We start from the raw sequence: 72,089 nt of genomic DNA, 5'->3' as shown, positions 1-72,089 counted from the left end.
CCTAGACATTTTCCTTCTTAATACTGTTGCAAAGTTCCAACAGTATTCCAATCCTAAGTAAATTTCCAATACTAAGCTTTCTTCATGTTTCTTCATTCTTTTTTCTGTTGTCTCCTCCAACTATGTATTTTAAATTGACCTCTTCTCATGTTCACTCATCCTATCTTCTATTTGGTCTATCTTACTATTGATTTCTTCTAACATTTTCCTTCCCTCCTTCCCTGACTTCCAAAGAGTAGTTCCACTATTACAAACATGTTCTATATGTAAATGTATATATGATCATGTTTGGTTTTATGTATATAATTATCTATGGAACACATCTCCCAGATATGAGAAAAAACATATGTTCTTTATCTTTCTGAACCTGACTTACCTCACTTACCATGATGTCCTCCAGTTGTATACATTTACCTGCAAACAACATAATTTCATTATTCTTTATGACTGAGTAGTAGTGTACTGTGTATATACATACATATAGATAGATAGATAGATAGATAGATAGATAGATACATATGTACACATACATACATATATATTACATTTTCTTAATCGATTCATCAGATGTAGGGTATCTGTACTGTTTCCATCCTTTGGCTGTTGTGAACACTACTGCAATAAACATGGTTGGCAAGTGTCTCCATTACATCCTGCTTTGGGTATATGCCCAGGAATGGTATCACTGAATCTTATGGTAGTACTATTTTTACTTTTAAAAAGAATCTACATATTTATTTACATAATGATAATGGTTGTACTAAATTATATTCCCACCACCAGTGTATTTCTATTTCCCTGCATCCTCACCAACATATTTTTTTGTGTGTTCTTGAAGATAACCATTCTAACTGGGGTGAGATGAAATCTTAGTTTAATTTTGATTTGCATTTCTTTTATGGCTATCACCCATTCTTATATTCTAGAGTAATACCTACTCTTTCCTGCAAGTGTTTAAATTTTCAGGCCTTATGTTAAGGTCTCTGACCCACTTTGAGTTGATATTGGTGCAAGGTGAAAGACAGGGATCTACTTTCATTCTTCTAAATGTGGATATTCAGTTTTCCCAGGACATTTATTGAAGAGGCTAGTTTTTCTCCACCATATATTTTGGATTCTTCGTCAAAAATCAGTCAGTTTAGCTGGGTGGATTTATGTCTGGGTCTTCCATTCTGTTACATTGCTGTCCAGGTTGTTTTTGGGCTGATACCACGTTGCTCTTTATTCCTATGGTTCTGTAGTACAGTTTGCAAGTTTGCAGTCAGGTATTGTGATATTTCTAGCATTAGACTTTTTGCTCAAAATTGCTTTGGTCTTTTGTGCTACCATATGTGAAATTTAGGATTGATTTTTCTACCTCTGTGAATAATGCTATTCAAATTTTCATGGGAATCTCTTTGTCATGTAGATTGGTTTTGGGAGTATAACTATGTTCACAATATTAGTTCTGATCCATGATTATGGGAGATGTTTCCATATTCTGAAGTCTGTGATTTCTTTCTTCAGTAATTTATAGTTTTTATTTAATAGATCTTTGGTTTCTTTCATTAAATTTATTCCAAGTCATTTTAATTTTGAGGATATTATAAATGCTATTGTTTCCCTGATTTCTATCTCAGTCTGTTCATTGTTGGTATATATCACGCCTATGGCTTTGTGTATATTGATTTTGTGTTCTACTACTTTGCCAAAAGTGTTTATGATTTCTAAGAGATTTTTGGTGGAGTAAATTTTTAGTATCTTAGGTATAAGATAATATCATCTACAAATAGGGATAATTTGATTTCTTCCTTCCCTATTTGTGTCCCTTTTATTTCTTGCTCCTGTCTTATTGCTCAGGTTAGGACTTCCAAAACTATATTGAATAAGAATGGAAAAAGTGGACAATATTGTCTTGTTCCTGATTTTAGTGGAAATGGTTTCATTTAGTGTAATGTTGGTGATACATTTGTCATATTTAGCACTTATATTGTTGAGGAACTTTCCTTCTATTCCTAGTTTCTTCAGTGCTCTTTTCATGAAAGGATGCTGAATATTGTCACAGGCTTTTTCTGCATCTGTTGAGATGAGAATATGATTTTTGTCCTTGCTTTTATTCATATGCTGTATTTCATTTATAGACTTGCATATTTTGAACCATTCTTGAATCCCTCAAAGAGATAGTGTATTAGTATTTTGTTCTGTTGTTGAATTCAGTTTTCCAGTATTCTTTTAAGAAATTTCGCATATGTTCATTAGAGATATTTGTCTATAATTCTCTTTTTTGTTGCATCTTTACTGGGTTTTATTATGAGTGTAACACTGGCTTTATAGAGTGAATTTGGCAGAGATCCTTCCCTTTCTAGTTCCTGTAAAAGTTTGAGGAGTGTTGGCATTAGTTCTTCTTTAGAGTTCTAGTAGAATTCAGCTATACATCCAACATTCCTGGGCTATTCTTTGCTACGAGACTCATTATTTGTACTTCAATCTCATTGCTTGTTATAGTCTACATATGTGGTTGATATTTCTTGGCTCAATTTTGGATGATTAAATGAGTCTAGAAATTTATTCATTTTTCTAGATTTTCCAGTTTAGTTGATTATAAGTTTTCAATGTATTCCCTAATGATCCCCTAAATTTCATTAGTATTTTTGGTATGTCCCCTTTTGCATCTTATATTTTATTAATTTTGGTATTTTCCATCCTCCATATAGTCAGATTGGCTAAGGATTTATTGATCTCATTGTTCTTTTTGTAAAACTAACTTCTTACATCAATTCTTTGTCCAGATTTTTGGTCTCAATCTCATTGATCTCAGCCCCAATCTTTATTATTTCTCTTTGCTAGTTTTGGGTTTGGTTTGTTCTTGTTTTTCTAGTTGTTTTGAGATTTGAGACGGCTTTGTTTTTATTTTTTAATGTAGGTACTCAATAGCTATAATTTTTCACTTAAAAAGGTACTTAGATTTGTCTTATAAGTTCTGGTAGGTTGTATTTTCATTTTCATTAGATTCTAGGAACTTCTTGATTTCTTCCCTTATTTCTTTGATGATCCACCAGTCTCTTAGAAATATGTTGTTCAGTCTCAATGTTTTTGAATATTTTCTGTGGTTTATTTTCCTGTTGAGTTCTAGTTTTATTCCATTATGATCTGATATGATACAGGGGTTTTCAATTTTCTTAAATTTATTAAGACTTGTTTCTCTCCCAAATTATCATCAATTCTGGAAAATGTTCCATGAACTACTGAAAAGGTGTGCATTTGTGGATTCCAAGATGGTGAATACCTAAGGGGTACATATATCCTGAGCTCCACAATTTCAGAAAAATACTTCAGAATTGTGATATCAGGATTGGACAATTCTGATTGTTTAGCCAACTAAATTATCATCAATATACAGGGTACACATAAGATTCAATGAACTCAAAATAGCTTTTTATTCCATGTAGCAGCTGGGATATTCCTAGCATGGACTGGAACTGGCACAGTTGCTAGTTTGCCTGCTGGAAAGCTATTTTTACTATTTTCTCCTCCTCCTCCTTCATTTTCTTCTTCTTCTTCTTCTTCTTCTTCTTCTTCTTCTTCTCCTCCTCCTCCTCCTCCTCCTCCTCCTCCTCCTCTTTCTTCTTTCTCCTTCTCTTGCTTCTCCTTTCTTCTTCTTTTTCTTCTTCTCACTTCCTCTCTCCCAACTGGAAAAAAACCCTGCAAGCAGAAAAATGCAGAACAAACTGAGCAAAAATCTATGACATTCTGTACCCACCACATTATATGGAAACAGAACCTTGGATGCCTGCCTACCTGTGCCCCACCAAAGCTGATCCAATCTACCTGAGTGAATCTGCAACACTGCCAGGTGAATGCAACACACCACCTTTCTGCAAGGGAACTAAAACTCAGCACAGCTGGTTGGCAGATTGTCCCCACCCTGAACAAAATTTCTGGTCATTAATGAAGTGAACAACTCAGATCCACCTGGCAGTGGTAGGGTAGAACACTGAGATTAGCTTGCTAGAATGGTGGCAGAGTGACACAGCTGCTGTCTGTTGAAATAAACAACATATTTGACCACCTTGGAGAAACTGGTATTGAGCTGAAAGTGATCAATCAAAAAACTCCATTTCAGCTTGCTCTGTGGGCAAAAGGGACTGGCAACTGATGACAAACCAACAACTGATGGGACCACTTCAGAGAACCTGCCTGCACCTGATGGCCGATCCCACCAAGGAAAGCCTGGGCTAAAACACACTGAGCCAATTCTGCACAAAACTGTCCAACAGAGAGGACCAACATTCATTGCAACACATCCTAGCATATCAAACATAAGAGGGGACACAGTTATTGAGAAAGCCCCTGTCAAAACTGTAAGCACCTGCATTGGAAATCAGAGAAAAGAGTCCAGAACTTTCAACAAGCTGACTTTTTTCTTTTTTATACAATATTTTTATTAGTATTATTTTTATCTTTTTTCATACTTTTCCATTTTCTTACAATTGTTACTTATCTCCCTCTTCCATTCTGTCCAAATATCAATTTCCATAGCCCCCTCTTGCCCTACTTTCCTTTCTGTCCCCCTAAGTTTTTTCTTATCTTTTTTCTATTCTGGTCCTCATTTCTTCTCCTTTCTCTCTTCTCCTTCCCCCCTGCATTTCCCCTCAATGTCCCTACCACTTCCACACTCACCAGTGACTGAATAGTGTACTATACCAACTTCACACTTTGTACCAATCCTCCCTATCCCCCTGACAATAGCTCCTTCCCCCAATGACTGAACTACACCTTTACACATATTAAGGCCCATTTATCCTACAGCCCCCACACCTCACACCTCCTTTGCCCTGGTCCAATCCTTCCTCCCTGCTCCTTCACCTAGTGCCATCTCTTCAATTACTATCTATCTGTATGAAAATAACTGTTATCTCTTCAACACACACTATTGATAGAAAATACCACCAACGTGTTTCTTATATATTATAAAATAACACGTTTGGGATTGAATTTGTGATTTTGTTACTGCCTAGTTACAACTCCAGGTTAGGGGAACATGAATGTTACAACAACCTAAATAAAAACTAAGCTTATCAGAGTGCAGAAATTAAGTCAAGGGAATGAAAACAAATGATTAAAACCATGAACTAACTAATCAACAGCAAATAAGCAAAGTACAAAGAGAAACATGGAAAGAAAAAGAAGACAGGGAAATAAAACTCCTCAAAAGGCTAATAATAACATAATAGTAGATTTAATGGAAAGGAAAGGGGATAAATTTCCACTTTCTGACCTCAAAAGAATGATGATAAAAAAGTTCCAACAAGTTTGAAGAGGAGCTTAATGAAAACATGCTAAAATAATTCAACAAATATCAAGAGAACATGGATAAAAAGCTCAAGAATATATAAAAACAACTAAATAAACTCAAGGAGGATTTAACCAAACTCCAAAATCAAAGAAGGAGACCCTAAAAAGAAAAGTACATGAAAAAAGAAGGAAACACAAGATAGAAAAGAAGAGTACAACGAAGATATGGAAAGTCTCAGGAAAAAAATCAAACAAAAATCCTGGAAATAAAATGTCCCTTAAAGCAACTAAAAAGTACAGAAGAAAGCCACTCCAGCAGACTGGAACAAGGGGAAGACAGAATTTCTGGGCTCAAAGACAAAATAGATATTTATGAAGAAGCAGAATTATCCTTGGGCAAAAGACTCATGAGCTGTGAAAGAGACACACAAGAACACTCCATCAAAAGACCAAACCTGTGAATCACAGGCATTGAAGAAGGAGAAAATGTCCAAGCCAAAGGTACACAAAATATATTCAAAAAAGTAATAGGAGAAAATTTCCCATATCTCAAGAACGATATGCTCACTGAGGTATAAGAAGTCTCCAGGAAACCAATGGCATATTATACTTAAAACAATTAGCACAGAAAACAAAAAAAAAGAATATAGAAGGCTGTTAGAAAAAGAAAATCAAATAACATATAAAGGTAAACCCATCAAAATAACAGATTTCTCAAAAGAAACCTTAAATGCAAGAAGGACATGGAATGCTGCATTTTGAACACTGAAAGAAAATGGCTTCAGCCCTAGGATACTCTACTCAAGAAAGCTATCACTCAAAATTGTAAGAAGAATAAAATCCTTCCATAATAAACAGAAACTAAAACTACATATGATCACTAAACCACCACTACAGAAGATCCTTAAATCCTACACACATAAGATGAAAATAAATATAGCCACAAAAGGATAAGAATTAATAAACCTCAAGAGAAGTGCAGGCAAGTAATCAGAAAGTACCATAGAATTGGTTGCACACATAGAAACCTTAGCAAAACAAAACAACTAAATGGCAAGAAGCACCACATACCTCTCGATATTAATGATGAATGTTAATGGATTCAACTCCCCAATTAAAAGACATTAATCTGCAATGTTGATTAAAAAGGGAAGACGTGACAATCTGTTGTTTACAAGAAACCCACCTCATGGAAAGAAAAAAATATTGCCGTAGAGTAAAATGTTGGTAGATGATTTATCAAGCCAATACTCCCCCAAAAGAGGCAGTCATAGCAATAGTATATCACATAAAGTAGACTTCAAAGCTAAATTACTCAGAAGAGACAAAGAAAAGGAGCAACACAAGAGGAAATAATCATTCACTCATATGGACCCAAAGTTGGTGCACCCAACTTCATTAAACATACACTACTGGACTTAAAACACAGATAGACCCCCAATACAGTGGTGGTGGAGACTTCAATACCCTATCACCAATAGGTAGGTCTTTGAAGGAAGAAATCAACAAAAAACCTAGATGCAAAATCCTCAACAAAATATTGGCAAACCTAATTCAACAGCTTACCAAAAAGATCATATACCATAATCAGACTGGTTTCATTGAGGGATGCATGGATAATTCAACATATGCAAATCATTGAAAGTAATACAGCATATTAACAGAAGCAATGACAAAAACCACATGATCATCTCAATAGATGCAGTAAAACACTTTAATAAAATTCAACATCCTTTCATGATAAAAGCTCTGATAAAACTAGGAATAGAAGGAATGTACTGGACCCATCCACACCTCCAGCTGGCACAGAGCATCTCCACTTCACGTTATACAAAGAAACCAGGAGGGCCCCCGGGTTGCCAGTTGCCTGTGCCTAGACGGCTTGGGAAGACGCAGACAAGGTGAGCTTCACGGTACCGTGGTACTCCCACAGACAAGCCTGGGCCAAAGAAGCATAGTACCCTGGACAGACAGACCTCCATCCAGGGAAAAAAGAGAAACTGTGTAATAAGCAATAAGAACAATAAAGACATGCAGGAAAGAGGGTGGGGTGCACTAAGCGCTGAAGATTGGGGGAAGGGAATCCTTCCCGGAACTGTAAATAAACAAGCTGGGCAGGCCGGAGAGGCTCCGACGGGAGCCGGGCACGTGCCCAGCAACCAGGAGCAAAAAAGCTTTTAAGAGTGACAGAGAGAGGAAAACTCCATAGGAGAGGGGGGAAGACCCACTTCCCATGTGAGCTGTAAACAAGCACGGTGGCTGGCAGGAGCAGCAGCACATGCCCAGCAATCAGGAGGGGAAAGATTGTAAAAGTGGCAGTGGGAGGAAAATTCCACAGGAGAGGGGGGAAGACCCACTTGCCACATGAACTGTAAATAAACATGCAGGCCTGAGAAAGCGGGTGCAGTGTCACCTCCCCCAGTGTGCTTGGAAAGGGGAAAGCTTGTAGCAGAGGCTCCCGCACAGGAGAACTCTGAGTAAACAAAGCCTGTGGGGCCAGGTGAGTGCTAAGCTCACTCCAGAGATCTGCATAAATAATGCCTCCAGCAACAGCAGGCTGACAGCAGTGGGCAGGCAAGCCACAGCCACAGATACCATTCACAGAACTGTCTCCAGACTCTTTTTTTTCCTCTCTCCCTACCTTTGATGAGAAAACAACCAAACTACACCTGCCTGCTGAAAAACTTACTGAAACTGTATTGCATTTGAACTTGGGACACTTTGTGGGTTTTTTTTGTGTGTGTGTGTGTGCAGTTTTGTTCTACTTTATGCATCCCCTTTGATGAGACAACTACAGATCAAGGGCAAACACAACAAGGGGATTGGACTTTGAGCACATGATAAAAGCAAGAGCACAGAAGGGAGGGGTGAGGATAGGTAAGACACCTAAAAAATTACCTAGCATTTGTTGCCCTTAACGCAGAGAAACTAAAGCAGGTACCTTAAAAGCAACTGAGACCAATAGAAAAAGGGGACAGGTACTAGAAAAAAGGTTAGATCAAGAAGAATTAACCTAGAAGGTAACACCCATGCACAGGAAATTGAAGTGAGTCAACTCCCTGTATAGCTGTCCTTATCTCAACCAGCAAAAACCCTTGTTCCTTCCTATTATTGCTTATACTCTCTCTACAACAAAATTAGAGATAAGGGCAAAATAGTTTCTGCTGGGTATTGAGGGGGTTGGGGGAGAAGGAGGGGGTGGAGTGGGTGGTAAGGGAGGGGGTGGGGATGGGGGGAGAACTGACCCAAGCCTTGTATGCACATATGAATAATAAAACAATTTAAAAAAGAAGGAATGTACCTCAACATATAAAAACTATATTGGATGAGCCTATAGCCAACATCACACTAAATGGGAAAAAATTGAAAGTATTCCCTGCAAAGTCAGAAATGAGACAATGGTGTCTACTCTCTCCATTCTTACTCAACATAGTCTTGAAATTCCTAGCCATATTAATAAGACAGGAAGAAGAAATTAAAAGAATACAAATTGAAAATGAAGTCATGAAACTATCTCTGTTTGCATATGACATGATCTTCTACCACAAAGATCTGAAAAAGTCCACCAAAAAACTCATAGACATCACAAACAATTTCAGAAAAGTTTCAGGATACAAAATCAATCTACAAAAAGCAGTAGCCTTTCTATTCACCAACAATGAATAGATTGAGAAATAAAAATTTAAAAATCATTTCACTTACATTTGCCTCAAGAAAATGAAACACCATGTAGTAAGCTTAAAAAGAGATATGAAAGATCTCTACAAGGAAATCTATAAACTAATGATGAAAGAAATCAAAGAAGTCTACAGAAGATGGAAATATCTAATAATCCTGGATTGGTAGAATCAACATTGTGACAATGGATATATTTCCAAAAGCAATCTACACATTCAGTGCAGTTCCCATCAAAATTCCAATGACATTCATCATAGAGATTGAAAAATCAACACTAAAATTTATTTGATGGCAAAAAACACTGCAATAGCAAAGACAAAATTAGCAAAAAGAGCAAAACTGAAGGTATCATAATACATGGCTTCAAACTATACTACAGAGCCATAACAACAAAAATAGCATTGTAGTGGCACCAAAAGAAAAATGAAGATCAGTGGAACAGAATAGAAGACCCAGATATGAATTCACGCAGCTGCCACCATCTGACTTTAGACAAAGGTGCCAAAGACATATGATGGAGAAAAGACAGCTACTTTAGCAAATGTTGCTGGGAAATCTGCATATGTGCATGCAAAAAACTGAAACTAGATCCATGTCTCTTTCTCTGTACAAGTGTCAACACAAAGACAATCAAGAACCTTAATATAGACCTGAAAATTTGAAGCTAGTGCAGGAAGGAGCAGTGAATATGCTGAATAGGCATAGATTGTGTCTTCCTCAATAGAACTTAAATGACACAGAAACTAAGAAAAAAGATTTACAAATGAGAATGCGTGAAATTAAAATGCTTCTGCACAACAAAAAAATGGTCTCTCAGTTGAAGATGCTTCCCTTAGAATGGGAGAAAATCTTTTCCAGTTATACATCTAAAGAGGGACAGATAACCACAATGTATAGGGAATTCAATAAAAATTCCCCAAAATGCAGTGACCCAAAGAAAAAATGGACAAAAGAACTGAACAGAGGTTTTCAAAAGAAGAAGCTCAAATGCCTAAAAAACAATGGAAGAAATGATCAATATCCTTAACTATAAAGGAAATGAATATCAAAACCATGTTAAGAGTCCACCTCACTCTTGTTAGAATGGCTAACAGCAAGAATACAAACAACAAAAAATATTGGCAAAAATGTGGGGAAAGAGGAACCATCATACATGCTGGTTGAAATGTGAATTTGTACAACAATGATGGAATAAAGTATGGAGGCTCCTCAAAAAACTAAAAATAGAAGTGCCATATGATCCAGCAATTCCACTCTTATGGATATGCCTGAAGGAACATAAGTCAGGTTACAACAAAGGCACCTGTACACTCATGTTTATGGCAGTATTATTCACAATACCTGAACTATGGAAACAGCCATGAAGTTCTAATAATAATGAGTGCATTAAGAAATTTTGGTACTTTTATATAATGATATTTTATTCAGCCACAAAGTAGAATGAAATTTTGTCATTTGCATGTAAATGAATCAACTGGAGAACATCATCTTAAGTGAATTTAGCCAGGTTCAGAAAGCCAAAAGCCACATATTTTATTCATAGCTGGAATATAGACCTAATGAAAATATAGCAATATTGTGAAAAACAGGACAAGCTAAGGGGACAGCACACTGGATGGGGAGGGTAAAAGGAACTTAAGGTGAATATTGTTGATGTACTCTCTGTACAAGAATAAATACAGTTTTTTTAAAAACTGGATGAAACAACCATCAGAAAGGGACTAAAGTAGAAAGAAGAATATAGGAAATGAACCAAATTGAGGTGTAATATATACTTATATATGTAAGTATGTATAAGGAAGTGCAACAAAAACTCCCTGTGCAGGTATCTTAAACAAGTAAAAATATCATTTATTTTCCCCTGATATTGTAAAATCAGAAACATAATGATAGATCAACTCCTTCCTGGGGACTGGATACTAGTGGTAGAGGACAGAAGGTGGGGAAAATATGTAAGGTGGTGAATATGATGCAAGTACTGTACACACTTGAATGTAAATGGAAAAAAAGATACCTGTTAAAACTATTACTCAAATGAGAGGGAGAGGGTTAAGAAGAGTGGTGGAGGAGGTGAATTCAAGTATGATGTATTTGATATATTGTAAGAATTTTTGTAAATGTCACAATGTACTTCTATCCAGCACAACAATAGATACACATTTTAAAATGCATGTGTATTTCATGGTCTATCTGTGCTTTTAAGTCCATTAGTATTTGTTTGGGGGTATATATGCTAAGAATTTTTATTTCCTCTTGGAAATAAAATTAGTATTAAGTGAACTTCATTGCCTCTTCTGACTGATTTTATTCTGAAGTCTACATTGTCACTTATAAGTATAGCTACTCCTGCTTGTATTGGGGGTTCATTTGCTTAGAGAAACTTTTTCTACCCTTTCACTCTAAGTCAGTGTTTGTTTTGCACATTGAGATGTTTTTATTGTAAGCAAGGTAGATATTGTTGTTTTAATCGAATTTGCTATTCTGTGACATTTGATTGGGGGCACTAAGGTCATTAACATTCAGAGTTAGTGTTGAGAGGATTATGGTATTTCTAGCCATTTTTATTCTTCCGATATTTACTTTTCTCCTATCCATTGTTTAATGGTCTGCTTGATCAAAAGGGTTTATTCGTTCTTGCATTTTCCTGACTCTAATTTCTTCTTCCATAGGAGTCCTTAAAGTTTTTTCTGCAGTTCAGATTTGATAGCCCTAAATTTCTTTAGTTTTCATTTTTTGTGGAGGTTTTTATTTCTCCTTCAATTAGGAAAAATGGTTTTGCTGGATAGACTAGTCTAGGTTGACAACTGTTTTCTTTCAGGGCCTAAATTATAAATTCCCATGAACTTCTTGCATTTAGAGTTTGTGTTGAGAAACATGCCATTATTCTAATGGGCTTGCCTTTGTATGTGACACGTATTTTCTCTTTTGCAGCTGTCAGTATTCTTTCTTTGTTCTACACTTTGGGAGTTATGATTATGATATGTCTCCTACTCCTGGATGTCCCTCCATTTTTCAAGTTTGAGGAGGTTTCAGCTATTATATTATTGAATAAATTGTTTATGTCTTTAGTTTTTATCTCTTATCCTTCTTCTATACCCATGATTCATGGATTCAGTCTTTGATGGTGTCCTAGACATCTTGCATGATCCATTCATATTTTATTAGCAATTTTTCATGGTCTTTGACTGTTCCAACTCTGCTACTTTGTCTTTTTGTCCTCATACTCTAGTTTTAACTTGCCCTACTCTGTTAGCTAAGCTGTTGATTGAGGTTTTTATTCAGGATATTTATATGTTTTTTTCAAATTGGTTGTGTTTCAGGATTTCTATCTCTTTATTGATTTCATCTTTCATGTCCTGCACATTCTCCTTAATTTCATTCATCTCTTTGAATTCACTTTGAGCTCTTTTTGCCATTTGTTCATATCTGCTTTCAGTTCAGAACTAGCTTATGTGTCTCCTCTTTGAGTTCATTAATCATTCTTATTATGTTTTTGGAATTTAATATTTGATAATTCCTCCTCTTTTTGGTTGTCTAAATTCTTATTGGTGGAGCTGGCTTTTCAGGGAGGTGTGTTGCCTTGTTGCTTCATGTTTCTTCATGGAGATTTATGCATGTGAGATAGTTTTTGACTGAAAGTTCCAATACCCTTTGCCCCTTTATTTATTTGGGATGTTATGAAAGATTGTACAGGACTGGGTGGTGGTTGAGCTCTGGTGCATTTTATTGTCTCAAAATTAAGAGGGAATAGTGTCTCAATAATGATTGATTCAGCTTCTAATTCTCAATATGCTGGATTCTAGCCCCTGTTACACAAAGTTAAGGGAGGATTAGTGACTAAAGCTGTCATAGTTGTTAAACTGGGGTCTTGAAATTACAGAAATTTCAAGAAATTATTAAAGATCAGCTATCACTACTGCTCCAGGATCTTTGGTTACCTGTTGGAGCAAAGATGAATCTTCATGGTCCTGGAAGGCCTGAGGTAGTAAGAGTTATGATGGGAGGGAAACAAGGTGCAAGGTCTAATGGTAATATGAACTGTAAAGTTTATGTAGCAGAAAGGGGTGATGATTGAGCTAATAGAAGGGGTGCATTAAGAGGCCAACTGGGATAGCTAGAAATGATCAAGTATAATAAAATAGGGAAGAGAGGGGAAAAAATGGAGGAAATTGAACAGACAAACAAATTTAAACTTTCTAGATCTGAAAAATATCTGAGAACCTCATTATCTTTGACAGTATTGGTAGTGAAGGAGGATTGGTAGACAGAGAGGGGAAACTGAAAGCTAGGAAGCTGTTCTGAGAATCTGATTTTTGTTTCCTCTTAGTGTCCAAGTGTTTCAGTCCAGTAGATGGCAGTGTACTTGGATACCTGCCTCTGGAATGGTGTCTGTTGAACACATCCCGTGGTCCTTCATCAGTTAAGGTGGGAAATGGGAGTATTTGTAGATCTAAGTATGATCTCTGAAGTTTGTAATGTCCACATGCCATTATAACATTAACACCTCTTGTAACCTTCTCTCTCAAGCTCCCCAGTGCTGACAGTCTGGAGACTTTTGTCAGATGTCCTCAGTGGCAGGAGTCTCTTCATGAGTTTGCTAGTATGTCTCACTCTTACTGTGGCCACCGTCCCTGCTACCACTGCCACTACTTTTTGCTCCTGGGAATTTTTGTTCTGAGACACACCACGGTGGGGCCACATTCCCTGGGGCCTCTATGAACCACCACTTTAACTCACTACCTTACTGCCACTACTTCCACTGGCTCCATGGAACTTCTTTCTTCTAAGATATAACATGTGGTGCCAAGTTTCGTGAGATCTCCATGTGCTACCACTTCTACAACCAACGTTCCAGCAGCATTTCTGCACAGGTCACAGATCACCATTCTTATTTGGGCAACAAACTTCAGGTGACTTACCTCAGCACTAGGTTTCACGTGGGTGTGCTTGACCCTGAGGTTTATGTCTAAGTCCTGAATTTAATTCTTTCCCTTTCTCCCAAGTAGTAGATTCCTCTCTCCATGCTGAGTGATATGGAATTCAGAGGAGTGAAATAGCATGATGAACTACTTCCTTCTGCATTTTTTCATGCATTTTTGGTTTGTTATAATAAAGTAGAATTAGAGTAGTGCATCATTTCTAGTGCCGGTCATTTGTTGCATGAAGAGCTATTGAATTGTGTGTGTGTTGAGGTGCATTTGCCAGAATATCTTCTTTAGAATATCTTCTTCTTGCTAAGGTTCTGTGAGTTCTTTTTTAATTAAGACATTTTTCAAGTCAACTTGACATTCTGTATAACCAAATACCATGCACTAGTTATCTTAAAAAACAAGCAATGAGTTTTCTCACATGTGAAGCTAGGATACCAAGCTGAAGACACCAAAATCTTAGTTTCATAGAGGACTGTTTCATAGACAGCGATCTTCTTGGTGTGTCAATGTATAGTATAGAAAGTACACAAACTCTCTCTGGGCTCCAATAAGGATATGAATCTCATAGACAAATCCTCTTTGAATACTTCAACCTGCCCCAACATCCTACATGAGACTCCACATTCTAATTCTATCATATTAGATGGTAATATTTTTAACACAAATTTTGTGGAGAAACAAGAAATAAATCCAGCAAAATAATCACATTGGAATTGAGGATAACCAATTTTTAATTCTTTCCCCTAAATCTCCTATATCCTTGATGTAGGCCTAACTTCAAGAGCTACCAACTTGTCTTGGCCTTGGCTTTTGCTGTTCAGGAGATCAATGAAAACTCCTATATTTTGCACAACATGACTCTGGGATTTGATTTATATCATGTTAATTATGGTGAATCAGTGACATTGGAGACTCCTTTCATTTGGCTCTCTGGGAAGTATGAGATGATCCCTAATTACACGTGTAGGAAAGATATCAAGTCTGCAGAGGTACTTACAGGAACATCACACACAACAGCTGCTCAGATTGGGATACTGCTGGAACTCTACAAATTTCCACAGGTGAGGGTAGATGGATGAAGACATGTGAAACTATTTTTATTTTGGTAGCATTCTTAGGAGAATGGAGAGGACAAAAAGATGAGAGGGAATTTATGGGCATCTCAAATTGAGAGCCTAAATATGTAAGGGAAAATTTAGTGGGTATCCACATACCTTTAAGTTGGAATAGCTAGTCAGGAGATGATGGGAATTAAATGGGATTATCTGGTGCTCTGAGCCTGATCAATAATTTTCTAGAAGTACCTCAGGAAGTGGGAAATGATTTTAAAATGGTATGATAGTGATCCCTTCCTACTATATCTTAACACACATCAGGAATAACATAATTCATGAAAACCCACTTCCTCACTTTGCTTCTAATTTTTTTCACCTTAGCTTACTTTAGGCCTTTTAATCCTGTCCTGCATGATCATGGCCAGCTTCCTTCTCTCTATCAGATGGCCCCCAAGGACACATATCTAGCCATTGGCATGGTCTTCTTGATGCTTCATTTCAGCTGGACCTAGTTGGGAACATGAGAATGGTTTTCAGATACTGTCGGAATTCAGAGAAGAGATGGACAAGAATAGAATCTGTGCAGCCTTTGAGAAAATGATCCCAGTCAGCTTTGATTCACAATTAATAAAACCCTGTTTAATTTATGAGCAGATTATTAAATCATTAACAAATGTCATCATCATTTTTGGTGACACTGAATTCCTACTATTCTTAAGGATCAATTTATGGCAATTTTTAATGACAGGAAAAGTCTGGGTCATGAACTCACATTGTGACATAACACTCATTAGAAGACATTTCATGTTAGACTCATTCAATGCACCTCTCGTTTTTGCACACCACCATGGAGACATTTCTAGATTCACAAAATATATACAGACAGTTAACCTTTCCAAATACATGGAAGACTTTTACCTTGCTATGTTGCGGGCTGTCTTGTTTAATTGTTCATTGTCTGAATCTGACTGTGTACCTATGGAGAACTGTTCATACAATGCCTCCTTGGAATGGTTGCCTGGGCACCTTTTGGACATGAACCTTTCTGAAGAGAGTTATAACATTTACAATGCGGTGTATGCTATGAGCCTTTCCCTTCACGAGATGTTTCTTCATCAAATAGAAGTGGAATCAATAGGAAATGGGAAGGAGATGGTTGGTGTTTTCCCCTTCACAGGTAATGTCTTTCACATTGGATAGCCAACACTATGCCAAAGTGACATTCCAAAGAAATTTCAGTGGAGATAAAGCTAAGTCATTTAGGATGTTTTCCCACAGCACAAGGGCAACTGTATTTGCTCTAGACTTGTGTAAAAATAGCCTTAAACAAAACTTGTCAGTGGCAAGTAGAAAATGTGTTTTATGTCCCCTTCAATGCTTTGTGCAGCAAATGACCTCCACATCATCATGACTAAGTTTTCAATATTATAATTCCAGATATTCTTTTTGAATTTTGTAAGTAACAAACAAAGGTGACACAATTTTTAACTACCTAAACTATGCACAGCACACAATTCATATTTTACATAAATGATGTTGTTTAATTCCACTTTGGGTATTATCTCTGTTGCACAGTCAAATTCAGGTATTTTAATAAAACAAATAGATGTGGCAAGCTGTAGCTAGGAAGTTAAGATTCATCTTAATTAGATCATTTAGGAGGCTGAAGCTGAATATTTTCTCTTGAAACTTCTACAGTGACCAGTAATTAGTAACATTCTGACATTTTAGTTTTCCATAAGGCTTCTTTTGCTAAACTTCATTGGATGCCTGTTTTATATTTGAAATATAAAGCAGGAATTGAGGACAGTAAGGGACCTTCACTTCTTCAGGTTTTCTGTCTTAGCTCTAAGTCACACTTCACCTTAGGGTGATGCATCTCTTTTAGCTCTAACCCTACTTGAAGAAAACTCATTTTAACAATCCTGCTGGAGAACAAGTGGTTTTGAATGAGAAAATGAAACTGGAAGCAGAATATGACATTATCAACGTTTGGAACTTTCCAAAAGTCCCAAACTTTCACCTTTTTCCAGAAGGTGAAAGTAGGAAAGTTTTCTCCATATGCTCCACGTGATCAACAATTGTCTTTATCTGATGAGATGATAGTGTGGGCCACAGGAATTACAGAGGTGGATTGGATCTAATTGTAATGTGTTCAGCGACAGAAAATTAAGAGCAATTTTGTCCTTGAATATGTGACCCTGTGATCATTGTAGACTCAGCAATGTACATATAACGATGGCCAATTTAAGATATATTCTTACTAAACTGACTTATTGATGGGAAATGGAGCATTCATAATAACTAATGTCTTTATCAATTTGCTTTTTTCATACCATATCACAAAATATAAATGACATAGTACAGCTGGAAGCTGGTGGTTCATGCCTATAATACCAACTCCTTCAGATACAGAGATCAATCAAAAGGGTCATAGTTCCAGGCCAGCACAGGCAAATTATTCACAAAGTTCTATCTCGAAAATATCCAGCACAAAAGAGGGCATCCAGAGTGGTAGAACACATGTCTAACAACACTGAGACCCTGAGTTCAAACCCCGGCACTATACCACCACACACACACACACACACACACACACACACACACACACACACACATACACATACACATACACATACACATACACATACACATACACATACACACACACATACACACACACACTCACACAAGATGGATAGATAGACAGATAGACAGATAAATAGATGGATATTATATCATGTTAGTCAGCTTTCTTTCACAGCAACAAAATACATGGGAGAATCCATTTATAGGGATAAAAAGGTTATTTTGTTTTCATTTTGGATGCTTCAGTCCACAGTTAGGTCATCTATTGCTTTTGCGTCTCTCATAGGACAGGAAATGACAGAAAATTCTTATGTCAGTGAAAGACCTCAACTCCTGCCACCTTTCATGAAAGAGAAAGATATGAAGGGCCTGGGGAACCAATATCCCCTACAAGGAAAACCTTACTTAACAGCATGCTTTTAAAGCTCAATGAGTATTTTTCATTGCCTCCTCTCCACTATTTTACAGATGAGGAGGAGATGTGCATAATATGACTTGAATTCAAGGCATACCAGTTAAGCTGGGCCCCAAGTCTTAAGGTTGTACCACTTCCCAGGAGTATCACGGTCTATATATCAAGACTTCAAGACAGAACTTTTGAGTCATGACATACCCAATACGTAACAGTATCCAGTCAGTTGACATGAGTTTTGTATACAGAAACTATGATTCTTAGTGACCCAATTCTGTAAAAAAAATGGAATTTTGGATTGTTAGGTAAAATTCTGAACAGGTAACAAAACATATCTAATTTGTTTCAGACTCCTCACTCTGTTTGCAGTGAGAGCTGTGGTCCTGGATTCATGAAATCCCCTCAGGAGGGAAAGGCTGCCTGCTGTTTTGATTGCACCCCTTGCCCAGAAAATGAGATTTCTAATGCAACAGGTAAGTCTATGGCTTATAGTGAAATTTCCCACATCTTTACTGTTTTCCAGTCCATCCAAGGTAATGGAAAAATAAGCAATCAGACTGCAGTGAGAAAAGGTATTCCTTTATTTAGGCAGCAATTTAATCTCTGCAATTTATAATATTGCTCCTTGAAATGGCTAAACCCACTATCCTTTGATTACATATATCATTAATACTTTCTAATCCATGTAGGCATTATTATCTTAAGATCACCCGTTTTCATCACTCTGTGGTCACGTAAATTTCATCTATTTCATGGAATTAAGCACAAAGTGTTTGTTATTAATGATGAAGTCTCTATCTTCTTTGGAACTACATTTAGATCACAAAGAAAACAGGAATTTGCAAATCTTTACTTTCCCATTGCCTTGTATTGCTCTTAACCCAGAGCAAATGCTCAGAAATGTTGTGTTTTGTGTATGAAGTGGTTATTTCCTTGTTCTATAATGTGCTTTTAAAATGCCAGTGAGTGGTTGCATTCTCTCCTTGCTGCCAACATACAATGACATGAATTCAAGGCAGTGCCCTAGGACTGCAGTAAATGCATTCACAGACATTTGGAGAAAGTAAGCTGTTTATCCACAGAGGCATGAGCATTCATATTGTGTCAGATGGAAGGAGACTGGAATAAATTGATGTTATAATATTAGAATTATAAAAATGGCACAATACAAATGCATGTAATAGTCATTGAGGTAAAAGAAGTTTCAGTCAGACTGAAACAGAGAATTTGGGAATAAAGAATGGAGTATGAAGAATAAAAGAAACACACAACTACTGTTGAGCATTTTTGGATACCATAATTAACACTTTGATGACATTCATTTATATGATAATAAATGTTTTGATGCTACTATCATATCTAAGTGTGGATTTAAAATTTTCTTTTGGAACAATGCAGGAGGTATCACAATACCTGACTTCAAACTATATTACAAAGCAATAACAATAAAAACAGCATGGTACTGGCACAAAAACAGACATGAAGACCAGTGGAACAGAATAGAGGATCCAGATATGAAGCCACACAACTATGAGCAACTTATCTTTGACAAAGGAGCTAAAAATATACGATGGAGAAATAGCAGCCTCTTCAACAAAAACTGCTGGGAAAACTGGTTAGCAGTCTGCAAAAAACTGAAACTAGATCCATGTATATCACCCTATACCAAGATTAACTCAAAATGGATCAAGGATCTTAATATCAGACCCCAAACTCTTAAGTTGATACAAGAAAGAGTAGGAAATACTCTGGAGTTAGTAGGTATAGGTAAGAACTTTCTCAATGAAACCCCAGCAGCACAGCAACTAAGAGATAGCATAGATAAATGGGATCTCATAAAACTAAAAAGCTTCTGTTCATCAAAAGAAATGGTCTCTAAACTGAAGAGAACACCCACAGAGTGGGAGAAAATATTTGCCAATTATACATCAGACAAAGGACTGATAACCAGAATATACAGGGAACTTAAAAAACTAAATTCTCCCAAAACTAATGAACCAATAAAGAAATGGGCATGTGAACTAAACAGAACTTTCTCAAAAGAAGAAATTCCAATGGCCAGAAAACACATGAAAAAATGCTCACCATCTCTAGCAATAAAGGAAATGCAAATTAAAACCACACTAAGATTCCACCTCACCCCTGTTAGAATAGCCATCATCAGCAACACCATCAACAACAGGTGTTGGCGAGGATGCGGGGAAAAAGGAACCCTCTTACACTGTTGGTGGGAATGTAGACTAGTACAACCACTCTGTAAAAAAATGTGGAGGCTACTTAAAAAGCTAGACATCTATCTACCATTTGATCCAGCAATACCACTCTTGGGGATATACCCAAAAGACTGTTACTCCAGAGGCACCTGCACATCCATGTTTATTGCAGCACTATTCACAATAGCCAAGTTATGGAAACAGCCAAGATGCCCCAGCACTGACTAATTGATTAAGAAAATGTGGTATCTATACACAATGGAATTTTATGCAGCCATGAAGAAGAACGAAATGTTATCATTCGCTGGTAAATGGATGGAATTGGAGAACATCATTCTGAGTGAGGTTAGCCTGGCTCAAAAAACCAAAAATCGTATGTTCTCCCTCATATGTGGACATTAGATCAAGGGCAAACACAACAAGAGGATTGGACTATGAGCACATGATAAAAGCGAGAGCACACAAGGGAGGGGTGAGGATAGATAAGACACCTAAAAAACTAGCTAGCATTTGCTGCCCTTAACGCAGAGAAACTAAAGCAGATACCTTAAAGCAACTGAGGCCAATAGGAAAAGGGGACCAGGAATTAGAGAAAAGGTTAGATCAAAAAGAATTAACCTAGAAGGTAACACCCACGCACAGGAAATCAATGTGAGTCAATGCCCTGTATAGCTATCCTTATCTCAACCAGCAAAACCCCTTGTTCCTTCCTATTATTGCTTATACTCTCTCTACAACAAAATTAGAGATAAGGGCAAAATAGTTTCTGCTGGGTATTGAGGGGAGGGAGCGGGAGGGGGTGGAGTGTGTGGTAAGGGAGAGGGTGGGGGCAGGGGGGAGAAATGAACCAAGCCTTGTATGCACATATGAATAATAAAAGAAAAATGAAAAAAATAAAAAAATAAAAATAAAAATTTCTTTTGTAATCAGTTTCTGTCTTAAAATATGCTGAGTTTGCCAACATAGTACAGAATGGAGTTAATTTGCATGAACATCCATGAAGAACAAGGGATTCATAATATCGTCATGACTGTGTTCCATCTGTACACAAAACAAACACTGGACCCACCAATGTCATTTCCTTCATGGTTTTGTATTAAGAAATACCCCTTTCAAGTGAGGGAGGGCAAATATGGTAGTAATATTATGCATTCAAGTGTGAAAACAGATCAATAAGATCCATTGAAACTGTTCTAAAAAGGAAGGGAGAGGCTGAAGTAGGATGGTTGAGAGGGAGAATCTAACTAAGATATAAATATCATAACGTATACTAGTACAACAATAATACACTAACAAAAAAGGAATACCCATTTCCACAACCTGTAAATTAAAGAAAAGATTAAAACACATATTACCAACAGTTTGAAATGTTGTGAGATAGAATTAAACCTCTACCTAAAGAGTTATGTTATTATATATGGTATTTATTACGTGTAATTCAATGAGGCAGGCCTGATAATCTACACATGACATATTCATCACAAGCTAAAGAATTTATAGGAAACTACCTTCAAAGAACCTAGTGAATTAAGCCAGGCATTGTGATGCAACACATATAATTCCTAAACTCAGGAGGAACAAAATGAATTCAAGTTCACCTGGACTACATACAGCCAGTTAAAAGCCAGAATGGAGTAATAGATAGACTGTCTCAAAATAATAAGAAAACAACAGATTGTGGCAGGAAAATATAATAAAAGACAGAAAGAGGATAGGTAAAACTAAAACAACTAGAGTGTGTTCCAAAAACTGAACTTGTTATGCCTTTAATATTAATCCCAAAGAAGGAGTATACTTGAAAAAGGAGAACAATTTTTACAATTCTATTGAAAAATAACATCATGGAAATATGAAATTTTATATTAATAAATTTTCAAATACAGATAAAGTTCACAAATGTCAGTTAAGTGTACCAAAATTACCAGGAGGGTACTGAAAACAGAACCTATAACAGAGTGATTTCTGATTTTAATGGTCACCAACATCTTCATTTGAGAAATTTATTAATAAGTTAAGGTATGATAAAATTATTTCTCAAACCACTTAACCAAATAGGAAAATGGAACAATCCAATCTTTTTATAATAGGTAAAATTGGTTTGCATATCTGCGAATGATGTTTTTAAGAAAAGAACTTTATAGGTCAGTTTCTTTTTTTCTCTAAATGAATACTTCTTTTTCAAACTTAGGTACTTTAAGAAAGCTATAACATTCTGGGTATTGGCAGCTCACATCTGTAATCCTAGCTACTCAGGAATCAGAAAAAATGTATAACTAAATTCTATAGCTATTCATGTCTTACAAATGGACAAACACCGTGAAAAGTGTTTACAGAGATATAAAGCAGGCGTCACACACTCTCGTTCAAGGTTGAAGCAAGAATGAGTCAAAAAATCCTCAGTATGTCCACTCTGCTATGTGTTATGTGGGATGTTGACCAAAGAAATATTGTTGCCAAAACAAACAAAATGGATGCATTTTAATAGTAAAGATAAAATGAGAGATATTTCGACACCATTGTGCTTGTAAAGTATCAAATCTTGTTAACTAGTCAATGAATTTATGGTAACAGAATACAAGATTAATGTTCAAAAACTGATTCATTGCAAAATCTAGGACATAAACCATACAAAATGGACATTTGAAAAGATTAAATGTATTACATTTTAAAACATAAAACACATAGAGATAAAAATTACGATTGCTCTGAAGATTCCTGATGGAAATTGTGTAGTAATGTGTAGAAAAATAAAAACAGACCAGAATAAGTGCAGGTTAATATGTGTTTCTGGCTGTAAGGACTCATACTAGAAAAATGTTATTACTCTCAAAATTGATTCAAAGCATCTCCTTTTAAATAATTTCAGCATGCTTATGGTAATTGTACAAGTTGTTATAGGCTGAGAGAATTGACTAGGTAATAAAAGTTAATATTCTTCTCATTTTCTTGGAATTTATAAAATTATGTTCCTCAGAATATGTATGGAATTATTTCTCAGTGTCTTGTTTTTTAATAAATAACCAAAAATAATAGCATATAGTAGTTTAATTTAGGAAGATAATTATATTAAAATTTTTTTAAGAATAGAAAAATAGTGTCATGAATATGCTAGAAAATCCAGACGGGATAATTTAGTTTATGACATAAAAACATGGGCAATGTTCTTTAGGAATTATTGTTTAACTGGGGTTATTATATTTGGTGTCTAAAACAAAAGAAGAGGGAAATTTTGCTGTTTAGGCAATGTGAGCTGCTTTAGGGGAGTAGTCTCTGGAGAAAGGGAAATAGTGAACAATAACTATTGGCAGTGCACACTCCTAACCAGATGAGGAGCAGTGTGTGAGGTGTCCAGATCATCAGCATACAAACACAGAGAGAAACCTCTGCGTCCTAAAAGCTGTGTGCTTTCTGGCTTATGAAGACCCCTTGGAGATGGCTCTGGGCTGCATGGCTTTTTGTTTCTCTGCACTCACAGCTGTTGTTCTTGGGGTATTTGTGAAGCACCATGACACTCCTATTGTCAAGGCCAATGATTGGGCCTTCAGCTACAGCTTGCTCATCTCCCTCACCTGCTGTTTTCTCTGCTCCTTGCTGTTCATTGGGCATCCCAACACAGCCACCTGCATCCTCCACAGAACACATTTGGAGTTGTGTTCACTGTGGCTATTTCCACTGTGTTGGCCAAAACTATCACTGTGGTTCTGGCCTTCATTGTCACTTCTTCAGGGAGAAGGGTGAGGCAGTTGCTGATGTCACGGGCATCTAACCTCATCATCCCAGTCTGCACTCTGATCCAAATGACTATTTGTGGAATCTGGCTCCTCCCTTTCATGACACAGATGCACACTCTGAACATGGCCACATCATCATCCTGTGCAACAAGGGCTCAATCACTGCCTTCTACTGTGTCCTGGGATACCTGGGTTCCCTGGCCCTGGCAAGTTTCACTGTGGCTTTCCTGGACAGAAACCTGCCTGACACATTCAATGAAGCCCAGTTTCTGACGTTCAGCATGCTGGTGTTCTGCAGTGTCTGGATCATCTTCCTCCTTGTCTACCACAGCACCAAGGGGAAGATCATGGTGGCTGTGGAAGTCTTCACCATCTTGGTCTCCAGTGCAGGGCTCCTAGGCTGCATCTTTGTTCCTAAGTGGTACATCATCTTGTTGAGGCCAGAAATAAATTCTCTATGTAGAATCAAGGATAAAACTCATTCTAGGAGAAATGTGCATTCTTACAATTAAATGCATCTCTTTCCTACAATACACAAAGGCTGTGAAGAAAATCTGTACTATTCTGCAAGTAAAAGATTACATTAAATTATGGGAATTACTTCAATGAATAACTGTCCTCTATTCCTTTGTCTACTATTGTTACAAACACTAAATAATCACTTTTAGCTATCACCTTCTAAATTTGATTTTTAATTTGGATTTTTCTTTATTCTCCCTATTTAATCTGTAACTTATTCTATCATCCTCTATCTTGAGCATATAATCAACTGTTATTTTGTCTTTTCCTTGTCTTTCTCAATTACTTTTTCTCCATTTTTAAATAAAATAAATTCCTGCCTCTGCATTACTATGTTTCTAGGTCCTCTTATGTATCATTAACATTTTTTCTTTGAAAAAGTTCTGTGCTTTAATATACCAATTACATTATATTTTATAATATGTATTTGTTTTCACACATTTTCCCTTTGCAATATTTTGGGGCTATTTTTGCAAAATTTCACTCCAATATGGCCTTTTAAATTCTATAATTGGCACATTATATGACATATATTCTCCAATTTTATGAAGCAATGTATTCAACTTAAGGACTAATTATTGAGGATAGTTGCTAGAGGCACAATCATTTTCTCACTCAGGTCATATTTGTCTTTCCTTTTACTATTGTTTAATCTTGATTTATCACAGCGATATACATTTTGTTTTATGTATACATATACAACACATTTGAATTACACTTCCTTGTTATGTTTATGCTTCAAATTTTTTGGATTTTCTGCTAACCTAAAATTGTCACAATGTCAATTTATTTATGTTGTACATGGAAAATACAATTTCTTGTATCAAATTCCTTGGTTCATATTCTTGTGGTAACAGTGTCAAACTTTTAAAGCATATGATCTCATCCTTTCTTTTCTCTCAGTAGTACATTATTCTTATTTCTTCCTCTGTATTGCTAATATGATGCCTGCTTATATATCATAACATGCACTGCTTTCTATTGCCATTCTATTTATTAGTAGATATTATGAGTTATCAGCAATAAAACATTATGTTCACTTTACTTTATGAGGCCATACCATCTAATCTAGCATATTACAGCATTTTCTTTAATTTGTAAATGACTCATTATGTTTACTAACACATGCATAATGTATTTCTTGTCCTTCTTTGAGACACTTTTCCTTCTTTATTAATCTTAGGAATTTCATTATTAATGTTAAATCTTACCGTGTAAAACATAGACTACTAGTTTCACAATTCTCTTTTATGGGACTATTTGGAGAATAATTTTATAAATTTTCATATAATTTTTTTAAACTGAGCAGTAGCATTTTTGTTAACCCCAACGTAGCTGGATTTTTAAGTGGATATAGCCAATATTTTTTCTTAAATGAGGGAAAAAAAGGATAGATGTATGGATGGATGTATAGAGGAAGGAAAGATGCATTGATGGGAGGCAGAAAGAAGGTTAATGGCACAAATTATAGGAGAAGCTCGTAGATACAGAATGGAAGTGGAGGAAATGAGAGGAAGGCAGCAAACAAAAATAAAATGGGAGATGGAGAATTTTATCTGTTTTGCTGGCTTCCAAAGTTTTGAGTATATTCAATCTCATTGCATATTAAAATAGAATGATGAAAATTGTTTTTAAAAGGAAGGGTTATAAGAAAAGGACAAGATTAATAGAGGAGGTGAGTTTGATCAAAATACATTATGTAGGTGTATAGAATTATTGTAATAAAACCCACTTGTACAATTAATATATGCTAATAATTTTGAAAAAAACCCAGAATCTCAAAATTGAAACATGATAATTTACCTTTGGTCTGCCTGCCCCAAAGCTACTCAAGTACAATTTCCTTTATGATGCTTCCTTCCACTCAGCAGACCCCTTACCCAGCACCAGGTCTATTTATCTGCTGGGGTAAATTCTTCATCCCTAGAGTCAATAACGCAAGCTTCATCTCTATCATAGAATTAAACACAAGGTATTAGGAAGGACCTGTTTTTGTCTTCTTTGACACTACACTTACAACAAAATGAAAACATGGACCTTGAAAACCTTTATTTTCCCAGTGACCAGCACTTTCTTTGGCATAGAGAAAGGGCTCAGAAAAGTTGCACTTGGTTTAAGAAGTATGCACATGTGTTCTGGGTAGCATTCATATAATGCTTCCATGAGTGGTTTTGTTTTTGTCTCTCTACTATTTCACAGGTGAGTCAGAGAAAAAACATGTCAAGACATGAAAACAAGGCAGTGCTATAGAGTTGCAATTGACATATGCAGAGACATATGGGGAAAGCAAGCTGTAATATCTATGACTTTGTGTGGGTGGCAAAGAGATCTGCACCAAGACATAGGCATTATTATTTCATCAGAGAGAAAAGAGTGGAATATATTCTTGTTGGATGAGAAGTGACAAAAAATTCACATAGCCAATACACAGGATAGTCACTAAAGCTTAAACATTTTGGTGAGACTGAAGCACAGAGAATGCGGGAGTGAGGGGTGATATATGGTATAGAAAAGGGACACAAGTAATATTTCACATTTATGGATTCCATAGTCATCACTTTGGTAATATTCATATTTAAATTAATGGAAGTTACATGCCATGGTCACCTCTAAGTGGGGATTTTCTAATTTTCTTTGTGCATATTTAGTACATTAATTTCATAGTGTGATTTAATTGTTTTGTTTTGAAAAATGATGAGGCCCCCAATATAGTGAAGAATGCAGTTACTGTGACTAAATATTCTTTACACTCTTATGGGTTATGGTAAATTCATAGCAATGTTCCATCTGTACATATGACGAACACTGCACCCTTCGATGTCATTCCTTATTGCTTAAGAAATATGAGAACTGAAGTGTTACAGAGACTGTATGAACATAAGCAGTGTATTCAATGTGGAGAATCCTTTCAACAGGCTCCAGAGGACATTGTAAGGAAGGAAACTCTGCTTAAAATAACACCACATAAAAGCAATGTATGTAATGCTTATGGGGAAAACTTCACTGATGGCAAGGCTCTTCTAATCCATGAATGGATACAAAATGAAGTGAAGTCTCATGGTTGGAAGCAATGTGGAGAAGGCTTCACTCAATCTGGTACCTTTCACATTCATGAAACAACTTACAATACAGAGAAACCCTATGGATGTAAACAATGTGGGAAAGCCTACACTCATTCCATTTAACTTTGAACTCATGAATGAACTCACACTGGAGAAAACCCTATGGATGGAAGCAGCATGGGAAAGCCTTTACTCAAGCCAGTCACCTTCAGAGACACAGAAAAAGTCACACTTGAGGTGAAAGATGGTATGAGGTGAAAACTTGACTCATGGCTTTGTGCTTGCAGGAAAGGGACTCTACCTCGCAGCCACACAAACCATTCAGTCCATTTGCTCCTAGTTATTTCAGAGCAAGAGCGTGTAAAGTATTTGCCCAGCCTGACCTCCAACCATGATCCTCCTGTCTCACCCGCTCAAGTACTAGGATTACAGGCATGAGCCACTGGCAACTGGCTCGTACGTTCTTAGAGATCCATGGGGTATGTATTTCTAATTCTTTTTTCTGGAAACAATCTTTATGTTTCTTATTCTGGTGTCAGCGTATGAAGACAGCTTCATGGGATCCTGCCTCAATAGACTTGCTTAAGTGCTGAGAGGAGTGGCTTAATTCTTTCTTTTATGTGGGACTGGGATTTGGACTCAGGGCCTCATGCTTGCTACCCTGATTCTCTACTACTTGAGCTACTTTGCCAGCCTTTTTTGTGTCTGTTTGATTGTGACTTTCAACATGCTGTACATTTTATATTTTATTGTGATGTTATTTAACTGGCTACGTATCCCAGGCTGACTTTGAACTTAGGACGTTCCAACTTCTGTTTTTAAATGCTGGGATGAAAAACATGTGAAATGAGACCTGTGAAAGTGTTCAGATTTTATCTTTGTTGTTTTCCAATGCAATTTGTATATTATTCAAGACATAGATGAGAATAGAAAGCATGTTTTTAAGCAGAACCTGGATTTGTCCTTGTCTCATGTTTTAAGGAGTTTGTGGTTCTGGCCACCATTGTATGATGCCTGTTCTGTCAAGAATCAATTTTCTCTTTACATTAAAACCCAGTGAAGACTTAAAAAAAAAGAAATAAACTCTCCACACCCTGTGAGATAAAGAAGTTATTAATGTACTTGTCATCTACAATCTGATGTGAAAATATTATGAACGAATTTTTGTGGGACAGAATTAAATCTCTTTTAAGACAGGACTGTAAAATCCTATATTGTATGTGCATATTCTATTTATTATGTGTGTTTCAATGAAACATGCCTGAAATTCCACATTTCAAGTATTTGCCAGAGGTAGAAAAATTAAGGCAAGTTAAAAGAAGAAAGATAGAAAGAGAGAGAAAGAGAGAGAGAGAGAAATAAAGAAAGGAAGAAAGAAAGCTAAGCCAAGTGTGGTGGTGGGTGCTTACCTATAAACTCTGAACTCAGTGGACAGCTGGAGAATTATGAATTCTAGGACTATCTTGACTAAATAGAGAGTTTGAGATCAGTCTGGGCTACATAGCAATCATGTGTTAAAAAAAAGAAATGAAATTAAATATGATAGGAAAACAAAATGAAAAGCAGACTGGATACTCAAATTTAAAGTTGTTCTAAAATATAAATTTGAAGTAACCTTAATAAGATTGAGCACCAAAAATGAGTAAAATTGAAAAATCAGGTTATTTGTACAATTCTACAGAAAAAAATAACATCATGAATATATAATAAAAACAAGGTCATATTGATAAATTTAAAGATATAGACAAAATTCTCAAATTCTCAAGTAATTGAAGGTATCAACTTTGCTAGGAAGGAATAAAAATATGTGACATTCTGGGAGTGTACCACAGGGATGAAGCACTTACACAGGATATGCAAGGTCCTAGATTCAATCCCTATCACACAAAAAAGATTTCCATACCTGATACATAATAATGTAGTAGAACCTATAGTTGAATCATTTTCTATAACTCTGTTTTATTTTTGTAATATTTTTATTTTCAAAACACTTCTATTATTATATATTAGTTGCATAGGTGGGATTCATGTGACATTTTCAACATTCTCCCTCTCACTGATACTCACCTCTTGACAAGTCCACCTGTTCTCCATTTGTTTTAGTATATACTGGTGGATTTGCTGTGGTATTTCACTCATGCACATACTGTATTTATTCAGATAAACCCTCTGTCACTTCTTCTATTTCTATTGTCTGCTGATTTATTATTTAACTGTTTTCAGTGCATTTTGATATACTATCTTCATACAGAGATACTATGTATTTTGAAATTATTCACTCACTATCAGTCTCTTTCCACAGTGGGGATACATTGAGAAACCTCCTTGATTGTTGACTTAGAAGTTACTAATGAAAGACAGGAGTGAAAAATAGGTACAGTATGGTGAGAGGGTACTGGCAAGGAGGGAAGGTGAATGAAGGAGATGAAGGTGAGGGAATATGATTGATGGATTTCATATACTTATACAAAATATAGTGATGAAGCCTCTTGCAATTGCTTTATTTGGGGCAAAGAGGAGGTCAAGAGGGAGAGATGGAAAAAATAAATTTTAAATAATTATTGCAAAAATTTTTTAAATAAAATAATTTCCTCTATCTTAATATAGATAGATATTGTGTATGTGTGTGTATGTGTATAAGATCATATATCTATTTATTTATAGATTTATCTTTTAGTTTAGCTTCCACATATCAGTGGAAACATGTGGCATTTGTCCTTATAAGCCTGCATTACTTCATTTAACATCATGATATAATTACATCCATTTACCTGATTGCAACATAATTTCATTTTTCAGCTGAATAGCACTCTGTTACTAGTTTGTTCAAGGATTTTTTTCCTAGAAAGATGGCGAATTTGGTCAAAATGTTTTTTCTGCATCTACTGAGTTGATAATTTGGTTTATGTCTTTGGTTCTGTATGTGTGTTGTATCACATTGTTTTATTTGTGAATGTTGTACCATTCTTCCATCCCTGGAATGAAACATACTTGATCATGCTGTATGATCTTCTTAATGTGCTGCTGGATTCTGTTTTCAAGCATTTTACTAAGGATGTTTTTATCTGTGTTCATCAGCGACATTGGCCTATAACTTTATTTCTGGTGTGTTTTTACTTGGTTTTGGTATTAGGGAAATGCTAGGTTTGTAGAATGACTTTGGCAGTATTCCCTTCTTTTGTACTTTCTAGAACAGTTTTAGGAGCATCTGTGTTAGTTATTCTTTCAAGGTGCACCCATCTGAGATAGGGCTTTTCTTTGTTTGCAGATTCTTTATTACAGTTTCAACCTCTTTACTTATTATACATCTGTTTGTTGGTTTCCTCTTGGTTCAGTTTGTTGGGTCATGTGTCAAGAAATTTATTGATTTCTTCTTTGCTGGAGTATAGTTTTCAAAATATCCCTGAATAATCTTCCTTAAAAAACAATTTATTAGAATGTTAGTTGTAAAGGGGGCTTCATTATGACATTTGCAAATATGCTTACAATGTGCCTTAGTTAGGTTTATCACAACCATTTTCTCCTCCATCAATCCCCCTCCTATTTAAAATGATTCTGAGAGTTTCAATGTTCTATATTCATAAATGTATATAAAGTACATTTACCATATTTAGCCTCTTTTACCTCTCCATTCACTTTCTCCCTCCCACTAAGGCCCTCCTCTTAATAGTATCTGTCTTTACATTCCTACCCTTCCTTATATAAATGTATATTCATGGTTCAAAGGGGTTTTGCCACGGTATTTCTCCAGTGAATATACTATAATATAATCAGTCTCACTGCCACTATTACTCTTCCTTACCATTTCCCCTCTGCCCCTATTATTCAGCAGTGTTCATTGTGTTTTGTTATACCTTCTTCCTACAAGGATGCAATGTATTTCAATATCATCCCCTCTATTTCATTATCTTTTCATCTCACTCCTCACTTTCACCTCCTCAAATAGTTGAACTATTTGAACATGTTATAAAGAAGATGGCAGACTACTGAGAACCTCATTAAGCCCCCACAATCCTGAAAGATTACCTTAGGTTGATGGCTGCAAGCATGGTTGTTCTTATTAATTTTCTAAATAAGAGATTTCAGAAGTATAGACAGATCATATCTACCCTGAACAATCTCTAGATAAGCCTTTTAAAGCACAAATCTGCCCTAGGTGTGTATGCACTGCCTGGAACCCAATCCATCCTGTGACAACATCAGCACCAGAGTTTGATGGTGGGAGTTCTTGTCTTTCTTTTTTTTTTTTTGCTTCTGGTGCATAAACCAGAGTAGACTGCAGTCCAAGAGGATCACCCAAAGTGCTAAAAATTGACACATGGGGCTATGAGTCTTTAAGGATCCTCAAGAGTTGAAAACTACAGAGAAAAGGAATGATTACCAACCATCAAACTGAAGGTGCCTCTGAGAACAGAAAGAGGGTCCTGCAAACCTTTCAGGTAAGCTAAATACTTTCAGTCCTGAGGGCCACTGTCCATGCCAGCTCAGCTTATGGGAATCTGACTGCTCCACACTGCAGAAGAAAACTTTTGGCCTAATAAAGTGAGTGAAATATCTGGCCCTGCTTAGTTTGGGGTAGCACCATGGTTTGCAGCTCAGCTCAGTACAACCGTGTATAAAGAAAGGACAGTTCGGAAGAAACCAACTCAGCTTGAGCACAGCTAGTGGGAAATAACTCGTTAAACCACTTTCAAGAAGTGCTGTACCTAAAGAAACTGAATCTGATTGCCCACCCCCACTCCTTCTAGTTTTGTCAGAGAGTTGCTGTTCTTTTAAACAGATCATTGTGTCTTCCTTTTCTATTCAGCTCACCAATCTATGTCTTTTGATAGAGGGTTGGAATTGAGACCATTACTATTCGGTGTTAATACTGAGAGTTATGTAATCATTCCCGATGTTTTTTTGCTTTGGATGTGACTACGCGTGTGTGTTTCTTCGCTACTCTTCAATGTGACTTAAATATTCCTATCCATTCATGACTGTGTTTATTTTCTGTGTGCATGATTCTGCAGTGCTGCTATTGTGGTCCTGTGTTATTATAGTTTTATATCATGGATAATTTTAATTTCTCCTTCAATTATGAATGATAGCTTTGCTAGATTTGAAATTATTTTCTTTCAATGCTTGAAATACATCATTCCATATCCTTCTTGCTTTTAATTCTTCTATTGAGAAATCTGCTGTTATTGTGATGGGTTTATTTTATAGGTGATTTGACATTTCTCTCTTGCAACTTTCAGTAGTCTTTCCTTGTCTCTGTACTTAATGTTTAACTATAGTACACATGGAGACGTTTTATTTTGGTCATGTATGTGTGGTATCCTAGAGGCTTCCTGCACTTGGAAGGGCACCTCTTTCTTGAGATTTGAAGGTTTCATGCTATTATTTTGTTGAATACATTTCCTATGCCTTTGTCTTAAACCTCTTCTTCTTCAGTGTCAGTGGTTCATAGGCTTGTTACTTTAATGGAGTCACGGAGTTCTTGCATATTCCTTTCATATTTCTTCATTCTTTTCACTATGTGATTTTTCTATTGTATCTACTTTCTCCTCAAGTCCTAAATTTCTTTCTTCCACTCGTTGCCATCTGTTGGAGTCACTTTCAACTGTATTTTTTATTTATTAATTCATTCATATGTGCATACATTGTTTGAGCCATCTTTCCCCCCTGGCCACTGCCCTCTCCCTCTCCCCCACACCCCCCCTTGCTTTCAGGCAGAACTTATTCTGCCTTCTTCTCCAATTTTATTAAAGAGAAACACAATGACATTAAGAAAGACAGTATTTTTGCTAGCTTGAGATAAAAGATGGTTATATAGGGAGATTCCTAGCATTGGTTTCATGCACATGTGTATTGCAACCTGGGCTGATGGAGTTCTATTGAGGAAGTCTTTCCTATACTTACTGCTTCCAGAGTATTCCCTGCTCTTTCCTTTACTAACTTCAGAGTTTGAGGTCTTATCTTAAGGTCCTTAATCCACTTTGAGTTGATTCTAGTGCAAGGGATCTATTTTAAGTTTTCTGCAGGCAGATAACCACTTTTTCCAGCAACATTGTTGAAGAGGCTGTCTATACCAGACCTCTTCACTACTTCCTGGTCACCTTCCCATAGTGGACTTGGTCAGTTTAAGATTACTATATTTGCTCCTCTACAGTGGGCACATCAACCACATTCAAGTTTTAGGTTTCCTTCCCTTCCCCTTATTTCTCCTGTACACATTCTCTCCTTACAGTGTGACCCATGTCCAATAACATTACTGCATTTGTTTTAGGTCTAAAATCCACATATGAGGGACAACATGCTATTTTTGACCTTCTCAGCCTGGCTAGATTTGCTTAAAATGATGTTCTCCAGTTCCATCCACTTACTTGCAAATGACAAAATTTAATTCTTCTTTGTGGCTGAGTAAAATTTCATTGTGTATAAACACCACATTTTCTCAATCCATGTTTTGGTAGTGGGGCATCTTGGCTGTTTCCATAACTTGGCTATTGTGAATAGTGCTGCAATAAACATGGGTGTACAGGTGCCTCTGGAGTAACCTGTGTCACATTCCTATAGGTATATCCCCAGGAGTGGTATTGCTGGATCATATGGCAGATCTATGTTTAGTTTTTAAAGAAGCCTTGATATTGTTTTCCAAAGTGGTTATAGTACCTTATATTCCCCCCAGCATTGTATGAGGATTTCTTTTTCCCTGCTTCCTGGCCAACAATTGTTGTTGGTGGTGTTTTTGATGATGGCTATTTTAACAGGAGTGAGGTGAAATCTTAGTGTGGTTTTGATTTGCATTTCCTTTATGGCCAGAGATGGTGAGCATTTTTTCATATTTTTTTGGCCATTTGCATTTCTTTCTTTGAAAAAGTTCTGTTTAGTTCACTTTCCCACTTCTTTATTGGTTCATTGATTTTGGAGGAGTTTAGTTTTGTGAGCTCCCTGTATATTCTGGTTATCAGTTCTTTGTCTGATGTATACCTGGCAAATATTTTCTCTCACTCTATGGGTGGTCTCTTCAGTTTAGAGACCATTTCTTTTGTTGCGAAGAAATTTTAAATTTCATGCAGTCCCATTTGTCCATCCTTTCTCTTAGTTGCTGGGCTGATGTAGTTCTGTTGAGGAAGTCTGTCCTATACCTATTGCTTCAAGAATATTCCCTGCTCTTTCCTTTACTAACTTCAGAGTTTGAGTTCTGATCTTAAGGTCCTTAATCCACTTTGAGTTGATTCTAGTACTGGGTGATAGACGTGGATCTAGTTTCAGTTTTCTGCAGGCAAATAACCACTTTTCTGAGCAACATTTGTTGAAGAGGCTGTCTAACCTTCATCATATGTTTTTGGCGCCTTTGTAAAAAATAAGATGGGAATAGCTGTGTGGATTCATATTCGAGTCATCTATTCTGTTCCTCTGGCCTTCCTATCTGTTTTTGTGCCAGTACCATGCTGCTTCAATTGCTATGGTTGTGTAATATGGTTTGAAGTCGGGTATTGTGATACCTCCAGCATTGCTCTCTTTGCTGAGTATTGCCTTGGCCATTCATGGTCTGTTGCATTTCCAAATGAACTTTAGGGTAGATTTTTCCATCTCTGTGATGAATGTCATTGGGATTTTGATGGGAATTGCATTGAACATGTAGGTTTCTTTTGGTCATATAGTCATTTTTACTATGTTGATTCTACCAATCCATGAGCATGGAAGATCTCTCCACCTTTTGTAGTTTTCCTCAACTTCTTTCTTCAGAGGTTTGTAGTTCTCCTTGTAGAGTCATTCATATCCGTTGTTATGTTTATTCCTAGCTATTTGGTGTGCTTGAGGCTATTATAAGTGGAATTGTTTTCATATATTCTTTCTCAATTTGTTCATTATTGGTGTATAGAAAAGCTAATGATTTTTGTAAGTTGATTATGTTTCCTGCCACATTGCTGAAGATGTTAATGGTATCTAGAAGGTTTTGGGTAGAGTTTTTTGGGTCTTTGAGGTATAGGATCATGTTGTCTTCAAATAGGGATACTTTCTCAGTTTCTTTGCCCATTTGTATTCCTTTTATTACTTCCTTATGCCTTATTGCTTTGGCTAAGAATTCCACAGTATGTTGAATAGGAGTGGGGAGAGTGGGCACCCTTGTTGCATTCCTGATTTTAGGGGAAATGGTTTCAGTTTTTCACCATTAAGTATGACATTGGCTATAAGTTTGTCATATATTGTCTTTACAATGTTGAGGTACATTCCTTCTATGCCTAGTTTTCTTAGAGCTTTTATCATGAACTGGTTTTGAATCTTATCAAAGGCTTGTTCTGCATCTATTTAGATGATCAAGTGTTTTTTGTCTTTGCTTCTATTAATGTGCTGTATTACATTTATTGATTTGCATATGTTGAACCAACCCTGCATCCCTGGGATGAAGCCTTCTTGATCATGGTGAATGATCTTTCTGATATGTTGTTGGATTCAGTGTGTCATTATTTTATTGAGGATTCTTGAATTGGTGTTCAGTAAGGAGAATGGCCTATAATCCAAAAGCTCTTTATGTCCGGTTTGGGATAAGTGTAATACTGGGTTCATAGAATGAGTTAGGCAGTGTTCCTTCCCTTTCTAATTCATGAAAACGTTTCAGGACTGTTGGTGGTAGTCCTTCTTTAAATGTCTGTTAAAATTTAATAGAATCCATCAGGTTCTTGACCTTTCTTTTTTGGGAGACTCTTTATTGTTGCTTTAATTTCATTTCATGTTATAGATCTGTTTAGGTTTTTAATATCCTCTTGGTTCAGTTTTGGATGGTCATAAGTATCTAGAAATTTGTCCATTTCTTCAAGATTTTCAAATTTATTGCAATATACTTTCTTAAAATAGTCTCTGATGATTCCCTGGGTTTCCTTGGTGTTTATAGTTATCCCCCCTTTTTGCATTTCTGATTTTTTTATTTGGGTATTTTCCCTCCTCATTTTAGTCAGCTTTGGCAGTGTTTGTCAATTTTGTTAATTTTTTTTCAAGAGCCAGCGTTTTGTTTTCTTGATTGTATGTTTTTTTTTGGTTTCTATTTAATTAATTTCAGCCCTTTTAAAATTTTTTCTGTCATTCTGCTTGATTTAGGTTTTGCTTATTCTTTGTTTTCTAGAAGTCTGAGATGCAGCATTAGGTCATTTATTTGAGATATTTCTGTCCTTTTAATATATGACTCATGGCTATAAACATTCCTGTTAGGAAAGTTGGCTGTGTCCCATAAGTTCTGGTAGGTCATATTTTCATTTTCATTGACTTCTAGGACTCTTTAAATTTCCTCATTTATTTCATTGAACACCAACTGATCATTGAGCAATGTGTTCAGCTTCTAATTATTTTTGTATTTCCTGCTGCTCTTTTTTTGTTGAGTTCTAGTTTTAATTCAATGTGATAAGATAGAATGCAGGAGATTATTTCTATTTTCTTATATTTGCTGAGTCTTGCTTTATGCCCTAAGATATGATCAGTTTTGAAGAAAGTTCCATGGGCTGCTGAGAAGAATGTATATTGTGTAGATGTTGGGTGAAATATTCTGTAGACATCAGCTAGGTCCATTTGATCTACAGTGTGATTTAGTTCTAAGATTTCTTTATTGATTTTTTGTTTGGATGACCTATGTATTGATGATTGGGGGATATTAAAGTCTTCCACTACCTCTGTGTTGTAGTCTATATGTGCTTTTAAGTCCTTTAGAGTATGTTTGATGAAATTGGGTGCACTAACATTGGGTGCATATAGGTTGATAATTATGATTTCCTTTTGATGTATTTCCTCCTTTTATCAGTATGAAGTGTCCTTCTTTATCTCATTTAATCAATGTAAGTTTGAAGTCTACTTTGTCTGATATAATGTTGCTACTCTTGCCTGTTTACAGTGTCCATTGTCTTGGTAAATCTTCCTCTAGCCTTTCATGCTAGCCAGTGTCTGTTTCTGTCAATGTGGTGGGTCTCCTGTTAACAACAGATTGTTGGCTCTTCCTTTTTAATTCATTTTGCCAAATGGTGTCTTTTGATGGAGAAGCAGAATTTGTTGTCATTCAGCGTTAATATTGATAGGTGTGTGGTGATTCCTGCCATTTAGTTGTATTTGTTGCTTCAGGATTTGATTGTGTGCAGCTGAATCAATGCTACTCTGATTCCTTGTCTTTTCTTTTTCTGTGGTGTGATACTACATGTCCTCTCATGGTTTTGTTTGCTTTCATCTTCTGTGTGCAGAATACCCTGGAGAATCTTTTGTAGCAGTGGCTTGGTGGTCATAAATTGTTTTAGTTTGTGCTTATAGTGGAAGATTTTTATTGCTCCATCTATTTTTAATGATAGTTTTGTTGGGTAGAGTATCCTAGGGGTGAAGTTATTTTCATTCAGTGCTCAGAATACCTCACACCATGCCCTTCTTGCTTTTAAGGTTTCTGTTGAGAAATCTGCTGTGATTTTGGGTTTACCTTTATCTGTTATTTGTTTTTTTCTCTCTTACAGCCTTTAGTATTCTCTAATCTCTGGGCTTGTTGTTTTCATGATAATATGCCATGTGGAGGCTCTATTTTGGTCAAGTCTGTTTGGTGTCCTGGCGGCTTCCTGTATCTGAACGGGCAAAACTTTCTTGAGATTTGGGATATTTTCTGTTATTATTTTATTGAATATATTATGAATCAGTTTTGCTTAGACCTCTTAGCCTTCTTCAATGCCCATGATTCTCAGATTGGTCTTTGATGGAGTCAGTGAGTTCTTGCATATCCCTTTCACAGCTCTTGAGTTGTTTGACTAACAGCTCTTCAATTTTTTTCTTTAATTTCTATTTTATCTTCAAGTTCTGAGATTTTGTCTTCCACTTGTTCTAGTCTGCTGGAGTGGCTTTCCACCATGTTTTGTGTTTCTCTTTATTCTTTTTTCTGAGGTTTTCCATATCTTGGGTCACTTTCTCTTCAGTACTTTTAATTTTCATCTTTAATACATTTATCTCTCTATATATAGTGTTTTCCGTTTGACTTTGGTGCTTATTTAGGGCTCCTCCTTGTTCATTTATTTGTTTCTGTGTCTTCCCATATTCTTTATTTTTGTTGTCTTGAAATTTCTTGAGTGCATCTTGTACATTTTTGTTAACTACATCTAGTATCTTCTCCATGAAATTCTCTGTGATTTCTTGAAAGTGTTCTTCTTTGAGGGTGTTTTTGTGCACTGCTGGGTACTTCGTGTCATTTCTCTTTTTATTTTTGGGATCAGGAACTGGGTATCTATTTTCTTCATTTCCTTTGGAGTCTTGTATTAAATTGTGTTTTTCGAGGACAGTGGTTTCCATCCCTCCTTCTTCTTCCCATTGCTCCACCTGGTACTGTGCAACTATGTTCTTGATAGGCTAATTGGTAGTTTTAGTGACCTGTTTTTTTTCCCTTGATTTAATTTTGTGTTGTGCTGTGTTGGTTGTTAGCTAAGTTGGTGTGCTGTTTTTGTCCCTGGTCTGGAGGTATAATTTAGCAATAACTAATTCACAGTTTCAACACCTGATCAGTTGTTTATCTATTTTATATTAGACCCTTTTGTGGTAATACCTATAAGCAGTAGGAGTTGGAGGACTAACATTTGTCAGGCTAGCTGTAGAAATTCAAGGATTTGGATAGGGTGGTACTAAAATGGGAGGTGGGAAGCAGGGTGGTTGTGTGGGGGAAGTGGTGTGGGGGCTGCTGGTTTTGTGGCCCTGTATGTGTTTGTTTGTATTTCTGTTGTGGTGTAGGGTGGTTTTATCAGGGATTGTAAGGGGTTGGGCTTGTGTAAAGTTGGAATAATAGGCTGGTCAGCAGGTGATGAGTGTGTAGGAGGGAGGGCTAATGTGGTGACAGGTTGTGGGAGTATGAGAGGAGGAGGTGTAAGCAGGGGAAGAGAGTGAATAAGAAGGGGCAGAAAGAGTAGTTAGGAAGAAGAGCAATAGGTTTTTAACACAGTAGAAGGACGGGGAGTGAAGGGGGTGAAAGCAGGGATTAGAAGATGGTGATGATAAAGTTGATAATATAGAAAGAAAATAGGAATAAAAGTAACAACAAAATACCCCAAATAATAATTTAAAAAATACAGGAGAAAACAATTAAAAAAATCACCAGATTCAGAAATAATAGCATTTCAGTCTTATTTTAAGTTCTGAAGTTATTCCTCAAGCACCCAGTCTTGGTATTATCATATAAGCAGAAGCTCTGATATAGTCTTATCAGGTGATTGGCTTGTGAGCAGTGTTTTGTTCTTCTGCCTACCAGTTTAATTGAAACTGTGAGTTGAGGTAGGTTTACCAGATCATGCAGGGTGGTCAGAGCTATTGATTTCCCCAGTTGATAGCTGTGTTAACCTTCAGCTGCAGTTATTCGGTCAGCTCTCCCCCCAGTGTGGTTGGGCAGGTCAGTTTTGAATGCTACCCTCTGGTACAGGAGATCAACTATGCAATCCACTATCTGCCATGATTTGGCTTATCCCTGTGTTTGTTTACTGGGAGATCAGCACTGGGAGTTTATTTCTTTGCCCCACCCCCTTTCTCTGGGGAAGATTGTATTCTGCCCGTCCCCTCTGCTGTCTGTGCTTTATTACATTCCACTGTTTGTTTTTCAGATTTGCAGGGCAGTTAGGTTTTGTATGCTGTCCTCTGGCTCAGGAGATCATCTCTGTGATCCACTCCATGCCCTGATTCGGGGAGTGGCTTATCTCCTGCCTGCTGTCAGTCTTCGATGCCTTTCCTGTGTTTGTTTACTGATAGTTCAGCACTGAGATTAGCTCCTTGCTTCTCCCCATTTCTCTGGTGCGGTTTCAGTGTTCCATCCACCCCCTCCACTGTCCATGTTTGATTACAGTTTGCTCTTTGTTATTCAGTTTTGTAGGGGGGGATCAGTCTGTCGAGGGGCTGCACTGGTTTATGTTTCTAGGGGTACATAGAGGAGTTGAGTATAGTAAAGGGTGTTCACCTGTTTGTTCTGTCAATTGAACATTCAGAACAATGTGCAGGAAAGTTTGGAGCCTGCAGTCGTGGCAGTGGCAACAGTAGCAGTGGCAGCAAGAAATGGTGGCAAATTTTCTAAGTGTAATTTGGCATGGGGAGGCTTTCCAGGGCCTAGGGGTTCAGGATGTCATAAGTTTGATTCTGGTTGGTGCTTTATTTCCATTTAATGGAAGAAGAAGAAGAAAAGGAAAGGAAAAGAAAAAATCACTATAGGGGAGGAGGGTTTCCCCAGGGCTGGATCCATTTGCTGGTTGCAGTTGTTAGGTACAATTAAAGGCTGATTTGAAGGTCAATCTTTGAATTTTTTCCTACACTTAGTGTGATGGCAGTTATTATTTTGGGTAGAAGCAGTCAGAAATACCCAAATGTGGTTCCAATGTCTCAGGATGGTTTTTGGAGTCACGGAGCTTAGGTTTTCTGCTTCTGTACCATAGCTGCCATCTTGGATCCTCAACTATCTATTTTATTTGGGTTATGGAACTGGTTATTTCCAGAGTTTCCATTTTTAAACTTTCTACATGATTATGAAATTTCCCTTTCATATTTTGTACTGTCTTCCTTATTTCATTTAACTATTATTTATATCTTCCTTGCTTTCATTCATATGTTTATTTGTATCTTCTTTCAAGTCATTTCATTGCTTCTGTGCCTTCTCCACCTTTTATCCATATTCTCATGGTTTTCATTGTCTCATTTTTGCCTGTCTCCTTTAAACTATTTGATCATTATTTTTTTTCTTTTGGAGAGTCACAGAGTTTGAACTCAGGGCCTCATGCTTTCTACACAGTCACACTACCACTTGAGCAACAAGCAGCCCTTGTTAATCATTTTTATTATCAGTAATTTGAGCTCAGAAATTGACATTTCATTCCCTTCACTATAATAGGATCCTTTGTTATGTAATTGTTGACTTATTGAGGAATCATATTTCCTTGCATTTTCCTATTTCTCATGCTTCTATTTTAAGATTGGTTCAACGTTGTCAATTAGTTGGTTGGAGGATTTAGTCACAAGAAGTTTTTCACTTGATTTAATGTGTATGTTCTGGTAGGATTTGTTATTGACTGTCTAGGTTGTTGTATACTTTCTGTGCAGTGAGCTAGGGGTATAACTTATCAATAACAAATTCACAAATTCAATACCAAACCAGAAATTTACATGAAGTAGAAAAGCTATGGCAATATTATCTATATAAAGAAAGGTATAGGAAAAATAAAAATTGCTTGTGTAGAAATTAAAACTCAGGGACTAAAAGTCATGAGAGAGGGAGAAGAGATAAAGAAGAAGGAAGGTGTAGAGAGAAGGGGAAGAGGTGTGAGGTGTGGGGGGCTTCAGGTTAATTAGACCCTAGTGTGTAGATATGTAGTTCATTTGTGGAGGAGGGTGTTACTGTCAGGGATTTCAGAAGAGAAAGCATGACAGTAATATAAGAAGGTGGTAGAAGAACCACTAGTTGAGTGGTTTGTAAGAAAGAGATAGGGAAAGTGAGGAAAAAAGGAGAAGAATGAGAAGAAGTAAAGGAAAAAGGATGGTTGTGATGAATTGAAAAATTAAGGAGAAATCATTTGGAATAAAAGAGGGATGGGCAAGTTGCAGCTATATCCAATTTCTTTCCTTGATGAAAAGAGTAGGTTTTTTCCATGCTCAATCAATACACTAGATTCTCCCTTCTAATTTCTGGTCATCAGGGTTTTTTGTTGTTTTTGTTTCATTTGCTTTGCAGTGCTGGGGATAAAACCCAGGTCCAAACACTGAATTCCATCCCCAGCCCTTGGTCCTCAGTGTTTTGTTTGTATTTCCCCAGCAGTATTTACTCAAATGTCCCCTGGGTGTCCCAGGTGTTACTTGGAGATGGGGATGAGCCCCGAATTAGGGCAGCTGCTGGAGTGAAATGTGGCAGTTCCTGGTGTATGAGGTAGCCATTGTCGGTTGGTTGTGCATTCTCCATACACAGCTAGTGGATTAGAAAGCACTCTGTTGCTTTCAGACACTGTGACTTTTTTATGTTCAGGAAGTTAAATGACAGATTATTTTGGGTTAAATACTCAGGTGCTGTGCTCTAAGCAGCTAGTTTGCTATTGCCCAGCTCCTGCTGTGGATACAGATGAGCCAGAATTGGCAGCAGTGCCATGCCTATCCCCTGCTGGACAGTTCTTTAACCACCCCACCAAGTGGGTGTGGGCACATTCATACAGACCTTTTAACCCAAGATAAATTTTCTTGAATGGAAGGCTTGAGAGTCAGCTCCTTTGACTAGGAGGCTTCTCTGGGATAGTTGAATGAATTATTTTTTCCCACCATTTAAGAAGCTCAGTTTTTTTGCATCCTACAGATAGAGATTTGCCAGACTAGGCTGTAGGGCTGTGTCCTTCCCTAATGAGGCAGGTTTTCAGGTGCATTCCCACCAGTCTTGTGTGGCTGCATTCTCTTTAGCTCCACATTGAAAGGCTTTTTCGTGCTGCGGTGATCAGCTTCCTACAAGATGAATTGGCCTATTTGATAGCCCTCAGGGCTGAAAGTGGCTAGCTCACCTGAATGTTTGCAGGTTCATCTCTCTGATACAGGCAGGAATACAGGACTGTAGTCCGTTAATCTTTTGTCTCTCTGATTCAGTGACTGATCTGATTTAGACTCTTAGACATGTATGTAGATATTGGTACACTTGGTGATCCTTGTAGGCTAGAGACAACTCAGGTCATGACAGAGAAGGAGAATAAAGCAAGAACAAAAAACCACAAAATTTTGGCAGTTTTGGTGGTTTGTGATGGTCTGCTAGGCACCACTCATCTGTTGTGGCACATTTGCACTTTTAAATTTTTATTCAGAGGTTGCTTTGTCTATGTTCTGTGTCTATGTTGGCCCCCTCTTTTTAGGAAACCAACTATAAAACAGCAGCCATGGAGGGTTCCTGTAAGATTTGTGAGGGCTCAAAGGCATGGTGGATGTTACCAATCTGCCTGTGTTTTTAATGTTTAAGTTTCTACACTGTAATTTGCACATCCATTGCCTAGGTTTCTCTTTTAATTGCTCACATATGTGAAGCATTTACTGCAGTATCAAGATCAACAATTCCACAACAAACCAAATATGTGAAAGAGTAACTAAAAATTGGAGGCTGGTGGAGTGGTTCAAGTGGTAGAGAACTTGCCTTGGAAATGTGAAGTCCTTGGTTCAGATCATAGTACCACAAAAAATTGAAATGCTTACCTGTATCCCCACCAATGTTTTCTCAGAACAAATCTCTGGTTCCTAGGTGGGAGATCTCGGAGCTTAACACTTGTCGAAAGCTATAAGGATTGGAAAATGAGAAATATAGGGAATGGGCATGGGGAAGGGAAAGGAGGAAGATAGGAAGAAGGGGAGATAGATATAGGAGATAATAGCATGAGAGAGCACAGTATAGTTATAACAGAGATTGGGAACAGTTTGAGATAATGGAGAAAAATATTTATAAATAAAAAGGAAAACGATTCTGACATGTAATCAGATTTAAAAGAAAAAAATAGAGCATTCAAGTGAAAACAAATTAACTGAAAAATGTTAAAAATTTCTCACACTGAGAAGAAGTGTTAGTATTTCCTGATTTTATCCAAGTTAGTCCCTCTTGCTGTGGTTATTATGGGAACTAATTCAGGATATCACACTTGCTCCTCTGGAGGTTTCAGCCTGCCAAGCTGGGTTTTCCAGGAAAGAGATTGTTGCAATAAGAGGAAAGTTCTAGCTGCATAGCCTCTATACACAGAAGGTAAGACTTTCTTTTGAAATGTGGAGAGGCTGAAGGAGCAACCCAGCTCCTTCAGTGGATGTAGGTGCAGCCACAGACAGCAGATCACAGCTCAGAACACTTGGATGAGAACTCTACCTAAGATTCATTCTGCCATCTGTTCCTTAGTATACTTCAGGCCCTTTTGTAACATGGAGTGCATGACATTCACCCTGCACTCATAAATCAGAGTCTGTGAGAAATCTAAATCACCAGCTCGCTTTGTCTACAGTGTGTTGCTCTCTGATTCACCAAGTCCCCATGCAGATTTAAGGTTGGACAACTTTAGTCTACTCACTTAGCCAAATGTTTTCCAGAATTCAGATGAATTTGCTCCCACGTGCTTAGTTGGCCTGTGTGGTAGCCCTCAGAATTGAATCTGTCTTGATCACCTAGTTGATTTCCTATTCTATCTGATCCAGATAGTGACACACAGATGTCACTTGGTTGACTTGCAGACCTTCTCTTAAATCTGCATGTAGCTGTCATGGTGGCTATTGGGATTAGCCCTCACAGAAAACAATCAGGTCTGGACACAGGTGGTGGAACTTGGTTTTAACGACCCTGTGCCCACAGCGGACTCAGGCTTTTAGAGACTTAGTTAGAACTACTTATCTCTAGCTACTTCTATCCTTATACTGGTATCTTCTTTTGTATTATACTAAATTGACCACCTACACTTGCAGCCATAAAGCTGAGCTTATCTTTCAGATTTGTGGAGAAATGCGGTAGTGTAGGCTGTCAGCATTCCACTATCTTGGTCTCTCACTGTTTTATGGTCACTAAAATCTTCACCAAAGTAATTTATTAACATTTCAAGAATGTAATAACACTCATTTTCCCTAGCCTCTTCAGAGAATAAGAAAAAATGGAAAAAATAAATTAATTTTATGAAAATAGCTAAGCTTAGTTTGTGTATCCGACAATGATATTATAAGGAAAATACCTCATAGGTCACTTCTTGAAATAAATCCACTTTTTATTCTAAATTTAGATGTTTTATGGAGACTAAAAAAGGAACAAATGTAATAGTTTTTGAAAAAGAGAAATAATATTAATAAGTTGATAAATTTATTATAAAATTTAATATCCATTCATGAATTACCAAATAGTAACAACAAAAAACAGACCTTACTAAATTGGGAGTAAGGGCAAATTACCTTAATCCCATTAAAGGTATTCTCAGAATCTCAAACCAAGCATCACATGCTGCAGTTCAATGTTGAAGCAAGATTGAAGGAAAAACATGGTCAATATGACCACTTCTGCAAGATGTCATTCTAGCCAATACAGTATTATCAGCAAAGCAAATAAAAAAGATGCATTTATTGGTAAGGAAGAACTATGACTGAAAATAGCACATGGTATTATTGGAAAAGTATAAAATCCAAGAATTTAGTTAGTCATTGGATTAACAAGTGACAAAATACAAGGTAATGTTAATAAAGAGATTTATTTCTACATGCAAGTCATAAGCTATCCACGAATGAACTTTTTAAAAGATGACATGTGTTACAAATTAAATATCTAGAGATGATAATCATGATCTTTATTAAAGACTCTAGAAGGTACTGACAAATCATGTGGAAAAATAAAAATGTACTGGAATAAGTGTAAGTCTAAAGCATGTTTCTGACTAGAAGGACATATATTGGAATATTGCGCAAATTGATGTCTAAATACAACTGGCATCAAATTCCAACATGTTTGTTGTGAAAATTTTAACTTGCTACAGTGTGGGAAGAGTTGACCTGATAACAAGTATTACTACTGTGCCTCTCTATTTCCCTGGAACTTATCAAATTATCTTCTTCACAATATATCTTCACTTTTACTCAATTAATGTATGCTTTTTGAATAGAGACCATGCCATATACTGCTTTAATTTAGTGAGCATTAAGAATTTTGGAGAGTTCACAGCTAGAATAATGGACTCATTTTCTAGTCAAGCCTGCCTGACTCTGGAGATCTTAACCTTGACTGTGGTATATTGGTAGAAGAAGAGCAGATAACCTTTGAGTAAGCTGTAACTTTTATGATCAACAGAGAATTGCTACCAAAGCATCCTAGTGCTCATCACTGTCACCTTTTTAGAAGCTTGGAAGCAGGGGACTTCAACTCTACTTCTTTACTTTGCTCAATATGTGAGTTTCTCTGGGAAAAAGAAAAATTATGCTTTAAAATAAAAGTGATTTCTATGAGTGTGATAAAAAAAGAATTTTGGAGAGTTTAAAATGGTGTCATGGATGTGCCAGATAAATCAAGAGAAAAAATAATATCTGTTTATGTCACCGTAAAAACATGGAAAGTAATCGTTTGGAATTGTTCTCAACAAAGCATTATTTTATTTTGTATCTAAAACAACAAAGAAAGATAGTGAGCAGCTTTGTGGGAGTGGTTTTTAGAGAAATGAAAATGCAAAATGTGAATTAATGTTAATTCACACTCCTCACCAGATACAGAGCAGTGTGTGAGGTGTCTAGATCATCAGTATGCAAACACAGAGAGAAACCATTGCCTCCTAAACGCTGTGAGCTTTCTGGCTTATGAAGACCCCTTGGGAATGGCTCTGGCTGGCATAGCTCTTTGTTTCTCTGCATTCACATCTGATGTTTTGGGGGTTTTAGAGAAGCACCATGACACTTCCATTGTCAAGGCCAATAATTGGACTCTCAGCTACATCTTGCTCATCTCCCTCCCCTGCTGTTTTCTCTGGTCCTTGCTCTTCACTGGATATCTAAACACAGCCAGCTGTATCCTCCAGCAGATGGCATTTGGAATTGTGTTCACTGTGGCTATTTCCACTCTCGTGGCCAAAACTGTGACTGTGGTTCTGGCCTTCACAGTCACTTCTTCATGGAGAAGGGTGAAGCAATTGATGTTGTCACCTCACCTCAAACCCCAGTATTGCAAAAAGAAATTTAATTAAAAATAAGGTTTTTCTTCACTGTGTGATCCTTCATGTGCTCAAAAGCTTCACCACACTGTTTACTTTCATAGAGTTTTCCTCCATTATTTCTCTCACATCTCTGAAGGGAACTAGAAGAACTAAGAGCTTTGATACATTGTGTATAGTCATATTCATATCCTTCCATATATTTCAAATGAACTAGGACAAATAGCCTTTCCACTTTGATTCATTCATTGTCAGTTTGTTAATGTATTTGAAATGAACTGGGAAAAGTAAGGGCGTTCAAACTTACCTTACATTCATAAGGTGCATTCACACTGCAGATTGCCATATATGCATGTTTGAGAATAATGAAGGTTTTTCCATTGTTTACATTTATATGACTTTTCTCCATGTTCCTCACACTCACAGTTCATATCCAGAGTGAGATATTATGTGCCTGTCAAAGGCTGAATGATACATAAAAACATTTCCACACATTCTTTATTCACATGTTTTTATTTCAGTAAAATATTTTTTGTTCGTGTTAAGATTTGGAAACTGGGTATTTCTCCACACTAACCACTTTCTTTACTTTCCAAGAGTCTCTCTACTATATAAATTCTATAAAAAATGACAAGCACAGTAGTAAGAATGCCTAACTCCAGACTTTTTTAAGTAGTTCTTTTTGTTACACTGCTGTCAAAGTGTGGAAAATGTATATTTCCTCCATATCTGAATAATTGCAGAGTAAATGGATTAACTAATCTGCGACATAGTTTCCAGAGATACTACCGAAAGAGCAACATGTTGTTTGTGTTGTTTGTCAGTACTGTTTCCAAGTGAACAATTTTATATATTCTGAACATTTTTATAACATTAAAGTACTTTTTCTTGTGAAATTTTTCTAATGATATTTCAATTTAAAGCCCAGTCTTCACTGCAGTCCAGGGACAGGCAGGGCTCCAGAAGCCAAGCGACCTAGAGATTACTATGGGCTCCAGATCACATAGGGACAGGGGCTTTTTGTTGTCCTTTTCCTGATTCATTCCTCATCTTGCCTGACAACTGCCCCGATGTTTTTGTTAATTTTTTTTATGTTGTAGCTCTTATATTTTTACTGTTATTGTACTGGGGGTACAGTGTGACATGTAACAAAGTTCTCACAATATATCATAGTTGAATTCATCCCTCCACCATTCTTTTTTTGTGTCTGAGGCTGCAGAACTTCCAGTTCACTCATCCATTGTAGTGCTTATGGAGTTGGGGCTTTTAAAAATATTTTATTTTTATTATCATATTATTGTTGTATGGGTGTTCATTGTGACATTGACAAAAGTGATTATAATATATCTTAGTTAAATTCACTTCTCAATCATTCGACTTTATCCCCCACCCCACTTTTTAAAATAGTTTCAACAGGTCTCATTTTCCTTTTTTCAAACATGAGTACATATTTTTCTACCATATTCACCCTTTCTTTACATTCTCCTCTCTCTCACTGTTACCAACCCCCACAGAGGACCTGTTTTACCTTCCCGTCCTTCATTTTGGAAAGACATTTTTGTTTATTTAAAGTAGCAATACAAGAATTTTCCATTGTGAGATATATATATATATATATATATATATATATATATGTATGTATTATATTCTGAATTGGTTCATCCCTCCATTTTTTTTCATTTCTTCCTTAGTCCCCCTTCTTGTGGTGATTTCAACAGGTTTAAGTATTCTCAAACCCCAGTGCCACCAAAAAAGGCTTAAGTATTCTATAATCATTCTGTTTTCCATTGGTGATACTGGTGTTTGAACTCACTGCTTCAAGCTTGCTAGGCAGGTTATCTACTAATTAAGCCACTCCACAATCCCTTTATTTGTTTTGTAACTTCAAGACAGGGTATCACAAACTATCTGCCCAAGTTTGCTTCAAACTGTGATTCTCCAGATCTCTGCCTCTTAAGTATCTGGAATAACAGGCATGAGCCACCAGACCGTGGCTATATTCATTCTTCTATAGAAAGTACACCCAACATATTCACCTATTTTATTCCTTCTTTTACTTTCTGCTTCACATTAGTGCCCTCCCCTGGTTGTGAACTTTTTTTCATTCTTGTTCTTCATTGTTTAGGTGTCTGTTCATTGTTCAGTGGGATTTTTGCTTTAGTATTATACCAGCATATGCATTGTGCTTAAGTCAATGAAACCTCCCTCCAGTGCACGTCTCACCCTTTCCCCCATCCTGTGTCGTTTAATAGTTTTCAATGTGTGTCATTGTGTCTTGTTCCTATACATTGTGTCTTTGTTCCAAATACAGATGTGATGTATTTGTTTATTATTCACTATTTCCACTTTTCCTCTTCCCCTGATCTCCTCTACCAGTTTCACTTTTGGATACAGGTTCTGAATATGCTGTATTTGTATTGGGCCTATATTACACCTATGAGGGAAAAAATCTGGCCTTTTACTTTCTGAATCTGACTAACTTCATTTAAGATGCTGTTCACCAGTTCCATCCATTTACCTGAAAGATGACAAAATTTCACTTTTCTTTATGGCTGAATAAAATTCCATTATATATAATTACTACATTTTCTTAAGCCCTTCAGCAATTGTGGGACATCTTGGCTTCTTCATAGATTGCTATTATGAATAATGCTGTAATAAACATAGGTGTGTTGTTGACTTACCTTCTTTGGGGTATATTCCTAAGAGTGGAATTGCTGGATTGGATCACATGGCAATTTTGTTTTTAGTTTTCTGAAGACCCTCTGTACTGTTTTCCATTGTGATTGCACCAATTTACATTCTCACCAATGGTGTATGAGTGTTCCTTTTCAGCCACATCCTTGCCATATTTATTGTTTGTCTTCTTGATGGTAACCCTTCTATCAGGAGTGAAGTGGAATCTTTTTTTTTTTTTTAGATAGGTAATAAATGTATTTTTTGAGAAGTTAAAGCAAAAAGGAATGTTTTTTTGGATGAGAAGGGATTTTGTAAAGAAGGGGTTGTCCTAAAGATTGTTTCAAATAGGAAAGATGAAGACAAACCATCAAAGGGTTTAGTATGTTGTATGAAGGTCTGAGTAAGTTTGAAAAGTGTATAATAAAAGCTTCGATGTGTGATGAAGTTAAAGTTGAATGTAATCTAAAAGTTGCCTAAAAGATTTTTAGGGTCATCTCAAACTAAATCAAATCCTCTGTCTATGAAATAACAAGGTTATCTTAATATCGTTCTGCTCTGAGTAACATCTACAAAAAACCATGACAGAGAAAGATTTTATCAAAGAAATTATTTGTGTTTCTGCTGATCTTGTCAAGCTTTAAGTACTACTAAATCAGACTTCATTTACATATTTGCTTATGTGTCTTAAATGACCACTTTGTAACAGTGTTATGTTATACTTTATCTAAATATGGTACAAACATTTAAAAGTTAAAAGTGTCAATTTATATAAAATAATGAGCTAAAGCTCTCTTTTACCCAAGAGTGTTACATTTAAATCCTGACAGCCCCTGCCTCCCACAGGTCACCTACCTAGGTGTGGCCTTAAAGGGACAGACTCACTCCCTGAGTCATAAATGCACCAACCCAATCTTCCATTTCCCAACCCCCATACCATAAGACAGCTTACAGCTTTCCTGGCAGTTATAGGATTTTGCAGAATTTAGATCCCTAGGTATGTAGTCCCTGAACAGACATCTTTTTATGCTTCTCCTAATATTCCTATTTGGGTCTTAGATAATGTATGGCCACCCATTTCTCTCTCTGTAGTTGGAGGACTCTTGAAATTGTCTAGGGAACAACATTTCACAGTGGTTCTCCTGGCCAATGCCCATCCTAATGCCTATGTTCTTGCTCTCTTATTCTTTTTTTTTTTTTTATTATTCATATGTGCATACAAGGCTTGGTTCATTTCTCCCCCCTGCCCCCACCCCCTCCCTTACCACCCACTCCACCCCTTCCTGCTCCCCCCCTCAATACCCAGCAGAAACTATTTTGCCCTTATCTCTAATTTTGTTGTAGAGAGAGTATAAGTAATAATAGGAAGGAACAAGGGGTTTTGCTGGTTGAGATAAGGATAGCTATACAGGGCATTGACTCACATTGATTTCCTGTGTGTGGGTGTTACCTTCTAGGTTAATTCCTTTTGATCTAACCTTTTCTCTAGTTCCTGGTCCCCTTTTCCTATTGGCCTCAGTTGCTTTAAGGTATCTGCTTTAGTTTCTCTGCGTTAAGGGCAACAAATGCTAGCTAGTTTTTTAGGTGTCTTACCTATCCTCACCCCTCCCTTGTGTGCTCTCGCTTTTATCATGTGCTCATAGTCCAATCCCCTTGTTGTGTTTGCCCTTGATCTAATGTCCACATATGAGGGAGAACATACGATTTTTGGTCTTTTGAGCCAGGCTAACCTCACTCAGAATGATGTTCTCCAATTCCATCCATTTACCAGCGAATGATAACATTTCGTTCTTCTTCATGGCTGCATAAAATTCCATTGTGTATAGATACCACATTTTCTTAATCCATTCGTCAGTGCTGGGGCATCTTGGCTGTTTCCATAACTTGGCTATTGTGAATAGTGCTGCAATAAACATGGATGTGCAGGTGCCTCTGGAGTAACAGTCTTTTGGGTATATCCCCAAGAGTGGTATTGCTGGATCAAATGGTAGATCGATGTCCAGCTTTTTAAGTAGCCTCCAAATTTTTTTCCAGAGTGGTTGTACTAGTTTACATTCCCACCAACAGTGTAAGAGGGTTCCTTTTTCCCCGCATCCTCACCAACACCTGTTGTTGGTGGTGTTGCTGATGATGGCTATTCTAACAGGGGTGAGGTGGAATCTTAGTGTGGTTTTAATTTGCATTTCCTTTATTGCTAGAGATGGTGAGCATTTTTTCATGTGTTTTCTGGCCATTTGAATTTCTTCTTTTGAGAAAGTTCTGTTTAGTTCACATGCCCATTTCTTTATTGGTTCATTAGTTTTGGGAGAATTTAGTTTTTTAAGTTCCCTGTATATTCTGGTTATCAGTCCTTTGTCTGATGTATAATTGGCAAATATTTTCTCCCACTCTGTGGGTGTTCTCTTCAGTTTAGAGACCATTTCTTTTGATGAACAGAAGCTTTTTAGTTTTATGAGATCCCATTTATCTAATGTTGTTTTGATTTACATTTCCTTTATAGCCAGGGATGTTGAACATTTCTTAATGTGTTTTTTGCTCATTTGTACATCTTCCTTTGAAAAAGATTGATTAGTTCATTTGCCCATTTCTTCATTGGGTCATTGATTTTTGGGGTGAGGGGAGTTTAGGTTTTTGAGCTCCCTGCAAATTCTGGTTACTAATGCCTTGTCAGATGTATAGCTGGCAAAAATTTTCTCCCATTAGGTAGACTGTCTATTTAGTCTAGTGACTGCTTCCTTTGCTGTACAGAAGTCTTTTAGTTTGCTTCAGCCTCATTTGTCAATCCTGTCTCTTATTTACTGAGCTATTAAAGTTTTATTCAGGAAGTTACTGCCTATGGCTATATGTTCCAGTGTTCTCCCAATTCTTTTTTGTGGTAGTTTAAAAGTTCAAGACTTACATTGAGATCACTGATTTCCTTTAAATTGAGTGAGAGATAGGGATCAAGTTTCTATTCATTGAAGAGGCTGTCTTCCCCCCTGCCCTTTGTATGATTTGGGCTCTTTGATGAAAATTAAACAGCTGTAGCTGTGAAGATTTATCTCTGGGTCCTGTATTCTATTCCATTGGTTTCTTGTCTGTTTTGTGCCAGTATATGGCTCTTTTTATTGCTACAATTTTATAGTATATTTTGAAGTTAGGTATTGTGATACCCCAGTATTGTTCTTTTTTGCTAAGGATAGCTTTGGCTATTAGAGATCTTTTGTGTTTCCACATGAACTGTACAATTGATTTTTCTATCTCTGTGAAGAATGTCACTAAAATTTTGATGGGAATTGCATTAAACATAGTGATTACTCTTGGTAATTTTGTCATTTTCACAATTTTGCTTGTGGTGATCCATGAGCATGGGGTATCTTTCCATCTTCTGATATCTTCTTCAATTTTTTTCTACAATACATTATAGTTTTCATTGTAGAGGTCTTTTACTCTCTTCACTGAATTTATTCCTCGGTATTTTGAAGCTATTGTGAATGGAATTGTTTTCCTAATTTCTTTCTCAGTTTGTTCATTGTTGTTAGATGGAAAACTACTGGTTTTTGGGTATTAAGTTTACCCCTCCTACTTTGCTGAAAATGTTTTGAGAACTAAAGGTTTTTTATAAAGTTTTTAAGGCTTTTAGGTATAAGGTTGTATCATCTGCAAATATGGATAATTTGACTTTTTCTGTCCCTATTGAAACCCTTTTGCTTCTTCCTCCTGTCTTACTGCTCTGGCTAAGAATTCTGAAACAATATCAAATAAGTGTAGGGAGAAGGAACACCCTTGTCTCATTCCTAACTCTAAATGAAATGGTTTTAGTTTTCCCCCATTTAGTATGATGCTGGATACAAGTTTGTCATATATAACCTTTATTGTGTTTAGGTATATTCCTTCTATTCTTAATTTCTTCAGAGTTTTTTTTTTAATTTTTTTTATTCATATGTGCATACAATGTTTGGGTCACTTCTCCCCCCTTCCCCCACCCCTTTCCTTACCCCCCACCCCCTCCCTTTCCCCCCTCACCCCCTCACTACTGGGCAGAAACTATCCTGCCCTTATCTCTAATTTTGTTGAAGAGAGAGTATAAGCAACAATAGGAAGGACCAAGGGTTTTTGCTGGTTGAGATAAGGATAGCTATATAGGAAGTTCACTTGCATTGATCTCCTGTGCATGTGTGTTGCCCTCTAAGTTAATTCTTCTTGAACTAACCTTTTTTCTAGTTCCTAGTCCCCTTCTCCTATTGGCCTCGGTTGCTTTAAAGTATCTGCTTTAGTTTTTCTGCGTTGAGGGCAACAAATGCTATCTAGTTTTTTGGGTGTCTTACCTATCCTCATACCTCCTTTGTGTGCTCTCGCTTTGTCATGTGATCAGAGTCCAATCCCCTTATTATGTTTGCCCTTGATCTAATTTCCGCACATGAGGGAGAAGAACATACTATTTTTGGTCTTCTGAGCTTGGCTAACCTCGCTCAGGATGATGTTCTCCAGTTCAATCCATTTACCTGTGAATGAAAAGATTTCATTCTTCTTCATGGCTGAGTAAATTTCCATAATTTTAACTTGATACTTGGTATTGTATATATTTACAGGGTATAACATGATAGCTTGATATGTGTATACTATAGGTACTGATCAAATAAGGACTGTTAACATTCCAACTTCAAATGATTGCTTAATTTCTATGTGTTGAAAACCTTAAGACTCTTCTAATTTACTTGAAATATAAACATTGTAGGCATTAGGTACATTACTGTGCTACAGAACACCCGACCTTATATATCCTATCTATGTTTTGTTGCTCAATATTCTTAATTGGCCACTACTTAAATAATTTAAATGTTTATTGAATAGTTTGTGACATATTCAAACTATGTCAAATTGCTCAGATATTAAATCAGGTGAACTTCTTATCTATAGAAAAACATTAATGGCTATGAAAAAGTGTTTTGAGCAAAACAGGCAGACATCAAAGTGTGTATTATGATTTCTTCCATTCTTTGGTGTTCAAAGACTGATGAATGCCATTTATGTTGATATAAATAAAAATCAAGCTGCATGTTGGCAGGATGGGTGGGTGCTGAAAAACGTTTTATAGTATTTTCTGTGTTTATAAGGGTGTTGGATGCTCATGCACTAATGATTGGCACTTGTTTTAATCTTAGCATTTTTAAATCTTACATTGATATAAAACCACTAGGAAGAAGGTATTTGTGAATGATCATTAAATAGCAATGGAGACAATCTTGATTAACTTCCAAATCTCTTGCTACTATGAGCAATACATGTGAGCACTCAAGAATGCCAATTACTGGACTGGAGGTGAAGCTCAAGTGGAAAGTGCCTGCCTTGCAAGCATGTAACCCTGAGTTCAAACCCCAGTACTTCAAAAAAGAAGAAGTCGGTTACTGGCCAGGCTCCAGGAAGCATGTTGGAGTATTCTCTAAATGTGGTTGGTGGTTCTTTAAGTAACTGTCAAGAACTTAATTCTTGATCAATGACATGGAGTGCCAGTGATCCTTCATGGAGCTGGACTTGGAGCTGAAATTTTGCAAGCTGAATAAGGTGGGGGAGATGCTGTCTAATAACCTGAGTTCTAAACTCAAATTTTACAACCTTCAGTGGTGGACCCTGGGATGTCCTCATGTGACGAATTTGTTAGTGGCCTCTTATTTTTATTCCTATCTGTTCATTCCATTAGAAGTCACTGTTACTTAAGATGTAAAAAGCAGTTTGCAGAAACACTGGCTTCACAGATTGCAGAAAAATGCCAACTTATTGACAGCTTTATGTGCTGCTACAAAGCAACATGTAGAGAGCAGTAATCCTCAGAAAATGGCAGGGTAGGCAAAATATCTTTAAATATGCTCACCTCATAGATATTTACCAAAAAGTGGAGAGCAACAACTTGATGGTAATAAAGGAACCACTTCCCTGGTTCTAGAACTTCAGGTGGGAAGATCCAAATTCTTGAAGTGAGGAAAGGTTATGGAAATGCTAGACGTGATGGTTTTCCAGGGAGACATCACAAGAATCACACCAGATGTTTCTGTAAGCTTGCAGTGAGGGAGAAGAGCCATGTCTTCATGGTCCCTCCTCAGCAGTGCACAATGGTCCTAAAGCACACTGTTCTTTCCCTTTCCCAGTCACCCACCTGGACTCTAAGTGCAGGTTACTGAGGTCAGTGGATCCAGAAATGCTCCTTCCTCATGGCCTGGACTTCCTCCATCTCCACTTGCTCTATCTTCACAGTAGAGAGTCTTCCATGCTACTCTTCCAAATAAAAATAGCATTGACTTCCTGGGGTTCACTAAAGAGTATATAACATTTATTCTTTTCAAAACTGTTTCTGTTATCACTTGAGTAAGATAAATGATGTGTCCAGTGTGCATGACTTCCTACAGCTTACAGAACTTCTGAATAGCACCTCAGAATGGTAAACCACAAGCGATCTGCACATTCAATGAAATGCCCATCAAAATCCTTGTTACTCTTCACTAAAGAAGAAAAACCAATCCTAAAATTTATATGGAAGCAGAAAATCTACCATATAATGAAACTAATCCTGAGCACAATGAGTCATGCTGAAATTACTACAAAACCAGACTTAAATTACACTACAAAGACATAGTAGCAAAAACAAAAACAAGTATTAGCACAAAAATAGATATGAAAATGAATAGAACAGAAAAGAAGATGCAAAATAAAAAAAACACACAGTTATAACTATCTGACTTTTGACAAAGTAGCTAAAAACGTACACTGGACAAAAGAGAATCTCTTCAACAAACGGTGCCTAGAAAACTGGTTACTTACACAGAAGATTGAAACCAGGTCTCTATCTCTCATCCTGTACAAAAATTTATTTCACATGGATCAAAGATCTTAATATAAGAAAATGAAAGTTTGAAACTACATCAGGAACAAATAGGGAAAACTTTGGAAGATAGAATTATAGGTAATTTTCTGAATAGGATACCAATTGTATAGGAAATTAGAGCAAAGGATGACAAATAGGACAGCATCAAATTAGAACATTTCTGCACATCAGAGGAAACAGCTACCAGAATCAAGAGATAACCCACTGAATTGGAGAATATCTCCAACAGCTTTTCAACAGATAAGGGATTAATATCCAGTGTGTACAAAGATCTCCAAAACTAAACAAAAGAAAATGAAGCCAATTAAGAAATGAGCAAATGAAATGACAATTATCTGAAGAAGCCATACTAATAGCTAATAAATACATGAAGAAATATCCACCATCCTTAGTTATATGTAAAATTCCTATCAAAACTACACAAAAATTCCATCTCACCCAAGTAAGATGGGCTATGGTAATGAAAACAAATATTAACAATTATGTGCAAGAATGCAGGGAGAAAAGGAAACCTCATACACTGTTGGTGGGAGTATAAACTAGTGCAGTCACTACGGAGCTCAAAATGGAAGTTACTCAAAAAAACTAAAATTAATAGTACTTTATGATCCTGCCACAACACTCTCAGACATTACGTGAATGTATATCAGTACAAAAGAGAGATACTTACACATCAATCCTTTAGCTTTGTTCACAGTGTAGAATCAGTCAAGGTGTCCAAAAGGCAATGAAGAAAATCATATATATATGTGTATATATAATATACATATATATATATTTGTATGTGATATGTGTGTATGTATGTATATATGTATTCATACATATATATATAAGAATAATATTCAGCCATAAAGAAAATAAAATTAGGAATTTGCAGAAAAGAGGATAGAACTGGATATCATCATGTTGTGTGAGATAAATCAAGCTTTAAAAAATCAAATGGCATATATTTTCATTCACCCTGGAACCTAGACTTAAAAATAAGATGATGATGATAATAGCACAGGATCATTACAGGGATGGTCTGTGGGGAGTCATGGGTGAGGAGCAGGGAAAAGAAATGATAGTAAGGGGTTAACAGGTTTGACATGCTACATACATACATACATATATATACATATAGGTATATAAATATATTTGTTAAGACAAAAATCCATCTATCTATCATCTGTCTATCTGTCTCTGTCTACCTATATATCTGTCTAAATATCTTCCTATTCACATGTAAACACACACACACACACAATACCATTCTTGTAATGCACACATTCACATTCAATAGTTTTTGAATGCTTTCTGAAGTAAGTTTTTCTTTGTATTTTACAAGGAAGATTAGAATATATTCTCTTTGTTACTTGAAGACTGCCATAATATGGCCAGTGTTGTTATTCCTCACTTATAGAGCCTCATAAATATCATTTCCAATCACAATAGTTTCAATATATATTTTTGTCACATTAAGAAACTGTGAGGTAAGATCATGTTTTGTGAATAATATGTTTCATTTTCACTGATGCCAAAATATGTAAGTTGCATATATTAATTTTTGATACATGTAAACATTGCGGATTTTAAAACATGCCAAATGACATTTATAATTTCTAAGTGACAAATACTTTCAAAACATTTCATCTAGATTTTTGAAATATAAAGCACATAATTAGTATACTTTTACAGTCAGCATGGTCTGTTATGAAATGCCAGAACTTCTAGATTTTATCTAATTTTTAGCATATATATATTGATCAAACTTCTCTTATATCCCTCAATACCCTAAAAGTGTGGTAATATGTATTCTGTTCTTATTATGTATGAGAAACTTTTTCAGATTCCACATATGGTACTAGTCTTTCTTTTTTGAGTTTTCTTTTAGCCACCTGACAACAATTTATTTTATTTTCTTATTATTTCTGTACTAGTTGTATATTGTGATATGTGTCAATATTCTCACATTTGTCTCTTCCAACATTCTCCTTTATCCTCCTTCACGCCATTTCTGTATGTTTCAACAGGTGTCGTTTTCACATTTACCTATATGAATATATAATATATCCATCATATTCACCCTCTTGTACCAGTTCTTTATATCCTTACCAATCTGACTGGTGACAACCACAAGTCCGGACCTGTTACAGCTTCCTGTTCTCCATTTTTGATAAAAGGCATTTTTGTCCATTTAAGATAGCTATATAAGGAGTTTAATTGTGACATCTAAATATATATAAATATATATATATATATATATATATATATATATGTATATGTTTATAACCCAAGCAGATCAATACAGTTTATATTTCTATTTCTACCTTAGTCACCTTCTTACGGTGATTTTGGCAGGATTAAAAATTCTAATGTACCTTCACCCACCACAACAATAGTAAGTAAATAAATAAATAAGCTAAAAAAATAAACAAAAGGTACTCTTACTCATAACACATTCTTGGATTTCTATGTGTGTATTGTATTACAGATATACTTTATTTTTTTAAAATATATTTTATTTTATTCATATGTGCATACAATGTTTGGGTCATTTCTCCACCCTTCCCCCTGCTGCCTCCCTTACCCACCCCCCACTCCCTCCCTTACCCCTCCTTACCCCTCGCTACCTGGCAGAAACTATTTTGCCCTTATCTCTAATTTTGTTGAAGAGAGAGTATAAGCAATAATAGGAAGGAACACGGGTTTTTGCTAGTTGAGATAAGGATAGCTATACAGGGAGTTGACTCACATTGATTTCCTGTGCATGTGTGTTATGTTCTAAGTTAATTCTTCTTGACCTAACCTTTTCTCTAGTTCCTGGTCCCCTTCTCCTATTGGCCTCAGTTGCTTTAAAGTATCTCCTTTAGTTTCTCTGCGTTGAGGGCAACAAATGCTATCTAGTTTTTAAGGTGTTTTACCTATCCTCATACCTCCCTTGTGTACTCTAGCTTTAACAGATACACTTTAAATTGACTAAAAACAGTCTATATTCATTCTTCTATAGAAAATACATCAACCATATTCTATAACTTAACTTGTCCTTTCACCTTTCTAATCTCATTAGTGACCTGTTCTAGTTTGATTTGTTTTTTCATAATATTTCATGTATTTGTATTAGGTCTATATTTCACATATTTGAGAACATATGTGACTTTTGTCTTATTCAGCCTGGCTAACTTCACATAAGATTATGTTCTTCAGTTCCACCCATTTACCTGCAAATAACAAAATTTCATTCCTCTTTGTGGCTGAATAAAATTCTATTGTATATCAAAAGCACATTTTGTTAATCCAGTCATCAATTGTAGAGCATCTTGGATGTTTCCATACCTTAGCTATTGTGAATTTTGCTGTAATAAACATAGGTGTGCATATACTTTATAATAACAGGACTTACATTCCTTTGGGTACATCTCTAGGAGTGGTACTGCATTATATTGCAGTTCTGCTTTTAGCTTTTTTGAGGAGCCTGTTTTTAATAGTAATTTACAATCCCACCAAAAGTTTGCAAATGTTTATTTCCCCCCACATTCTTCCCAACCATTGCTGTGATTTGTGTTCTAAATGATAGCCATACTAAGATGAGTAAGGTGGAATCTTAATCGTGTTTTGATTTGCTTTTCCTTTATGGCCAGAGATGTTGAGAATATTTTTTCTTAATTGAAATGTTTCCCTTTCCTGGATATCCTTTATTTAATTATTTTTCTTCAGATTGATTTTTTTTCCTTTATTGTTGTGATGGATGGGGTTCATTGTGGAATTTACATAGATTCTTACAATATTTCAAACATATCATGCATGAATTCACCTCCTCTACCATTCTCCTTCATCGCCCTACCCCCAATTTAGCAATTTGGACTTCTTCCTTTGAAAAAGCTATGTTCATTTCATTTGCTCATTTTCTCACTGGGTCCTTGAATTTATGGGAGTATAGTTTTTTGAGTTTTCTGTATATTTTGTTTATTAATCCCTTTTCAGATGTATAGCTGGAAAAGATTTTCTCCCATTCTGTGCACTGCCTCTTCAATGTGGTGACCATTTCTTTTGTTGTACAGAAGTTTTTAAGCTTTATGTAGTCCCATTTGTCAATTGTATCGCTTAGTTGCTGAGTCATTGGAGTTCTATTTAAGATATTTTTGCCTATACCTATTAATTCCAGTGTATTCCCTGCTCTTTATTGCACTAGCTTTAAAGTTTCAGGTATTATAATAATTTCCTCAATATTCTTTTCTTTGTTCTCTGTACTAATTGTTTTTACAATAATATTCCATGGAGAGGTTCTATTTTGGTCATGTCTGACTGGTATCCTGGAGATATGCTGCAGACTTCTACATGAATGGGCATCTGTTTCTCAAAATTTGGAAAGTTTTCTGCTTCTCTTTTGCTGAATATATTTCCTAAGCTTTTGGCTTTCATCTCTTCTTCTTGTTCAATGCACCTGATTTGAAGATTTGGTCTTTTGACTGAGTTACAGAGTTCTTGCATATTCCTTTCATAATTGTTTGGACTTTTCTTTAAGTATTCTTCTGCTTTCTCTTTAGTATCCATTTTGCCTTTAAGCCCTGAAATTCTGTCTTGTTCTTGTACTAGTCTGCCTTAATGGCTTTTCTCTGTGCTTTTTATTTGACATAAAGCACTTTATGTTTCCAGGTTTTCTGTTTGACTTTTTTTGAGCCTTTCCATAACATTGTCAAGCCCTTCTTCCTCATATTGTAATACCTTATTTGATTTATCTCCTTCTTAAAAAATAGTTTCCTTGGTTTCTTTTCAGTGTTTGTTGAAATCTGCCATGAGTTAATTTAGTTTATTCTATGCCTTGTTGATCCATGAGATTTTGAGATTCATTGAGCTGTTTTTGAATATCCTCTTTAAACACCTTTGTAAAGGTCATTAAACATTCTTATTATCATTCTTCTGATGTCAGCAACTTAGAGATCATCCTCTTCACTGTTCATCAAATCTAGCTGTGACTGTTAACCTATTGAGGAGTCATATGCCCTGTCTTATTTTTTCTGAATGTTTCTGTTTTGAAATTTGCTCATGTGTTGTTCATTAGTTGGTTGGGGATATTTTAATCACTTATCATGTTTCTCTTGATGTAATCGCTATGCTCTGGGAATTTATTCACTAGCTAGTTTTTTGTAACATTTCTAGCATGGAGGGAAAACTTAGAAATAACAAATTCATGGATTCAATAGCAAACCAGCTATTTGCATAATATATAAAACCCTTAGCAATATTATGTATAAAGAGCAGGTATTAGAGATATCAGGGTTGTTCATATAGATATTGACACTTTATAATTAAAATGACGAGGATAGCAAAGGAGATGGGGGAAGAAAAGGCATATGGTATGGTCCCGATGTTTATAAAGTGGCAGTTCTTTCATTGTGGGTGAGGGTGCTATTGTCAGGGATTGCAGAGGGATATGAAGTATGTGAGTAATGTATAAAGTTGGCATAATACACTACTCAGTGACTGGTTAATGTGGAGATAGGGACAGTGGAGAGAAAAGAAGGGGAAAGAGAAGATCAGGAGATGGAAATAAGAAGGAAATGAAGAGATAGAAAAATAAGTTAGACTACAGATAAGAAAGTGGAACAAAAGGGGGATAAGCAAGTGAAAATTTCAATGGAATGGAAAAAGGAGATTAGTAAAATAAATAAATAAAGATATCTTAATATAGGTAAATATTATAATATATAAAAATATTAAATATATATATGTATATGTATATATAGTCCTAACTTCTTCCTTGTTATGGAAAGGAGTGTTTTTGTCTGTGTTCAGTCATTCATGGGGCACTTCTCTCATATTTCTAATTTGGATTATGTACCTTCGGAGGGTTGATAAACCAAACTGTGTGGCAATTGATATACTAGGCTATGTGGCAATTGCCACTCTCTAACCAGACAGGTTTGAGGGGTTCCACTCAGAGTGTTTGAGCCCAGGCTCTTCTTAGGGGTTGAGAAGTCAGAGTCAGCTTGTTTGAGTAAGTGTGTTCTCCAAAGTTGTTCTTCAAGGAGCCAAGTTCTGAGCAGTGGCCACCCCGTCTTCCAACAGGGAAAGCCAAGAATTAAGCTTTTTGGCTAAAGACTTTTCTCTGGGAAGATTGCAAGTTCCTGCTCACTACTAATTTCTCCAAGATGACCGAGTATGTTTTTTCCCCAGGCTGTGGCTGGACAATCCCACTACCACTTCTGATGGATCAACCCAGAACCTTAGCGAGAAAGTCATAGCTAGGTCACTCTACTGCACCAGGCATATGAAGAATTTTCCCTCCATTTATTAGGCCAATAGCTTTGTCCATGAGGGGAGCAGTCTGTCCACAAGCTGCCCTCAACTATGTGGTTTCCTGCAGAGCAGATGATGCAGCATGCTTATCTGAAAGGGTTTTAGTTTCTCTAGGTGGTGTCTGAGGTCAGAGGCCTGGATTGCAGGCAGGCAACTCTCAGGGGTTCCATGTCCACACATTTAAGTGGGTCCAGGACAACCCAGGTGCTTTCAGAACTCTTTATGTAGTTCTCTGTATTGAGTTTTTTGCTTTTCAGAGAGAGAAAAAAAGAATTTAAAAAGGAGGAAAACACTTTTCAGTGGACCAAGAGGGAAACCAGAACCATAGTGCCTGGGCTTCTTGGGATGTTATGTGCTATAAAAAATAATTTAAAGGTTAGTTGTACATTTGTTTGCCTATGAATTGATATTATCTCACTTGGTGAGGAAGCCTGGTTATCTGAGTCTTGAAGCCAACCCGAGCAAAAAAGTGAGCAAGACCCTATCTCACATAAATAAAGCAGACATTGTGGTTCTTGCCTGTATTCCTAGCTACTTGGAAGGTAAAGAAAAGAACGTCATTGTCCAGGCACAAACTAGGCAAAGAGAAAGATCCTATCTGAAATATAAACAAAAGCAAAAAGGACTGAGGACATTAATCCAGTGGTAGAGCACTCGACTGTCCAGTGAAAGGACCTGATTCAAACACTGGAATAGTCAGAAAGAAGAGGAAGAGGTGGAGACAGAGGAAGAGAATGACGGTGATGATGAGGACAAGGAGAAGTAGAAGAAAACCACTTTCATGGAAAGGTGGTTAAGACTTTAGCCTCTAGAACTTTCTAAGGCACATATTTGGTCACCCTTAGAGGACCTACAACAACTATTTTACTCTCCAAATCTCCTACTCAACAGCACCACAAGGAAACAGATATCAGAGTATTTTTGTATAGGCCATCAAGTTAGAGAAGGGGCACATTTCTGCTCTTTAGGAAACGATCTCTGTCCTTATGGAGAGCAAGAAACCAGGAGATAGAGTGCTGGCTGTGTGTGTCAGTACAATGGTACATGAGAACGTTACAAGAAAATGACATGCAGATTATGGAGTCATGGAGCATTTGTGTGAACACGTTTATCCTTAAACATTACTCTCCAGAATTGTGGGAGTATTGATTTCTGTTTCACAGGTGGTATTCAGATATATAAGCCATCGCAACTATTATATTCATATTCACCTAATTCCCTGCTCAAAAATACCACAAAGATAAATGTAAGTATATGAATATTTTGTAATCTTCATGATGCATGAGAAGTGGTAGGTTTCTGCTTTCAAGGAAATGAGCCCTGTCCTTGTGGAAAGTGAGAAAGCAGCAGATGTAGTGCTGGATATTTGTATCATTGCAGTTACATGAGCATGTTACAAGAGAATAACACACAGCTGACAGAGGTATTAGACACTTGTTTGACATCATCTTAATGCATGTCCTCTACTCCCTGCTTACCAGAATGGAAGTCTAATAAAACACCTTCCCACATTGCAAATGCATTCACTAAGGGACTTTAGTTACCTGAATGGCTTCAAGAGCAATGATTTTCAAGATTTCATATGGATACTGAAGACAGAAGATGTGTCCTAAGGAAATTCAGATGATATTCGGGAAGAACCATCTTGGGGAAGCTAAGGTGTTGCTTTCTGACCAACACAGGTCTATTGAATGAGGTGATCATAATCTGACACCTCTATTCTGTGAATCCCAGGGACTCACAAGAGTCAAAGGTCCCTGTTAGACCAGCTATTTTGCTGTCATTCTGATTGCAGGAGGACTTTTCAAAAAACACCAACTCTATAAAGTGAGGAGTTCAAGATTGCTGATTTTCTGACCCCTGAGGCCATGTGACATAATTTGCTTTTCTCCATTGTTTCTGCTTATTTCCATCTTATCAAACTTGGGCACATAACACCTACCAGTTCTGCACTAAATTTCAGTATTCCTATTAATTTACAAATGAAGCATCAGTATGTAATTACTGATATTGTGAACAATTCCCATTTTAAGTGTTAAACTTTAAGCTACATATGTGAGTATAAATAATGTATTAATATTAGCTTTAGCATTGTAAAAAAATCTCCTTAGGAGTATCTTTTCATGTACAATTGCCATTATTTGAACCTTGGATTTTAAAAATATTTTACACAGAAGATGCATTTGTTTCATTAATGTTGATCACCCAAATTTTGCACAGGTCTTTGACAGTTTCATAAACAAGCTTATAATATTGCCAACATTGGTCCTCAATTTTCCTCGCAAAGGAAACTGTGATTTGAAATTATTGGTTCTTCCTTTTTAATAAATAAAGGTGATGTTGCAAAGTCACCAAAGGCTTTAATGTGCATACACACAAGACATTTCATTGTATCACAACCACAAGATAATACATTGAGATATTGTTGCATGTTGGAGTTCATTTTGAAAAATCTTATATTCCAGGGCTTCAATATTGTCATGTGATTGTCAAAACATTATACACCATGTTAACTTATTCTACATGAATTTATAATTTCTAAGAGAGATTATTTGTAAGTTATTGTAAGATGACTTTCTGATGTATTTATTTGCTATTCCTAACCATACATTCACCTTTAAATACAGGAATAGTACCAAACATGTAGAAAGACATTAACTGGGTGATGTGGCTTGGGATAGAGCCCTTGTCGAGTGTGTGCAAAGCCCAAGGTTCAAACTCCTGTGTTGCCCCCCCAAAAAAACCAAGCAGTTAGAACAAGAAAGTCTCCAATGAGATTCTAAAACAATTTCACTTTTTTCAGGAATCATAAAGAGAACAATAACATGAAAGTATAAGAGAAATTTACTCTTACTGATTCCAGTGGCTCATGCCTGCTACTCCTGTTACACAAAATCTATTATCAGGACAATTATAGTTTCAGGTGAGACTATGAAATAAATTGAAGACCTCCAATCAACAGAAAAAATCTCTCACCTCATCTACCATGATAAAAATAAATTCATAGGAACAAGACCTATGCCAGCCTGGACCAAAATCGAGAGTTTATCTCAAAAATAAACAGAGAACAATGGGCTGAATGCATGGATTAAGTAGTAGAGTTCCATCTAACAAGCATGAAGACATTAGTTCAAATCAGAGTACCACCAAAAAAGAAAAAAAGTATCCTTATTTTAAAAATGAAACCAAAGGAAACAGTACTTTGTGAGTGTGCTGAAGTGAAGATCTCCCACAGAATATTTTTTACTATATATGCATCCTTTATAATTGATCAACTCATACAATTTTTACATATTTCTGTGGTACAATGTGCTGTTTGATTCTTGTACCAGTTGGGTAATTATTACTTCTGGCTAACTGTCATGTCTATCCCCTTTAACTTTTATCATTTCTGTGTCTAATATGTAAATTTTTCTCTTCTCTATTTTGAGAACATGCATTACTTTTCATTACATTCATCCTTCTAAAAATTAAAACATCAGATCTTATTACTGCTACAGTAACATTGCACTTGTCAACTGACTATATAGCCCAGAATGACCTAAAACTCATTTCGTAGGCCAGGGTAGCATTGAACTAGTTATTTTCCTGCCTCAACCTTCTATGTTCTCTGATTACAGCCTTCATAAACACACCTGGGTATACTAAGTTTACTTTACTCATTTGTCTGTTGAAGGACTCTCATCCTGTATAACAATAAACACACGGAATGTGAGAAAATCTTTCTTAGTTATCCATCAGGAAAGTATTACTATCCAAAATAAAGAGCATAAAAGATTAAATGCCAAAACAAAACATAATCCTACACATAAATGGCCAAACTGAATAGACAGTTCTCAAACGAAGTATAAATGCCCAGTAAATGCATGAAAAATTATTCAACATACTTAGCTATAAAGGAAATGCAAATCAAAATAACACTGAGATTCCATCCCAACCTAGTCAGAAAGGCTGCCATCAAGCAAATAAAGAAGATGTGCTGGGGAGAAGAAGAGGAAAAAGGAACTCTTATCCATGGTTGATGCAAATATGAATTAGTGCATCTGCTCTGGAAATCAGAATGGAGGTTTCTCATAAAACTAATACTAGAACTAGCACATGATCCTGCTATAATACTTGTAGGCATATTACCAAACATATCAAAATCACCATAAAGTAAATATTCTTGCACACCAATGTTTATTGCAGCACTTTTTACAATATCCAAGTTACACAATCAATCAGTGCCTGTACATACATAGATTTTTTTAAAGTTTTGGTACACATACACAGTAAACTATTTTTCATCTACAAACAGGAGTGAAATTTTGTTGTTTGCAAGAAAATGGGTAGAAATAGATACCACGTGTTAAGCAAAATAATTTTTACTCAGAAAGTCAAATACCTAATTTGGTGTCTCATATGTTCAACTTAGACATAAGGAACAATGGTAATATATATATGTACAAAGGGGAACACTAGTGGAAAGGGAAATGGAGAGAAGAAAAACTGATGGGAAGTAAATGTGGTTAAAGCTCATTGGATACATGCATTCATGTGTGAAATGAAACCCATTGTTTTACCAAGCAAAAGAGTAATTGAGAAATTACTCTTCTTGAAATTTGGTCAAGTATAATACATGCATGTATGCAAATATCAAATGAATATCCTTAATTTGTACAATTATTGTACACTAATTTAAATGTAAAATAAAGATTAAAGCATAATTGCTTTGGCAAATCCCATAAATGATATGAGAAAGGACTACATCACGTTTGACCCAAAATCAAATTTTATTCTTTCTCCCTCCTCCATAAATATAATAATACAGGATGTACTCCAAAATATAGATATGAACATCTAATTCTGAGTATATCTCAGAAAATGATCCTTTCCTTGAAAGCATTATTAGATTATAATTGTATTATATTTAAATATATTTACATTGTCATCTCTATTTCTCTGGATTGAGTAGATATTATGTCTGCTAACCAAGTTTCATTATCTTTTTAGAATTTAATGTCTGTTTCCCAATTTCTAGTGGTAGTTGCACACATACATATATACATATCTATCTGTCTATCTATCTATCATCTATCTGTCTATATCTACCTATCTGTCTATCTGTCTATCTATCTATCAACCAATCTATCCAGAGAGAAAGAGGGAGAGAGAGAGTGAGAATTACAAAGTCCATGTGTTTCATTATGGATGCTAGATGGAAATGCTGAGTATTTGTGATCAACATCATTGTAGTAAATTGTAAATTATCAGTAAAGTTTTTAACCTGTGCTTCAAGGTACAATACCAGTTACAACAAAAAAGTTAGAGGTTGTTACCATGTCATGTTGTTTAACTTTGCTCATTTGTTTTTGGTTTGATTTGGGTTTTGTGACATGGTCTCATTATGTTCCCAGGCTAGTCTCAAAATCATGTGCTCAAGTGTTCTTGCAGCCTCAGCTTCCATAGTAGCTGGGACTACAATTACTCACCACTACCCCTGACAAAAAATAGCTGACTAGTGAGCCACAATAATTAGGACATGTAATATGAACTACAGAAATACCTACAACAGCCCTATTACTCAGGAAAGATAGTCCAGCAAGATGACATTACATAAATGAACAGTGTATTTATTGGTGACTTGAACATAAAGCAAACATGGATTTTTGTCTCCTCAAAGGTAAAAAATAAATTCCTGGTCATAACCAATAAGTGAAGGCATTATTCTAAATGATTTGAATAGTTGTAAGTATGGCTTGATTATTGGGTTATTGAACACAAAACAGGGAAATTATTAAAAGATTAAACCATATTGAAACTGAGCAGCTGTGTGTATCCATTCAGTCTTATGAGATGACATAAAGTGAGAAACATATCTAACAAAATTGGCAAATTTCATGTATCAAAACTGATTTATACTCCAATTAAAGAAAAACTAAAATTTACATTAAAAGTTAAAAAGTCAAACAGGGCTAGAATGTATACCAGTGGTAGAATAATTTCCTCATGTGGGTCTGACCCACTGCACTGCAATAAAATAAATAATAAAGAAAAACGTCAATAGAAATATTTTGTGCACATATTGTCCAAAGGGGGAATATAAATGCAGTATAACATTAAAAAACATTCTGAATTTCAGCATAAGATAACATACATTTACTAGATAGTATTTTGCATTCAGTAAAACTTCAAAGATGCTGAAAATGTTTTTCAATGGTATGAAACTACAAAACCATCTAATGGGTAGTACTTAGCCTAACAACTTAGGAAAACTTTCTGAAAGTACATGAAGGAGGAAATTTATAGCTATGCAGCTAACAATTCCAAAAAACTTTAAAACCATGATTCATTTACATCTGATTTAGTTCAAAATGTCATATATTGCAAAACTATCTCAGATCACTGAAGAAAATCTATTAATTTTATAAACAATGTAAATGAGAACAGTGGACGGTAGCATGTCTCACAGGACTCCATTGTTCAGTGATAAATCTCAGTATTTAGGATATGAGGCACAGTCTTATGTATGTCATCCATGCTGGCCTCATACTCAATATCTTCCTGCCTCAGACTTTGAGGTGTTGGAATTACAGGTATGCACCAAGAGCCTGGTAGTAATTTCTTAGTAGTGTATGAAATTGCTAGTTTTGCCTCACAGGAGTTTACCTGGAGGGTGTGACCCATATGTCCCTAACCATGTGATCACACACAAGCTGATGTACAGGTACTACCCCAGCCTTCCTTTCCATGTCTTATCCACCTGATCCAACACATCTTGTTAAAACTGAAGTCCTAACTCCAGTTCCACTTCTTTGGAGTCACAGCCAAAAAATGAAGTTTAGAGATTGAAATAATTTGCTATTACAAAGCTGGACAAACAACATAGTAAGGTTGAAATATCAGTTGAAGTGCACTGAGGACATAAGGTTGTTCAGTCATGTTGAATGAAATTAGTGATGGAAGAGGCAGGCATTATGGAACACCAGTAATCTCTTCCCTTTAACTCATTCTAGAAACTCAAGTCCAAACCAGGGACACAATTAAAGGAAAGACATCTAAATAATGAGATTTCTCAAGGCCTCCTTCATATACTGGTTCCTTAAACTGTAGATAAATGAGTTCAACATTGGAAGGAACATAGTGCACATCATTGAAACCAGTACATTTTTGGTTGGGGAGTCAGTATCCATGAACTCAAGTACACTCCAAAACCTGTGCCATACAGTAAGGACACCACTGAGAAGTGAGATCCATAGGTGGAAAAGGCCTTATATCTTTCCATTGCTGATGGGATCTTAAAAATAGAGGAGCCAATTTTGGTGTAAGCAAAAACAATCCCAGAGAGAGGAACACCATTATATAAGAGACCTATTAAATATACCAGGATGTTATTGATGAGGGTGTCAGAACAGGCTAGCTTGATTACCTAGGCAAGTTTACAGAAGAAGTGGGGCATTTCTAGGTCTGTGCCGAAGGACAGCCACAGCAACATCAGGGTATGGAGCAGGTCATCCACAACTCTAATGAGCAGGGAGAAGAGAACCAACAGGGTACAGAAGTTGGGGGTTGATGTTCACCATGTACTTCTGCATGTGAAAATTGGCCACATGGCAATCATAGGACATCGCTACACAGAAACAATTTTCTAAACCAGCAAAAATCAAACCATATCTGGCCTGGACAAGGCATACTGTGTAAGTGATATTCTGATTCTCTGTTTGTATGTTCACCAACATTTTTGGAATTGTAGTTGTTCTTGTAGAGATGTCAGTGAAGGACAGGTTGGAAAGCAAGAAATGCAAGTGTTGCGGAGATGGAAGTCATAGTTGAGAGCCAGAATAATGAGCAGATTCCCATGCACTGTCAGCAGACACACAAACAGGAATAGTCCAGAGAGTACAGGCTGCAATTCTAGATCATCTGTCAGTCTGAGGAGAAGGAATTCTTAAATAGCTGTTTGGTGTGGGTTCCATACTGCTGGTGAATTCTATTGGAAAAAATGGGTGAAACTAAATGAATGGTTTCTCGATAAGCATGTACTGTATCATGTGGTGACTTGATAGATACAAAAAATTCTTATACTATGCTGGCTTTACTGATTTATTCTATATTTCAACACAAACTCTGAAGAATTCCATATCTCTAAAGACTGAGAACCAGTTATGTTTTAAAAAACAGAAAAGTAAAAATACCCAAACTATACATTGTGAAAACAAGAGAATATCCCTCGTTTATGTGCTTATTGTTTCTTTCCATTCATCTTCTGTTACCTCTTCTCTACTTTCTACTTCCAACACTTACCATGCATTCCATCAAGTTCTGTGACTGTACCAAGGAATAAGACATAGGATTTACATCAGAATTTTTCCATGCCATGAAACAGAAATGAAAGTGATGATAAACTCATTAAGTCTGTTAATTCAGCCATAGTTTCCAACCTGGCATGTCCCAGAACCATCTGAGGAGCTTTGCAAATCAGAGATGGGTCACTGGGATTATTATGATAATCCATGGAATTATTGGGTCATGCCATGGGCACAAAGGGCACATTTGCAGGGCTAGGTTAGACTTCTGATGGTCTGAGTGATGACTTCACTCTCTTGGTCACTCTTACCTAATGCTTCAACACATGCAGAATCAGAATTAATAATGATCATGAAGATCTCAAACTTTCCCTTTAGATCCTAACAGTTTCTTCCAGAATATAATCTCAAGTTTCCCTCGGTTTCTAGTTATGCCAGTTCTAAACATTAAGTTAATAGCAGCTTATGGAAGGAATTCATACAGGTGGACTCCCTGGGAAATGCAATAAATCTCTGGTTAGCAATTAATTTTAAGAGAAGCTGAGTAATAATGTTGATGAGATTCTCTTTCTCATCCTGAGGGGACTTATTCCCTTGACGTAGGCAGTATATCTTTGAAATGAATAAACAAATGGCAAAGCCATAACTAAATGAGAAAAATAATGAAAATCAGAGGTGCCTATGAAAACAGATGGAAAAACTTATTTGAGGGTCTTCAGAAGACAGAGACTTCCAAAATAAGACTTAGATCATCATCCTTCCTAACAGAAGAGTCCCTAGAGTGCAATGCTCTTTTGCTCCTCAAGGAAGAGAAGCAGCTAAGACAGCAATGATTACTTGGTGTAATCATTAGACTCCCAAAAGATGAATTTCAACCAGGCTCCTTCAATAGCTTTAT

General features: G+C 36.4%; 1 pseudogene; it reads left to right on the top strand.

Annotated features, from left to right (window-relative positions):
* Window positions 1-14,662: 14,662 nt before the first annotated feature.
* Window positions 14,663-24,395, top strand: LOC109680567 (vomeronasal type-2 receptor 116-like; annotated as a pseudogene).
* Window positions 24,396-72,089: the final 47,694 nt, after the last annotated feature.

This window comes from Castor canadensis, chromosome 14 (assembly GCF_047511655.1).
Source record: "Castor canadensis chromosome 14, mCasCan1.hap1v2, whole genome shotgun sequence".
Classification (NCBI taxonomy): Eukaryota; Metazoa; Chordata; class Mammalia; order Rodentia; family Castoridae; genus Castor; species Castor canadensis.
Note: the sequence above shows the minus strand (reverse complement) of the source record. Positions and strands in the feature narration are given on the sequence as shown.